The sequence below is a fragment of the Hippopotamus amphibius genome, chromosome 5 (assembly GCF_030028045.1).
Source record: "Hippopotamus amphibius kiboko isolate mHipAmp2 chromosome 5, mHipAmp2.hap2, whole genome shotgun sequence".
NCBI lineage: Eukaryota > Metazoa > Chordata > Mammalia > Artiodactyla > Hippopotamidae > Hippopotamus > Hippopotamus amphibius.
In genome coordinates, this window is record NC_080190.1 from 21591735 (window position 1) to 21663823 (window position 72089).

Here is a 72089-nt window from a genome sequence, read left to right on the forward strand (position 1 = left end):
GGCTATACCAATTTACATTCCCACCAACAGTGTAGGAGGATTCCCTTTTCTCCCACACTCTCTCCAGCACTTATTATTTGTAAACTTTTTGAATAGCATCCACCTCTTGGACTGCTAATGAGGATCTATTAACAAATGCGTATAGAATACTTACAACAGCACCCAGCAACCGCAGCACTCAAGAAATGGCAGCTTGGTATTATTGAGGGCAGAAAGTATATTATTCCCTTTAAAATCTGACCTAGCACGCAATACAGTACCTGGCACACAAGATGTTAACAAAATGAAGGACTGTGACCACAACGGGTCAGCTCACCAGCTACCAGCGTGGCCTGGACTTCTCCATCTTTGCAGCTTCACTCCGGAGCCCTTGAAGCCTGTGCTGGTCCCTGCAGCACGATGATGCTTGGTCCGTGAGCTTCTTCTGTTCACGGGGTCCACCGTGTCCTTGTGAACCAGCTAATCCACGCACTCCAGGGTGACCATGGCCCCAGAAGACCGCAGCCTGGCCCGTGGTGTGGTGTTGCTCAGGCTCGTGGGTCCCGGTGCACGTGATGAGCCCCACACGGTCCATGGAGCTACTGAGCGTTGTGAAGCGCACGGGTGTCAGGTGGGACATGCAGACATGGGCTGCGCTTCCCGGACATAGGGCACGTCACGAGGTGCGATGGCCTCTTCAGCTGTTGTGGCCTTGGCCTCAGGGGTCTGTGCCAGGATCCAGAAGCTGGGCAGCGCTTTGTCCTTGTCCTCACCTGTGGTGCCTGCGCTGGTCCCGGTCGAGCATCATCTGGGCTGTTCTCAAAGTGGCCTTGGGCACGAAGGGGTTGAGGGGCCGGCTCGCGGTGGCCGCCTCCTTCTCCAGGAAGTCCCCCAACCTAGTCCTGTGTGGCGCCTGCACAGCTCCCTCCGCCGGGAGCCCTGCTGCTTCTGGTAGGCCTTCATCTGCAGGGCAGTCTCCTTCTTTAGTTCTTTAGTTATTTTCACCAATGACCAACAACTTCATATTCTATTGGACCCAGCCATGCTCCATCCCTTTTGGGAGTTGTTAGTGGGTTTTTATCTTGGAGAAACTTCCAGTTATGACACAGCAGATATTACCTTCTGGAGAAAGAAAACAAAGATGGGTTCACTTAGCTCCTGTGCCCGGGAGCCAGCATTTTAAGTCTTCTATTTGTGGACACATCAGCTCAGCAGCAGTTGAACAAAGCCATGCAATCCTCTGGTTCTTTAAATAACTGCCATGTTATCACCCCTCTTGTCTCCTGATCAACCCTGAAGTCCTTTGAAATACCCACAAATGGAATGAAATGTGCATTTTAAGTTATCTTTTCATCCATGGGGTTTACAACTGCAGCCGACACCATAATCCCGACATGGGGAATTATATCAGAAGGAGAGCAGACAGTTTCACTCTCTTCTGCTTCCCTGTGGGAAAGACTGTTTTTGCATCCACTGAACTGAGGACTTCAGGTCAGGAGTCAATTGCTCAAGGCCCTGTAGGGGTAAAACAGTCTGCACAGATTTTCCTACCATCACATGAGGCTCAGACTCCTCTCCTTCTTGTCCTAGAACTGAGACAGAGCTGTGCGTGGAGAGAGCTGAAAAGTGCTGATACTTTGCTTGAAAATTGTGAACATCCATAATGGGTAAATTTCTATTAAATTTACTCATTATTATTATAAATTTACTCTTTATATAAACACAATAGTGTTTATATAAAGTGCTTAGAGTGGTGTCTGGTACAAGATAAAGACTTTTATGTATTGGCTAGTTTCTCTCGGTATTATACAACTACCTGGCATGTACTTCATTCTTTTTAAACATTCCATGTTTATAATAACTTCTATTTTGCTTTTCATTTTCTTCTCAAAACCCTTTATGAAGAAGGAAAAAAAAAAAAAGATATCAGCTCTATGTATTCAAGGAGAAAACTGAGACCCAGATAGATATTTGAGGAATTTGGAACATAAAGCAGAAACTGATTTCTGGCTTTGAAGCTGGCACTTTCCATAAATAAATCCTTTCCCAAGGGCTGGAAGGATAGAGGGCTGGATGGATCCAATAATTAATTTTCCTATTTTTCTGAGAATGGTATTTTCCTCAACTAAGGAAACAGCATGTCCACAGCAGACCAGGGAATCAACCACTTGGAGGCACAAGTCTCTCTCTCAAAAATGCTAATGTGAATCCCATGCTAATAATGATGCCAGTAATAATAATAATAATAATAATAATAATAATAATAAATAAATCCAATGCATTAGAGCAACAAATATGAACACAGAAGGCCAGTTTGCTCCAAAGTCAGAGTCCCAGGTGGGAGCCCTAACTACACACTTACAGCATATAAGGGAGCCCACGGTGGGTCACATTAGTGATGGAAGTGGTGGCAGAGGCCCTCTTGGGGGCAAGCTGCTGATCTGACAACATCCACTTGTGTTTGCACACAAATCTTTATAACAGTTGTCTCTAGAACATTTCAGGAATCTTCAAAGGTATAATCTAGTGTTACAAAACAGTTTTTTGTGGACACCACAGAGGCAATTTGGCTGCCACACATTTAACGAACAAAAATCCTGATAGGCACAGGTGAAGTTTATCTTTCATGATTTACTATGGCTATTACTATGGCTACCATTTCTACGACCATGATTCCAGCGGTTTGTGTAGATGTACCACTGCTGAGTTTAAAAGCTCCTTTGTCTGACTAGTGACCTGCATTCTGTTTGCACAACAGCATTACGTATTAGACATCTGGCCTCTTGCAGCTGTGGGCACTGAGGCCACTGGGGGTAAGTGATTTGGCCGCATGACAGACGGGTGAGAGAGCACGCACTCCCAGTTTGCTCTTCTCCCCCTGGACCACGAGGACCACTTGACCAGGACGGTGGAACACGGTGGCAGCATGCTGGTGTCGGGAGGAGTGCACCACTGCGAGTCTGGCAGTGTACGTCTTGGCCCCAGACTGACTCCTTTTTGCTGTGGGATCTTAATCAAGTTACTTTGCTCCCTGGATTTTGGGTTATTTCCCTGAAAAGTGAGGAGAATCTCTAAGTTGCACTCCCCTCCTCTCGTCTCATCACTCATATACTCAGAAGAAACACACTGAGAGTGCAGGGCATGCGTCTTCTTTCCTCTAGCCAGTAGCAGAAATTTAGAAAAGTGAAGGAAGACTGGAAAAACAGCCAGAGTGCCTAGTAAAACCACCCCCAATGACATAGTTTCACCTGCCTCCAAACCTCCCAGAGGTTTATTAGGAATTCAGATGTATCTGTGTTGCAGAGAAGCATGGCTGCCAATCAGCAGGTCACGTTTGGTTGGAGGCCACAAGAAATCATGGTATAGATCTTAGAGAGCATCTGGTCTACAGCCCAGATAATGAACCTGAGGCTTAGAGGAGAAGAGTGTTTCCTGAGGTCACATGGTAAAACAGAGACAGAGTTGGTGACTCTATCCACTGCCTTTCTAGGATGAATGACATTTTTCCAATGAAGTTCAGTCTTGGACAACTACCAGGTTTTATCTTCATGAACTCAGGACCTAGGCTGTCTGTCTCGCTTCTATATCTCCAGTCTCCAGCACAGGGCCCAGCACAGGTGGGTGCCCAGGAAAGAGCTGTTAAATAGTTGAATCAACGAACTGATGAAAAAAACAGCTGAACAGAAGGTTGCACAATTTAGATCATTCTTCTTGTTATATGGGCACAGACAGCCAATACTTCAGTCCCTGTCCCAGCCTCTTTATGCACACTTTGATCTTGAGGTGATCCAAGCAAAAGAGTGTGGCTAAGTCTATACACATTCATTCTTGTCATTTGAAAACAAACTCACAAGGCTGGGTGAATGTCCCACACTATTAGAAACCTCGTTCTCATAACTTAAAGACAACCAACTTCTGGGGCAGTCGGCTGGGCCAAGCTTGGAGAAGCCTGTCCACGTGGGCAAAAACAAAGCCCAACTTTAATGTATGATTTGGTTAGGAGTCAGGGCTGGCCTTTGCAAAGTTTAAAATTGAAAATCTGGTCTTTGGTTACTGTTACCCCAACCAACAGCCTAGTAGTGCCCAGTATTCTAGATATTGCTATCGTGGTGCCTGGAAGTGCCAAGTCCCATTTTATGATTTCAACATATCCTTCACTGATACTCCCAAGGCCTCAGTGCTTTATTCTCAGCTATCGGAGGAGATGCGTATGGTTCCACTGAGTCATTAATGGGTAACCAAAGTTTCCTATTTCATCTCTCTTAGGGGTATTTGCCTTTAACATTTAGAAGTATCAGCCTCTTTTCTGACATAGAAATTTCATAGGAATATTTTAGTGATGGAGGTGGGAGAGGATTCATATCACATAGACATTTCTTATCTATCATGGAAAACGGCCTTGTACACACACATATGCACATGTATACACAAATATGCATATACAAATAGAGGCAGAATTTTACTTCAAAGGAAAGAGGAACCCCAGCCATAAAGCCTAATAAGTCCTGCCTCATCTTACTTACATTGGTTATTTCTGACTCATTTGCACCAGGAAGATCAGGTCTCTCAGCCCAATTCCTGTGAATAAAATAATTTATTTCCCTGACAGATCTCAGACTTGAAACATTTTTAAGCTGATAATACGTAATAAAATAGTTGTTTAATTAGGAATGTAATCATCACAACTAAATAACTGTTATATTTAGACTATGTAAAAATGGCTTTTTTTTTTTTTTTTTATTATTTTATTTTATTTTTTTGGGGGTACACCAGGTTCAATCAACTGTTTTTATACACATATCCCCATATTCCCTCCCTTCCTTGACGCCCCCCCCCTCGATTCCCCCCCACCCTCCCTGCCCCAGTCCTCTAAGGCATCTTCCATCCTCGAGTTGGACTCCCTTTGTTATACAACAACTTCCCACTGACTATTTTACAGTTGGTAGTATATATATGTCTGTGCTACTCTCTCGCTTCTTCTCAGTTTCCCCTTCACCCCCCGCCCCCTCCCATGCCTCGAGTTCTCCAGTCCATTCTCTGTATCTGCTTCCCTGTTCTTGTCACTGAGTTCATCAGTACCATTTTTAGATTCCGTATATGTGAGTTAGCATACAATATTTGTCTTTCTCTTTCTGACTTACTTCACTCTGTATGACAGATTGTAGTTCTATCCACCTCATTACATATAGCTCCATCTCATCCCTTTTTATAGCTGAGTAATATTCCATTGTATATATATGCCACATCTTCTGTATCCATTCATTTGTTGATGGGCATTTAGGTTGCTTCCATGTCCTGGCTATTGTAAAGAGTGCTGCAATAAACATTATGGTACAAGTTTCTTTTGGGATTATGGTTTTCTTTGGGTATATGCCCAGGAGTGGGATGACTGGATCATATGGTAGTTCTATTTGTAGTTTTTTAAGGAACCTCCAAATTGTTTTCCATAGTGGCTGTACCAACTTATTTATTTTTTATTTTTTTGCTGTTATATTTAGACTATGTAAAAATGGCTTTTTAAAGAGGTAAATAAAAAGATGTTAAGAATTTTACTGAATCAAATGAAAGTTTTAAGTTTTATTGGAGAGGAATAAAGAGCTCTAATTGGAATTGGTTTTATGGGCCTCTAAGTCCATTTGAAATAGGGACAGGAGATGAATGTGAGGGAAAGGTAATCTAGCTGGATTCTCGCTAACTGGCCTTGTGCAGCACTAGGTTGGATCTGGGCTAACACAAAGCCAGTGCCTGTCCTGCCTCCTTCCCCTCTTCCCACATCACCCCCAGCTTCAGCCTGTCCTTGACGGTTTGCAAATCTCCATCTCCATGACAACTCTAGTCAAAGTCACTCTTGTCTCCTGTTTGGGCTAGTGTTACAGCCTCCTAGATAGTTCCCACACCTGCTCTTGTACTACCGACCTGTTCTCCACATTGTGGTTACATCAGAAGAAGAGCTCTTCTAAGGCCTTTCAATGACTGCTGTAATTCTTAAGATAAAATCCCATGTCATTACCATGGCAGTGAGTTGGACATGGCCAGTGATTAATCTCCTACTTTCCTGAGGACAATTTGTCTTCCTTGGTTAATGTCTATGCCCAGAGCACATGGCAGGGGAAAAACCACCGTGAACCACCTATCTCCCTCTCAAAAACGCCAGTGGAAAAGCTTAATACATTTAGAGTAACAGAGCCAATCGCCAAAGGTCACTGTGTGTCAAGTCAGTATTTCCAGGTGAAGGTTAATTCCATTACATGGTACTTAATGACACAGGATGGTGCCCACCTAGCGAGCAAGGTTAGAGGTGAAAATGAGGGCAGATGCCCTCCATGGATGATCTGCTGTTCCTCTGAAAACACTTGTTTTATATTTTATATATAAATGATCTAATTATTTCTGAAATATTCCTGGATCTGTTAAAATTGTCACTTGGTTCTGCAAAAACATGTTATTATGAATAATAGTCAGGTGAGGTGATCTCAAACCAAGCAATACATCATGTAGATGCCACATATTAAATTTTAGCCTTTATTGAAATTGTTACAATATGGCTTCTGTTTTATGTTTCGGTGTTTTGGCCACGAGGCATGTGGGATCTTAGCTCCCCGACCAGGGATCGAACATGCACCCCCTGCATTGGAAGGTGAAGTCTTAACCACTGGACAGCCAGGGAAGTCTCAAACAAAGACGACTTTAATTGCCCTTACTGCAAATGATATTTCATAATTTACTATTGCTATTGCTACTATTGTTGTCAATAACAGTGACTTTTTAAAATCTGGATATAGCACTTTGTAGATGAAAAGAATCCTTGCATACATTAGATTCATACAACTGTCCTACATGTAAGTTAGATTGAGAGTCAAAGGGCCAAATAGCAAAAATTTTGGCCTGTGGGTCATATGGTCTCTGTTAACCTTTACTCAACTCTGCCATTATAGGTATTTACAATAGGTAAATGAATGAGTATGCCAGTAAAACTTTATTTACCAAAACAGGCTCATACCAGATTTGGCTTGTGGGCTGTAGTTTGCTGAACTCAGAGTTAGATCATGCAGAATTATCATCCTTCCTCTTCCAGCTGTGAAGCCTCAGGCCAAAGGGTTAAATGATTTTCCCAAGGCCATAGAATGAATTAGTGAAAGAACAAGGATGTGGTCCCATGTCAGCGAGCTCCCAGTCTGTCTTCCCTCTACTGTACTGTGATGACCAACTAATAAGCAGAGCGTAACCCTGGGGCATTGTGCTGTGTATCAGGAAGGGTGCATTACCAGAAGTCTGCACATCTGGGCCCTGGCCCTAATTGGCTTCTATTTAAATGTGTGACCTTAATCAAGTCACTTCACCTTCTTTAGCTTCAGTGGATTCATCTAAAGAATGATGAGATTGGTTGAGGAATCTTCCCTCTGGCTTTAAAATGCTTTATTCTTAAGACGAGGGATGGGGAAGGAATATTTTATTGTGAAGTATTCCAATTGATCTTTTGTTACAAATTTTGCAGTATTTTCTTATGCAGAAGTCATTATTAACCAACCAACAAATATTTACTGAGCCTATTATGCTGTGAAAAGATGGAAAAACATATGACATAGTCTTCACATTTAAATAATAGTTGTGAAGAAAAGCAATTCTTAGCATTTATAGAAAATGTGTAAATAATCAGTGTGTAAGAAACGTTACTCGGAAGGGATGGTAAGTTCCTTTGGGTTTCTGAGGACAGACTTCAGTGAGAGCAGCAGCTCTCAGAGAAAACCACGTGGAAGAGCTAGACAATGCTCTGGGTTTAGAGGATGGATAGCGGGGTGGCAGTGAAGAGAAGCATTCCAAGAGGCAGGTGTGAAGACCTACGTACACAAGTTGCTCATGTGTGCTGCCTCAAGCCGATGGCTTTAATTAGGCTAGATGGTGTACATTGGGGAAATGTAGGAATTATTGATTTTGCATCACTTTGTTATGAGTTGGAATATAGCAGCATTTAAAAAAATACAGCATGAAAACTTTAGCTTTGCCATTTGTTACAGAAAAGGTTTTCCCCCAGTTAGTGCACATCTGGGAGGTTTGCCTGGATTTCATCCTATTTTGAGTCTCATCATGAGGCACCTCTTGTGGAACAGCTGAGCATTCATGATCATTCACTCAGGTCTCTTATCTCCAATCCCCAGAAGAAAACTGGCCGTTCCAGCTTTCTACTGGGTGATGTGATGAGGGGAGGGCTTCGCTCCTTCCATCCCTGAAGATCTGAAGATAGGAAAGAGGTGGTTTTCTTCAATCTTTTCAAGCTCATTTTCTCAAACAGGGAAGCAATTTAGATCAGGGTGTTTTGGTAATTGAAGCCAATTATCTTCAACAACCAAAGGTACTTGGATTGCAGTGTGTGAGGTTGACGGTTTCTTATGTGTTTCACTACAAGGTTCTCTAATCTGGATGTCCCCTATTTTTCCCCATCAGGCTTCTGAGATGACCCACAGAGAGTCAACTGGAAAATGTAATTGGCTCATTGCACTGTGGGAGGTGCCATCACTATCCCAAAAGGGAGAGGGTTTGGGAAGCTTTTAAAAGCCTGGGATACATCTGCCACGTCCATTTAATCAACACATTATACAGCTAAAGGGATGCTCTCCAAAGGTGGACCTAACATTTGTGGAGCCCTTCTAAAGACCAATTTTTGTCCATGGTTTTATTTTTCATACATTATGAAAAAATCCCATCTAATCCTCCTAATATTCTTATGTTTCTATCCTCATTGCATAGATGAGGAAGGAGGCTGTTTCACTGTGGCTAACTTGCTCACATTTGACAAGCTGCATAGCATGGGTTGGAAAAAGGGCAGTTTGATTCCCAGGATTTCATGATTCATCATTAAGCTCATTCAAAAGTGTGCTAGCAACCATCATGTTTTGACACACTTAGGTTAATGAATTAACCCTAAGACAGGTAGAATGGCAGACAAACATATCCTCAAGGTCACAGATGCATTCCTGGTTGCCATGGCGATAATATCAACAGTGGAAGATGTACTGGAGGAGAGAGATGGAATATATCACAGAGTTATCACTCAGGCTCAGAAAACAAAGGTTTTACTGATTGTGTCAAGGTACACTTGGTCCTCTCTTCCTCTACACACAGCTGTAAATTGGGCAACTGGAGGCAGCACAGAAAAGCCAGAGCCCCAGTGAAGCCTCTCCCAATGCCACAGTCTCACCCAGCCTCTACATCCCCTCGGAGGTGTTTCTCAAGATTTCACGTGGGTCATGGTTATCAATCTTCAGGTTATACGTGTTTAGGGTCCTGAAGCTGGAAGACTTCTACCAGGGCCCCGAAAGTCCCTCCAACTGCAAAGGCTCTGTGTATGCTGAGACGAATTGGGAAGGAGGTACCATTAAAAGAAACACGAAAAGTTTAACTTCCAGAAAATGATCAAAAGTAAACACTCTTTAATGTCCTGAGACTTATATTTCAATATAGAGTTAAAAACTAGGTAATGGGAGCAGTGTTTATGGACAAGTTATCGATCTCTGTAATTCTCATACATAAAATGAGAATACAAAGATCTACCTCTTTTTTTTTTTTTGGTGAGGATCAAATGAGAAAATGCTTAACATGGGGTTGCTTGGCATGTACTTAATTGCAGCCATTGTAAATGCACAGGTTGCAGCTCGTCACATACTGAATTGTAGGTGGTAGTTGTTGCTAGGAACCAGTAAAATGTAGTGGTTATAATATCTGTGATTCACATTAGCTGTGAGATCTTAGGCAAGTTAAACTCTGTGCCTCACTTTTCAAATCTATAAAATGGGGCTAACGATATTACCCATCATGCGGTACTTAAGAAAATTAGGCAGCACGTGTAAAGTATTTTGGACAGTGCCTGCCATGCAGTGAGCACTCAGTCAACTCAGTTGCCACTACTATCACTATCGCATCAAAAATGCACTTCCCTTATTAATGAGCTTCAGCTCAAAGACTAAGGTCTTTGCAATAACAATATCTTTTATTTAAGTTTTAAAGTAAAAGATAAGACTATTGCTGGATAGGAAAGGTCTCTTTTCCAAATAAAGGTCACAGCATCCTCCTAAAGCATTCCAGTGCTGCAGCTGACTCCGGTCTCCAATGACTGGGAGTGCCTCTTGATTGGCCGCCCCCTTCTCTGATGCCCTATGTTAATGATGCTGATTGAAGCCGTCACACAAAACTCACAGGATGAGAGGGCGCCCTTGTTATGGCCTCTCATGCATTTGTTGTGTTAGCCTTTAAAAAATGTCAAAGTTCCTAAATTATTAACTTTTTCCAAAGTGACATTAGATGGCAAAAGTAATATCTATGTGGAGTATTAAGTGACTTTTAAGAAAAAAGCTGAATAATTTGACAGTTAAAATGATGCTGTCAAAGATTCCATTTTCTTGGAGCCTTCCCTATCCTGACTTCAATTGCATAGACTATCGTCATGATGGTGAGATTTATTTTTCCTCAAGTTGCAGCATGGTAGCCAGTTTTATAGGGAGTAGAGCTGTGGTGCCCACTTTTCAGAAAGGTGCAAAATTCACGGCATCACTAAATTAGGTGATGATGTCCATGATTAGGAGAAGGCTTGAAACAAAGTGATCAGAGAAACACAGGTTTTGTGGATCCCTGTTTAGATGTTTAAAAATATTTAATAACCAGTGACTCATGTTTTGGAGGGGAGACAGAAAGATCCCTTGTTGCAGGGAATGGGAGTTTGACCTCTAGTGCAATTTTCTGCATTTTGCATTCTCATGCATCAAACAAACAGCCTGCATTATTCACCCTTGAAAGCTATTTCAAGGGCTGTGTGTGGTTTCCCCTTATAACCGCAGGAATTTCACACATAATTCATTAGAGACAGATAACGATCTAGTGCTTAGGACCAGGAGATAGAGTCAGTCCTGGCTTTTCTCCTTTAAACTGCTACTTGTGTGCTGTAAGGCAGTGTGATCGATCTGCATTTAGTTGGGCTCCCCAAATGTTCTTTTGTGTTCAATATCATGTATTGAATGATTTTAAAGGGTGCTTGTTTTGTGCTAGGTCCTGGGGGGCATGCTCAGGAAACATAAGATATGTCTCAGGTATTACAAGGGTATTGGAGAATTTAGACTTGTGTATGTGAAAACTTAGAGGACAAAACTCTGTACTATCAGATGTGAATGGAATATAATTAGATGCATCAGTGAGTGGCCAGCAGAGATGAGCTACGAAGAGTGCAGACTTCAGCACGAGCAATTTTAGGTCTGAATCTCAGCTCCACCACTAACTAGCTGTGTGACCTTGGCAGCTATGAGAGGTGATACCAAGGATAGCAAACCTGGTCTGATGTTCAGGAAAGGCCTCCTCCGTAGGGACGTGACATTTCAGCCGAAACATTAAAGTTAAATAGGGATTTTGCTTTTACAAATGATGCTGCATGCCTTATTTCTCATGTTGCAAGTATATCTTGGCTGTTTCTTTATACCTACTCTAGTAGTTTTTGGCTAATACCACTTACTCCTTATTATGAACCATGGTGAAATCAGTACACTTCAATGTCTTCTCAACTGGCCTCTTTCTCATCCACTTCCTGATTATAGTGATTATATGAGTTTTTTTTAATGCTTACCTTCCCACATTTAAGTATTTTATAAGGTTGGGTGATAATAATCATCCATGGGTCTGTCATGTTTCTGCAGGACTTGTATCAGTTTTTGTTGGGGACAGTCTTTTCAATAATGCTTATATAGCAAACAACCTTGGAATATACAGTGTCACCCTCCAGGGCAGGGGAAAGATCTGTTTGCTGCCTGAGACAATGACGTCTCCCTCTGGGGCAAAGTTTGAGCAGGTTTGCGAACAGACCCCTTATAAAAGATTGGGGTTTCCTAAACTCTGGGTTCCTCAGCTATGGTGCAGACCGACTGTGTGGACAGAATCTATTCAGGCTGTTCTGCTTTGTCCCTGTAGGGTTTGGGGGATGAGGGAATTGATGTGAGTATGAGGTTTCGACCCAGGAGTCTCGGGCTTTCCATAATCATCTATGAAACTGTGGCGGAATAACTTGTCTGCTTGCAAGCAAAGTAAAAGTTCCCTCTTCACAGATCTTGACATAGAATTCTATTACTTGATTTACCTGCTGTGAAGGTGCTTATGCAACTTTCCATTTTTTTCTCCTCCTTCCTATCCCCACTTTGTTCTATCATTTCCACTTTGTCAGGGCTTATAAAACATTTATATTCTGTTCTGTAACTATAATCCCCACATTTATTTCAGTTTTATACCCTCACTTAATCAGATTAAGTTTATCCGTAGTTTCTCTATAAACTCTTAATTGGTTGAAATTTGCCCCTGAGAACCTTCTAGAAATTCACCTTCTAGAAAGACTCATGGGGATTATATTCCTAGAGTTCTTGCATGCTTGGAGATGTTTGTGGCCTTTATACTAGAATGTTAATTTGGCAGGAAGTAAAACTTTTGGTTCCGCTTTTTCTGTGAATACTTTTAGGTTTTACTCTATTGTTTTCTAGATTGACTTTCACTGAGGAAGAGTCTGAGGTGGGTTGACTTATTTAATCATTTTGCCTGGTTGCACAGAGAATTCTTATTTTTTGAAATCCGGTATTTTGTTTGAATTTCATTTTTATAATTGATATATAAATTATGTAAGTTTAAGGTGTATGATATATTGATTTGATGCTTTTATAAATTGCAATATAATTACCACGGTAGCATTAGCTAGCACTTCCATCACATCACATAATTATTATTTCCTTTTTGTGGTGAGAATAATTAAAATTTAATCTCTTAGCAACTTTGAAGTTTCTAATACAGCATTGTTGACTGTAATCACTATGCTGTGCATTACATCTCCAGAGCTTATCTGTCTACTAGTTGCAAGTTTGAAGCCTCAAACAACATCTCCCTGATTCCTTCCCGCCCCGGCCCCAGGTAATGACCATTCTACTCTCTACTTTTATGAGTTCAGCTTTTTAAGATTCCACATATAAGGGATATTACACAGTATGTATTTGTCTTTCTCTGTCTGACATCTCATTTAGCATAATGCCCTCAAGGTCTGCCTCTGTTGCCACAAATGGCAGGATTTCCTTCTTTCTGATGGCTGAATAATATTCCATTGTGTATATACATATATGTGTGTGTCTTCTTTATCCATGCATATCTTGACAGACACCTGTTTGAATTTCATTTTGGCGATGACCATTCTGTGTCACATTTTCCAGGGACATTGTATGATTTTTTGATCTATATAAGCAATGCTAAAAAAAATTTGTGTATACACACACACACACACACACACATCTGTATCTATTTAAATGTCACTGTAAGAATAATTTTATTGATTCTGTATTCTTCAGGAACACTAATTTTATTTTTTTATTTTTATAAATTTATTTATTTATTATTTATTTATTTATTTATGGCTGCATTGGGTCTTTGTTGCTGAGTGCAGGCTTTCTCTAGTTGTGGTGAGCAGGGGCTACTCTTCATTGCCCTGTGTGGGCTTCTCAGTGCGGGGGCTTCTCTTGTTGCAGAGCATGGGCTCTAAGCCCGTGGGCTTCAGTAGTTGCAGCATGCGGGCTCGGTAGCTGTGGCACACGGGCTTAGCTTCTCCGCAGCATGTGGGATTGTCCTGGACCAGGGCTCAAACCTGTGTCCCCTGCACTGGCAGGTAGATTCTTAACCACTGTGCCACCAGGGAAGTCCCCAGGAACACTAATTTTAACTATGTTGAATTTATTTAATCTTTCCATTTATTATTTCATTTGTATCTTGTTAATTTTTTTTGTGGATTTCTGTTTACATTTGCTTGTTTTTTTCTTAAGTCTCTTGCTCATGTTTCCAGTGAACTTTCAGCCACCTCTAGTCTCCTTTGTGCTGCTCCCAACACAACCTTCATTTCTGTAATGTGTGCTATTTCTCTTCCAGTTCTCTCCTGAGAGCAGTATTTCAACTCTTTTTGTGGTCTCATCTTCCCTGAGCCCTTTTAGCTCTCTGCTTTGAGTTTTCCTGTTATTGAACAATTGCTTGAATTTTATTTTAAATAAATTCTGGGCAATATGCTTATTAAAAAACTATAAATTTTCATGGATTTTGTTATCCATGGTAACATTTACCTGGCGAGTGAACTTCCATCTTCTACTTGTTTCTTCCTGTCCCCCTCTTCCCTTTAATTCCTTCCTTTTGATATATTTTTATAGATACCTTCTGGGTGACATTTATTTATATTACTCATCTTTGAAAGAGATGAGTGCTCCCTGGATTAGCTTTTGGTAGGAATTTTATGTGATGGAGGAACCAGACAGTGCTATGGGTTAGCTGAACTATCTACGGTTCACAGTGGGTTTTCTTAAGACCCAGTGTTGTGAGTATAAGGTGGCTCTGTTTTTACTTCTCCCAAGGCAACAGAGCTGAGCTGCTGTAGGATGTCACAATGCTTCCTCTATCTTCTCTACCCTGTCTCACCAAGAGAATCCTTCTTGTAAATATAGCACATTGGTGTGATACTTCACTCAGCCTCCCAACCCTGCTCCTTCCTGATACTTAACTGGGTCCAAGGATGCTCCTAACTGCTACTGGAGCACACAATTTCCAGTATTTCCAGCAGGGAATTATTGGTTTTCCCCTCAGGGTGTGACATGTGCCCCAGAGAACTTTGCTCTGCCAGTTTTCTGTAATGTGTAGCTGTAAGCATTCTCTCTCTGCACAGCACTCCTTGCTCCTGTTTAAGCATAACTGCTGTGGTGGCTGTTCCTCATATATTGCAGTTCAGGGGTCCAGATGTCATTGAGATGCATTTCTTGTTCTTTTTCCTATCGTTTTGAGTTGGTTTCTGAGAGGAGAAGGGGGCAATGCTAGTAGATATCCAACGATCAATACTGATTACACTGATTACATTCCAACCTTTGTTAGACTGTCAGCTACTCAAGATACTGAGATTCTGCAACTCAGGTTGTGCTAGACATCCCTCTACTTCTCTCTCCAGCATGTGCATTCTCTGATCCTATGATTAACTGCGGAAATCCTTAAATTTTAGAAAGGGGCACTCTAGCTTGTTCCAAATGGCGGGGAACCTTCTTGACTTGGGCCCTGAACTGAGGAAAGGCAGGTGATAGAAGTCAGTGCTATCCACCTAGCCCGTATGACAGCTCAGATTTGCAAACACATGCGAACATTCTTAAGAAATAATGTCTATCACCCAGTGTGGAACTTTTTGTTTTGGCCTCAGTTAAAACTATGCCCATATTATTGTGAGTCAGGCCAGCTGCTAGCAGCCAGGATGTTGCCTCTTATCCCCACATCTACAGATGGAAAGAAGTACCAGTCACTGATGACACTGCATCATCCTCACCACCGCCACCACCGCTATTTTTTGAGTGCCTCTTTTGTATTGAACACTCTAGTTCCGTATTTAATGTCTACAACAATCCCGGGTGGTACATACTGCAAGGTAATTGGGGCTCAGAGAGCATCAGCCATCTTCTCAAAGATGAGAAGCCAGTAAATGGGAGAACTAGAGTTTGAATGCACATCAGGCTGACTCCACAGTCCTGGTCCTTTCTGGCACTTTATGTGGCTCACTAAGAAAGGTCAAGGAGTGTTGGTGGTATACTGGTGAGTGTAGCTGCCTTCCAAGAAAGGTCACCCTCACCACCCAATGGTAGCTCCACTTGCAAGGTCGTTGTACACTTTTATTTTTCCCAGAGACACTGAGTGGTCCCCAAATTAAGTCAGACTTAGTGAACCTGGTTTTCTAATAAAAAAGGCATTTGTTTTAATGAGGAGGACATAACTCTTCATCAAAGAGTGCACAGCCTCAAGCCAAAAATCATAGCTGAAGGGGAGAAAGGAGAAGACATCAATTTCTTTCTTTTTTTTTTCAAACAAAAGTTCTCACATATTTATCATGGCACCAAACTACTAGTGAAGAAGTGTAGAAAGAAAGAGAAAAATCATTTTCCTGATAAAACTTGCAACTTTCCAGATAGTGGTGACATTCTCAGCTTGATATGGTAAGTGAATTTGATACAGCATAAATAGGCATGCCAATGCACATACAATTCCTTATAGACCCAACTTTGTTCTTATCCAGCATCTTTTCTTAGAATTGTACCTGATTTTATTACAAGTTTCATCTGAATCCGCTTGAGAATGGGACAATTGTGCTTTCGCTTCTTGGCCGGAAATTGCTTGATCCTGAAAGTCCTGTAGAAGACATGACCAGGGAGGACGTCAATTGCCCACATCATGATGGCAGAGAAAGGGTGAGAAGGTACCCATTTCTAAGTTTCATTTTTTGTCTTTCTCTCATTGGCTTTCATTCACAAGTCTAGGACACAGTCTAGCAATTCCTTTTTTTCCAGTTACTTTACATTCACGTTCCATTCTCTAATGGCCTGTAAGCTACCTGAGGGCTAGGACAATGCCCATAGTCTCTATCATCACAAAGTCTGGCACAGACAGGACACATTACAGCATTTCAACCAGCTCATCAAATGAACATGTTGGTGGTAGCACGTCTTTATGGAAGGGTGGCAAGATTTGAAGTTAGATAGGTCTGAGTTTACTCCATCATTTCTCTCCCATTTACTAACCGGGTGTCATTTAATTTTTGTATTTTATTTTATTATCATTTGAAGTGGTCATCTTTTATTTACAAATTTATGATAAGGTATGTTTGAAGTAAAATATAAAAAGATTGGGTCTAACATAGTGACTCTCTTAGAGCAGATATTCGGATGCAAACAGTGTTTTCAAGTCAAGTTCAGGAATTACAAAAATGTATCAAGAATTCCACCACTTGTATTTTGCTCTATTGGAATACAGCTATTACTAACTACAGCATATTAAAAGTAGTCACTTTCAGCATAGATAGAGTAACAGGGGCTGGATTTACCCTGAAACAACAACCAAAAGACTGAACACAATATTTAAAGTAGTAGTTTTCAAGACACTGGACATTGGACAATGAAGAAGAGTGATCCCTGAGAGACAGGAAACAAATGAGTCTTATGATTGTCTTAGATTATTTCCTGGAGAGAGTTTCCAGGCATTATAGGCAGAGAAGACCCCCAGGTAGGGAACTGTGGTCTCCCTGAATTGAGAAGATGGAGTTGAGAAACCAGGACAAGATGACTAGAGTTCTCAGAGCAGAGAGCTAGATTAGAGAGACTGTCACAGAGAAAGAACTCCAGGGAGTTCTGTAGGGATCTGCAGAGTCCCCTGGCTTCTTCACCTGAGCCCTAATCAGCATGTGTGTGTAAAGAAACTACTAGAGGCCAGGGCAAAAAGCAGCCAAAAGGCCTTAGAGGTAATAATGTCCAGAGTTCACACAGAGGCAGGAATAGTTCTTCCTCTCACTAGTCAAATGAAGAAATATCATAATTTATAGGGGATTGGTTAGAGTACTCAAGAGTTTTTCCCAGTTGCAGGACAAAATTAGCCCTAGACTAAACGTTGCCTTGGTTCCACCTAGCAAAGATTAATAGCAAGATCCAAAAGGCTCAAACTGTTTCCAAGTAATGTAAATGTTATCTTAAGACAAAACTCAGGAATATTTATAGGAATACAAAATTATCTAGCACCCAGCAAAGCGAAACACAAGGTCAGCATCTAGAGAAACATTACTAGATATGCAAAGAAGCAGGAAAATAAAATTTATAGTGAGGAGAAAAATCAGTCTATCAAAACTGACTTAGAAATGATTAGATGACGGAATAAGCAGTCAAGATCATTAAAAGAGTTATTGTAACTGTACTCCACAAGAAGCTAGAGGAAAGATTAATCATGTTAAGTAGTGATAGGAAAGATATAAAAAGATCTAAATCAAATTTCTAGAGATGAAAACTACAATATCTGAGATGAAAAATACATTGGGTGGGATTAACAGTGGATCACATACTTCAGAAATAATGATTTGTAAACTGGAAGACATAGGAAAGTATCCAAAATAAAACAGAGAGAAGAGCTTAAAAGCAAATAAACAGAACATGAGTGAACTGTGGGATAACTTCAAGTGGCAGAAAATACATGTAATTGGATTTTTTGAAATGGGGGAGAAATGGACAAAAAATATTTGAAGAAATAATGACTAAAATTTTTCCAAATTTGATAAAAACTGTAAATCAACAGGTACAAGTTCAATAAACCCCAAGTGCAAACGATATGAAGAAAACAATACCATGGCACATTATAATCACATTTCTCAAAACCAATGACAAAGAGAAAAATCTTAAAAGCAGCCAGAGGATTAATGAAGTGGGTAAAGTGGGTATAGAGGGAAAGGACTTCAAGATAATGAAGGCCATATACAATAAGGCCACAGCTAACATCATATTCAATGGTGAAAAGCTTAAAGTTTTCCTCTAAGATCAGGAACAAGACAAAGATGCCTGCTCTTATTACTTTTATTTGACAGAGTACTGGAAACACTAGTCAGAGAAAATAGGAAAAAAAAAAAAAAAGAAATGTTAGCATTAATAAATGAATTCAGTAAAGCTGCAGGATACAAAATCAGTATACAAAAATCACTTGCATTTTACGTACTAATTATGAACCATCAGTAACAGAAATTAAGAAAACAATTCCATTTACAATTGCATCAAAAAGAATAAAATATGTGGGAATAAATTTAACACGGATGTGAAAGACCTGTACACTGAAAATTGTTAGATGTCAATGAAAGAAACTGAAGACAGATTTAAAAGGAAAGATATTCTGTGCTCATAGACTGGAAGAATTTAATATTGTTAAAATGTCCACACAAACCAAAGAAATCTATAGATTCAATGCAATCCTCATCTAAATTCCAATGGCATTTTTTTTTCATAGAAATAGAACAAACAATCCTAAAACTTGTATGGAACTACGAAAGACTCTAATAGCTGCCGCAATCTTAAGAAAGAAAAGGAATGCTAGAGGCATCATGTTTCCTGATTTCAAACTATATTACAGCTATAGTAATGAAAACAGTATGGTATTGGCATAAAACAGACACATAGATCAACAGAACAGAATAGAAAGCCCAGAAATGAGCCCCACATAAATGGTCAATTGGTTTATGACAAAGGAGCCAAGAATATACAATGGGGAAAAGACAGTCTTTTCAATAAATAGTGCTGGGAAAACTGGACAGCCACATGCAAAAGAATGAAACCAGACCCCTCTCACACGATACACAAAAATTAACTCAAAATGGATTAAAGACTAGAATCTAAGACCTGAAACTATAAAACTTCCAGAAGAAAACATTAGCAGTAAGATCCTTGACATTGGTCTTGGCAATGATTCTTTGGATTTAACACCAAAATCAAAGGCAACAAAAGCAAAAGTAAACAAGCGGGACTACATCAAACTTAAAAGCTCCGCACACCAATGGAAACCATCCACAAAACGAAAAGGCAGCCTACTGAATGGGAGAAAATATTTTCAAATCATATATCTGATAGAGGGTTAATATCCAAAATATATAAAGAACTCATATAACTCAATAGTGAAAAAGCAAACAATCCAATTTGAAAATGGGCAGAGGATCTGGATAGACATTTCCCCAACGAAACCAAACAGATGGCTAATAGGTGCATGAAAAGGTATTTGACATCACGAATCATTAGGGAAATGGAAATCAAAACCACAATCAGATATCATCTTGTACATGTTAGAATGATTATTATCCAAAAGACAAGAGATGATAAGAATTGCTGAGGATGTGGAAAAAAAGGGAACCTTTGTGCCCTGTTGGTGGAAAGTACAGCCACTATAGAAAGTAGTATGGAGGTTCCTCAAAAAATTAAAAATAGAACTACCATTTAATCCAGCAATTCTACTTATGGGTATATATCCAAAGGAAATAATATCACAATATTGAAGAGATATCTGCAACCCCCTCATATTCATTGCAGCATTATTTACAATAGTTCAGACACAGAAACCACCTAAGTGTCTATCAATAGATGAATGGATAAAGAAAATATGGTGTGTATGTGTGTGTGTGTGTATATATATATATATACAATGGAATATTATTCATCCATAAAAAAGAAGGAAACCCTGCCATTTGGGACAACATAGATGGACCTTGAGTGCATTTTGCTAAGTGAAATAAGTCAGACAGAGAAATACAAATACTGTGTGGTCTCACTTATATGCAGAATCTTAAAAAACTGAACTCAAAGAAACAGAGAACAGATTGATGATTGCCAGTGGCAGAGGGTGGGGAAAGTGAATAGAGATGAACTCACAAAGTTGTAACTATGTGAGGTGATGGCTGTGTTAACTAACCTTATTGTGGTAATCATTTTACCATATATACATATGTCAAATTATTATGTTGTACACCTTAAACTTGCAGAATGCTGTATGTCAATTATATCTTGATAAAATTGGAAAAGAGGGGTGAAGATTTGAATAGACACTTCACCAAAGAGAATATATTGATGTAAAATAAGGACATTAAAAGATGCTCCACATCATTAGTCATTAGGGAAATGTAAGTTAAAACCTCTGTGAGATACCACCTATTAGAATAGCTAAAATAAAAAATATTGACTATATCAAGTGTTGCCGAGGATGTGGGGGAACGGGAAGTCTTAGACACTGCTGTTGGTAACGTACATACACTCTGGAAAATAATTTGGTAGTTTCTTGATAAATTAAACGTATTCCTATCACAGAATCCATTCCACTCCTAGGTATGAAAGCATCTAACCATACAACCGCTTGCATATAAGCAATTTTATTTGTAATGCCCCCAGACTGGAAACCACCTGTGTCTATCAACAGATGAACGGATTCAAAACTTTGTTAAAGCCATACAATAGAATACTCAGCGACAAAAACGAATGAACTACTGATACATACTACAACACGGATAAATCTCAAAATAATTACACTAAGGGAAAGAGGCCAGGAAAAAGAGCATATTCTTTATAATTCCATCTACATGAAATTCTAGGAAATGCGAATATAATGATAGGAAGCTGATCAGTGGTTACCTAGAGGAAGGGTACAGGGAAAATACCGGCAGGAGGGAGAATTACAAAGCGACACTAGAGAGTTTTGATTGTGTCGATGCCTCCCATGGGTGTATGCATATGTCAAAACATTTTGAATGCTATAATTTAAATATGTACAGCATATGTTATTATATCTCAGTTACGCTGTTAAAATAATAAAAGAACAAAATGGGAAATAGAGGGTCACTGAGTATTCTCCATTCCAGTTTTACCAGTGATAAAGTTGGCACAGAAATCATTTTCATGTTTATTTGTTTTTAACTTTCTGTTATCCATTGACTAGAAATAAGGGGAGAGGATGGGTGTGTGATTAGTGCAGCTAAAACTTCAAGGTTTACTGGATGTTTCAACTTCACAGTGATTGTGGCACAAACTATGTTTTCTATTTTTGAGATAGCACGGACCGTCTCTTAAAACTGTCTGCTCTATCACTAGAAGTCTACAAGCCAGAATTCAGGCAATTTCTAGGTAGGAAGGCCAATGAGAATGGCAGTGTTAATTCTGGAGAGGAGGAGAGAATTCACCTACTCCAAATTCTTCATTTTGTGGGTAGGAACTCAGAAAAAGTTATTTTACCTTTTGGGTCCCAAGCTACATAGTTCATTTGTAGCCACACGTGGGAAAAAGTGCAGATCTCTTTATTTCTCATCCAGTCCCTGACACAATTGTTAAAAGCCTTGTTCTCATGAGTCAGATGCATCTGGATTTAAAATCTGTCTCTAAAACTTGAAGTTACACTTGTGACCTCAGTCATCATTATAATTTCTATTTTGAAGATTTATAAACCAAAGTTCAGAGCAGTTGGAGTCTTTGAACAGTTCATGAGATTCCTGTAATGACCCGATGAGATCATCTGGCAAAGCCCTTGGCACAGTGCATGGGACACAGTAGGTGGCACTTGATACATGGGGACTACTATCGATATTATGATTATTACTTTATTCTTCTCACTCCTGTGGCATTAGCTTCTCCTTTTTAGTCTAATATACAGCAATGACCTGCCTTTAAAGTTCCCTTCTTGTACTCCCTCCCAAGCATCCTCAGGAACCTGTTTCTCAGCCCCACTTCCATGTCTGAGCCACATTTGCTCCCTTTATACAGTCTCTCCCATTTGCGCCCCCTGCATTAGTTCCTGAGCTTCTGCACTGCCTGGGGCAGGAGTTGCAAGTTTCGTTCATTAGATGCTAAGTTATTGCCACCAAAAAGTGACAAATGACAGTTTGCAACTTTTTACCACCAATAAAGTGCATGCATTAAAGCGAAAAGGAGCTATGGAGAAGCACGGTTTGCGAGGTCACAAGGAATATATGTCTGCTTCAGGCAGTTTATCTGAGTGGCAGAATTCAGTGAGTTAATGCTTCTGGAAGGAGACAGCTTCAGTTAATGAAGTGGAGTATTTAGGAACACAGATCTGTCACCATTGCTTGCCATGTCAAACAGGGGATTTGTTACTTGTGAATGTACCTGCATTAACAGAAACATTGCTCATATGGAAACCTTACCCAGAATAGCAATTTTCCCAATGAAGATACAGGCTGTCAAATGTTTTCTTCTCATCTTTGGAACCCTTTGAAATAACTTCCTGACTGTGGGCCATGGCCTTCCTGGGGCCTTATTTTGTGGGATGATTTGACAAATGCAGTGTGCTCACCTGTATTTCAGAGCCAGAGTAGATGTTCTGAGCTGAGCCCTAGGGATTTCCCTGTGACACTTGAGGTCTGAGTGCATGTGCTTTTTGTGAAGCAGGGAATATAGAGGTAGAAATCTTGACTGTCAAAGCAAAGCTGTGCATTGTAGCAGGAAAGTCATCCAGGTAACCACCCCACATCTTCTCCCGCTTCTTCAGAGCCAAAAGTCTCTAGAGAATTTTCTCTACTTCCTTACCTCTCCCTCGCTTTTCTTCCCGCTCCCATTTGGCGACTGTCCCTTCACTCTAATTGTTCGCACAATGATCTCCGTGTTACAGATCAAATGAGTATTTTTCAGTCTTCCTCTCACTTTACCCATAAGTGGAATTTTCTCCTATTGATCAATTCCTGCTGCTCTTGGTTTCCATGACTTGACACTGCCCTAAGTATTTTATCTCTCTTCTTACTCTTTTTTGGACTCCCTTTCAGGTTTCATCTTCCTCTAACCTCAGCTGTTAAGAGCTGGTGGCCCTTTGAGGGTCAGCCCTAGGCACTCTTCTTTTCTCACATTTTGCACTCACCCTGAAGGATCTCATCGCACCTGTGGCTTTCACTACCATCCTTATGTGGGGACTCACACACCTCCCCTCTGAGCTGTGGACGCTTTTAATTTGCTGTCCCACTGATATCTTCCCAAGACATCTCAGAGGTTGCAAACGCAAAATGTCCATGTCCAAACGCTCACTCTTCTTCCCCAAACATGGGCCCCCTCCAGCTCCACTATCTGTTCTGTATTAGTCGAGGACTTTGATGTTACTTTCAACAGCTCTCTCTTCTTGCAGTCCATGTCCAATTCATCAGCATGTCTTGTCTATTTCATCTCTTAATCTGTCCACCTCTGTCCATTTCTAGCCCCAGACAGGAATGGCATACAGAGGCACTCAATAGATATATGATGAATGAATCTCCACAAGGGCAAGCTAGTCTAGGCTATTGTGGTGTCTGGCCAGACCAGCCACCAGAGCTTCCTCACAGGGGTCTCACTAATCTATGCTTCCCCAATCTAAACAGTATTCCATATCACAACCAAAGGGATCTAACCAAAAAAAGCAAATCTTATTACACCATCTTCTTTGCCCAGCTTAAAACACTTTAATGGTTTCTTATTGCCCCTGGGATAAAATAAAAATGTATAACATGACTTATAAGGGCCTGTGTAGTTTCTCTACTGACTGTTTCTCCAGCCTCATCTCACACCACAAGCCACTCTCCTGCCATAGGAACTTCTACCCAACCCACTTTTCGTTCTCTTCTCCAATCATTTCTTAGTTAACTAGTACTTATCCTCCAGATCTTGCCTCACATGTCACTTATGTCATCAGGGTTACCCAGCTCAAACTCCCATGACACAATATACCTCTGAAAGCATTGGGTTGGCCAAGAAGTTCATTTTGATTTTTCCATAAGATGTTATGGAAAACACGAATGAACTTCTTGGCCAACCCAACCCAATGACTATTTCATTTAAAAATGTGGGGTTTCTTAGGTGGTGCAGTGGTTAAGAATCCGCCTGCCAATGCAGGGGACACGGGTTTGATCCCTGCTCCAGGAAGATCCCACATGCCGCAGAGAAACTAAGCCCATGCGCTACAACTATTGAGCTTATGCTTTAGAGCCTGTGAGCCACAACTATTGAGCCTGTTGCCACAACTACTGAAGCCCATATGCCTAGAGCCTGTGCTCCACAATGAGAGAAGCCACAGCAATGAGGAGCCCACACATCACAACGAAGAGTAGCCCCCACTTACCGCAACTAGAGAAAGCCTGTGTGCAGCAACAAAGACCCAACACAGCCAATAAACAAACAAATTTATTAAAAAAGTGTATATTTATTTGTTTAATATCTGTCTCTTCTAAGAGTACAAGTTCTATGATGACAGGAACAGTATCTGGTTATGTTCTTGCTGTATTCTTAGAACCCAGCACAGCTGGTGCTCAATACTATTTATTAGATGCACTGAATGATCGTAAACCAGAAGGCCTGGGGCTAGGTCCTGGCTCTGCCTTGTATGAATACACGCCCTTGGAGATAAAGGACTTGCATAGATCAAAGAAATTCTGTCCTTTATTATTGAAATTTATTTGTTCAAGGTAAAAGTCCCACCCTGGGGGGTCGGATCCATTCATTGATCAATCTTTTAAGTGGAGGTATGCGTTAGAAGGATCTTGGGCCAGGACTTCCCTGGTGGCGCTGTGGTTAAGAATCCGCCTGCCAACGCAGGGGACATGGGTTCAATCTGTGCTCCAGGAAGATCCTACATGCTGTAAACCAACTACACCTGTGTGCCACAACTACTGAGCCTGTGCTCACAACTATTGAGCCCACATGCCTCAACTACTGAAGCCTGCATGCCTAGAGCCTGTGCTCCACAACAAGAGAGACCACCGCAATGAGAACCCCGTGCACCACCACAACAAAGAGTAGCCCCAGCGCCTGCTCTCTGCAACTAGAGAAAGCCTGTGTGAAGCAACAAAGACCCAACACAGCAAATAAATAAATAAATTTATATTAAAAAAAAAAGAGAGAAAAAAAAAAAAAGGAAAGAAAGAAGGAGCTTGGGCCCAGGCAATTGGCAGCACTCAATTACCTCAATCAATTTCTAAAATTCCCTCCGTCAGCAGTGGTAAATGCCCTAGGGTGCAGACTTTACCTGACTAAGCTTTGTATTAGGAAACTATTTGGATAGAGGAAGCAGCTGGTGCTCTTCTGGGGCTGCAGAGATACAGAAAGTGCACAGCTGGTCACACTTGCAATGTCCAGAGCTTGCCCTGGTTGCTCTACAGACCAAGGTACCACTGGAGTCTGTTGCCTCCTTCTTTTGAATCCTTTACTTTTGCAGCACTTACTTCCAGAACTTCCATTATGGGCCCATAATTTAATATAACTGAAGGCTACTAATGATTATAATGCATTTTCACATGCTTTGTCACATTTCAGCTTCATGACAACTCTGATTTATGGGCATTGTTTTTATTCTCATTTTTTATGTTAGGAAACAAATTAGAGAAGGCAAGTGACCTCCTCTCTTATTTTTTGTGACCCCTCTAGGAATTGGTTTCAAACTTAGCTTTTCTCACGCCAAAGCTAGTGATTTTTCTACTACATTATTTACATTGTTATGGACTAAACTGTGTCCCTCTAAAATGCATATGTTGAAGCCCTAACCCTTAACGTTACTATATTTGGAGACAGGGTCTTTAAGGAGGTAATTAAGGTTAAACAAGGTCATAAGGGTGGGACCCTAACGCAATAGGGCTGGTGCCCTTATAGAAGAAGGGATACTAGAGATCTCTCTCTTTCTCCCCACACAGGATCAGAGAAAGGCTATGTGCGAATACAGCAAGAAGGTGGCCATCTGCAAGCCAAAAAGAGAGACCTCACCTGTACCAACCCTGATCATACTTTGATCTTTCAGCCTCCAGAAGTGTGAGAAAGTAAATATCTGTAGTTTAAGTCACACAGTCTGTGGTATTTTGTTATGGCAGCCCGAACTGACTAAGATACATGCCACATCAGACTGCTGTGCAAGAGGGTTGAGTGGGTATAAAGCTGGTGACAAGGCAAGTGGACCCAAATGACCCTTGTCTTAGGAGAGACAACCTCAGACAGTGATCCTAGAACATGGACTTGCCTCTCATCCCAGGACAGAGATGTTTATTCCTTGCCAGGTGCAGTGGCTTTGGGCAGACAGGGGTTAACTGAATCCAGGGTGCAGCCAGAGTTTCTGGACCACCAGAGCTCCTTGTATTCTGTATTCCCCATGATCCAGCACTGGTAGCCCTAAATAAAATATGGGACATAATTAAACTGGAGAGAATCATAATGAAGTAGTAAAGCTAAAATTTGCTATTTATCTATTTTTTATTATTTTTAATAGGTTTGTGTTTATTCATTAATTTTTTTGGCAGCATTGGGTCTTCATTGCTGTGTGCAGGCTTTCTCTAGTTGTTGCAAGTGGCAGCTACCCTTCGTTGTGCTGTGTGGGTGTGCAGGCTTCTCAATGTGGTGGCTTCGCTTGTTGTGGTGCATGGGCTCTAGGTGCACTGGCTTCAGTAGTTGCAGCACACGGGCTCAGTAGTTGTGGCTCACGGGCTTAGCTGCTCCGCAGCATGTGGGATCTCCCTGGCCCAGGGCTCAAACCTGTGTCCCCTGAATTGGCAGGCAGTTTCTTAACCACTGCGCCACCAGGGAAGTCCCATCTACTATTTAAAAATCATAGTATTGGAGGGTTCCCTTCTGCACTGTTGGTGGGAATGTAAATTGGTACAGCCACTACGGGAAACAGTATAGAAGTTCCTTAAAAAACTAAAAATAGAACTACCCTATGACCCAGAAATCCCACTACTGGGCATATACCCTGAGAAAACCATAATCCAAAAAGAAACATGTACCACAATGTTCATTGCAGCATCATTTACAATAGCCAGGACATGGAAGAAACCTAAATGCCTGTCAACAGATCACTGGATAAAGATGTGGCACATATATACAATGGACTATTACTCAGCCATAAAAAGGAATGAAATTGAGTTATCTGTAGTGAGGTGGATGGACCTAGAGTCTGTCATACAGAGTGAAGTAAGCCAGAAAGAGAAAAACAAGCACCGTATGCTAACTCATATATATGGAATCTAAAAAAATGGTACTGATGAACCCAGTGACAAGGCAAGAATAAAGATGCAGATGTAGAGAATGGACTTGAGGACACGGGGAGGGGGGTGAAGGGGAAGCTGGGATGAAGTGAGAGAGTAGCATTGACATATATATACTACCAAATGTAAGACAGATAGCTAGTGGGAAGCTGCTGCATAACACAGGAAGATCAACTCGATGATGGGTGGTGACTTGGAGGGCTGGCATAGGGAGGGTGGGACAGAGTCATGGGAGGGAGGGGATATGGGGATATATGTTTAAATACAGCTGATTCACTTTGTTGTGCAGCAGAAACTGGCACAACAGCGTAAAGCAATTATACTTCAATGAAGAGCTTAAAAAAATTTTAAAACCTCAACATTAAAAAAAAATAAAAATCATGGTATTAATTGAAAAGAATCTTTCCTTGGAAATACAATAGAAAGGTCTATTGACTTCTCATCTACATTAACAGAGATAAGAAGATGGATTGTCAGGCGCACAGGTTTACCGTCTCTGAGCAGCAGGAGGCCAGGCTATGATGGTGGCTCTGCCTCCTCCATCCTTGCTCTGCTAGCGGGAGCGTCCTGTGCTTCCAGAGGGACAGTGGCCTGATCTGAAAGCTGTACAGAATTTGATGAGCAACATCCTCCATCATTTTCAGGGAATGGCAGTCAAATAAAGAAAATAAATCTTGAGCAGACCCAGAGAACACGCTCTTGGGTGGGCAGAAGCTGTCTCCTGGCCTCGGGGCTGCTCTGGATCACATTCGCCATGTTCACTAATTTCACCTCTGTCAGGAGCCATCACAGGTGAAACAGCAGCTAGAAAAGATTGACTCTCAGGGAGGAAGTGGAAGGCATCTTCCTGGGGCTACACATTAGCTTCATGCCACAGAGGCATGAAGTGTTTACAGGCCTGTGGGACTTTTCTTGGAGACGAGACCCCAGTGAGCCACAGGTGGCACTACAATCCCCCCAGTTCTCGCTGGCTTTTCACCGGATAATCAGCAGCATTCTTGCAAAGTCAAGGGTGCTTAAATTAAAAAAAAAAACAAAACTCTCTTTTTTTGGCCATACCACATGGCATGAGGAACTTCCCTGACCAAGGATTAAGCATGCACCCCCTGCAGTGGAAACACGATGTCTTAACCACTGGACCACCAGGGAAGTCCAAAAAAATTACTCTTTATTTTTTAGAACAGTTTTAGACTAAGAGAAAAATTGCAAAGATAGTGCAGTGAGTTCCCATCTACCCCACACCCAGTATCTTCTACTGATAACATCTTAGATTAGGATGTACATTTGTTGCCGTTAACGAACCAGTATTGATACTATTAACTAAATGCCATACTTTATTCAGATTTCCTTAGTTTTTACCTAATGTCCTTTGTTTTTTTCTGTTCCAGGATCCCACTGAGGATACTACACTACCTTTAGTTGTCATGTCTCCAAGGGCTCCTCTTGGTTGGGCAGTTTCTCAGACTCCCCATGTTTTTGATGACTGACAGTTTTGAGGAGTACTAGTCAGGAATTTTGTGGAATAATCCTCAGTTGGGTTTTATCTGATGTTTCTTTTCTAATCTGCCATGTTTCTCTGCTGTAAAGTTACTCTTTTCCCCTCCTTTCCATACTGTACTCTTTGGAAGGGAGTCACTTTGCACAGCTCACCCTTAAATGTAGGACTCCCTCCACTCATGAGGATGTAGTGGTTTTCTATATATACATATTTTTTTTTTGCCACGTGGCATGCAGGATCTTAGTTGCAGGATCTTAGTTCCCGGACCAGGGATCAAACTCGTGCCCCCTGCAGTGGAAGTGCAGAGTCCTAATCACTGGTCAGTCAGGGAATTCCCAGTGGTTCACTTTTTTTTTTTTTTTTTTGGGGGGGGGGTACACCAGGTTCAATCATCTGTTTTTACACACATATCCCCGTATTCCCTCCCTTCCTTGACTCCCCCGCTCCTCGTGGTTCACTTTTTATAAGCTGAATTCTACTTTAATCTAGGGCAATTTGCTGTTTGAGAGAGGGCAGAAGTGAATTCTCTGGAAACTCAGAGACCCGCCTTATTCTGTGAATAGCCACGGCTCTCAGAAAGGCATCAAATAAGTAGAATAAATTTAGATTTTCATTTTGGAGTGGGGAGGAGTTCACAGTTTCCCCTCAGAACAGTTCTGCTCATTCTTATGCATGTGCTTCTTTATTTTAAATGATGAGTGTGTTTTGTTTTGGGGTCAACATTTTTTTTTTCCCTGAAAAGGAGTCTTTATGCTGGCATCTTTATTAAATATGCTAAATATTAGTTTTGATGAATGTCCTATTCCAGATTACACCCAGGGAAAATGGAAGGATAAATGAAGCCAGTGAGTATCTACTGTGTCTCTGCCTGACAACTGAACAAAATTGCTGCTCTGGTTACGTCATCAGAAATACATCACGTGCCAGGACACACGTCAGAGATGCTAGTGGAGAGCTAGAAGCAAACCATGCCAAGAGGGGTCATTTTCTCAGTAGCAGGAGGTTTGCTTCTTATAATATTCATTTGTGGTGCAAGAAGGGTAAACATAGGAAAAGAAAAAGAAAGCCTTCAGCATCAGGATTGTTTCTGAGTTAATTTGCTTACGCCTAAAATCTAAATATATCTGTAGATCATACTTCGAAATAGAAAAATATTTAAATTTCTTTCTCTCTCTTTTTTAAAGCTTGAAAAGTTGCTGCCACCCAACTGAGATTTGTGCTAAAAAGAGCCACATTTTTTTGGAGATAACTGGGAAGGACATGAAGGGCACATTATAAAAAATCTCAAGTAGTCTAAGTAATTGCACAAAATCTGCCCTATTACGTTTCCACATTCAGCTCATCCAGTTGCTTTTATTTTTAAGAATATCTCAATGTAGTCAGTTGTTAGTGTAGGTTGAGCAAAGAAGAAAATACTGCCTATTCTGCCAAAAATCATATATGGGCCAGAAAGTTACTTCCTATAAAAATACAGTGAATTTCTTGCCCCACACAAACAGCTGCCTGTGGGAAAGTGTGAGGCTGGAAGTTGGTTGCAGAAGCCCACCTGGTAATCTGCAGAGCTGGGGAAACAGGAACAATCCCTTCTCTCCATGTGGACCAAGTCACATAAATATACGGACATATGTATATACATACTAAGACATGCAAACTACATGTGCATATAGTTGCACATATATTTTGAAATACTAGGAACTTTTTATCACTTCATGGTCTTGAAGTTTTGTCTCCCTGAATTCTCAGGGAAAACTTCCAACATCCCTTTAGAATTGAAGAATTGGCTACCATATGCATCATCATCACCGTTATCATTATAGCTAAAATTATAGTCAGATGTATTACCTAAACACACTACTGAGCCTTTAGAAAGTCCGCAGGAAGTCTGTGACATCTAAAAATCTGACTGTCCAACTGGTGATTAAATCCCCTCTCCAACATCCCATTCTAAAGAGTACGGCTAAATTTACAGGCCAACATGGTAGCCACTAGCCATCTCCCTTATCTGAATTCCAGACCCACATGTTCCTGCTCGATGTCTCTGCTTGGATGGTATGGAAGCCCTTTCAATATTTTCCTCCTCTTATCTGCTCTTCTTCACCCTGTATTTCACATCTCAGTGTGTGGCACGACCATTCATCAGTCGCCTTATCCTGAACTTTGAAATCATCTCAGATTCCTTCTCTCACTCACCCATGAACCCACTAGATACCAAGTCCAATGAAACCTACTTCCTCTGTGGCTTCTGGTCAACATTATATTTCCACAGGTCACCCCCCCACCTATGGTCAGGCCTTCTTCATTCTGCATCTGGATGATCACAACAGCCTCTTGACTTGCCTCCCTGACTCCTGTCCTCATCTGCTCCCAATCCACTTATCCAAATTATACCAGGGGAGGCTATCTCAAGCACAACAATGACCCTGCCATCCAAAGACTGGAACAATTCAATGGCCCTCTGTTGCTCTTCAGATAAAATCCAGGCACCATTATATGTGGCTCATGGTCCGTCTTCTCATGTCCTTCTATTGTTTTACTCTGCTTCCTCATCACTCTCTCCTGAGCCTGGCTTGTTCTCTGTCTAGCATGTCCTCTTCTCAATTATTGTATGGAAGGCAGGGCCCAGGTTGTTAAGGGCAGATGCTCTGGACCCTGACAGCCTGGGTTTGAATGTTATGTCTACCGTTTACTCCCCTGAACTTCCACTCCCTTATCCATAGAATGAGGATAAATAATAATGTCACTTCATAATGATGTTGAGGTATCAAACACGGTACTGCTCACAAACCACTTAGCAGGTGCCTGGAACATAATAAGCACTCACACCTGTCGGCGCTTCGTATTAATCTTATTCCTCTCCTTTGTCTGCCTCATAAGCCCCTACTCGTATTTCAAGACTCAGACCACAGGTCTTCAAGAAGATTCTCTGACTTGCCTTCTCCCAACCTACCCCCTCCTCAGTCCTCCACTGTGCTCCCCCATCGCCTGAGGACACCTTTATCTTAGCTCTTCCTTCATTACAGTCTTCTGTCTGTCCTCAAAACACCTTGAGATCATTTGATACATTTTAAAAGTTTTGGGAAGGTAAAATAATTATTTTTCCAAAGGTACTGGGAATGGCAGAGCTAGAAGAAGTAAGGTTTTTCATTTCATAGTTTGTGCCTGATGGGTTGATTGATTTCCATTCAATTTTGTTTCTATTGTAATAATGATTCAGTATTTTTCATAACAAAACTAATAAAAATGAAAGAAAACAAAACAAAAAAGACCATGAGAATCTTTTTTTTTTCTTTTTTTGGCTACTCCGTCCAGCTTGCAGGAGCTTAGTTCCCTGACCACGGACTGAACATAAGCCCTGGCAGTGAAAGCGTTGAGTCCCAGCCACTGGACCACCCGGGAATTCCCCAGATTGTGAACATCCTGAGGGCAGGGGTTGTGTCTCATTAATTTGGAATCCACAGAGCCAGAGTCTTGTCCCCTGCTGGCTTCCAGCACACGTGAGCCTCTCAGGGGAGGTCTGAGAATGTCCGCGCACAGCATCAGTTGGGACAAGCATGTGAACCCACGGATGTGGAGTTGCCAGGACATTGTTATTTCTTCGCTGGGTGGATGGAGGTTATCAGTCTCCAGCTGAGTAGTTGAAAGGTATATTTTACCCACTGAGCACTCACTAGTATGAGATCTGGTGCTATGGTCTGAGTATTTGTATTCCCCCAAATTCATAGGATTTCATAGTTGAAATCCTAACCCCCAAAGTGATGGTATTAGGAGGTGGGGCCTTTGGGAGATGATTAGGTTATGACAGCAGAGGCTTCATGAATAGGATTACTGTCCTTATAAAAGAGGCCCCAGACAGCACCCTCACCCCCTTCCCCATGTGAGGACACAGAGGAAAGGTCAAGTCTGTGAGCCTGTACATGAGCTCTCACTAGACACTGAATCTGCTGGCACCATGATTTTGAATTTCTCAGCCTGCAGAACTATGAGAAATAAATTTCTGTTGATTAAAACCTACCCAGTCTATGGTATCTGGTTATAGCAGCTGGAACTCAGGAAGACATCTAGTAACACAGTCACCCATGAGGACCCTGGATCTGAACAACTGTGATGCAGCCAAATCCCAAATCCTACCAACAACCACGGACGTGATTCTAGCCCCTTCATGTGGTTCCAAATTCAAGGAATCCTGCCTGAGCAACAACGTGCCAACTGATAATTTGTTTTGTTTTGTTTTTCACCCAGTTTTATTGAGATATAATTGACATGTAGCCCTGTATAAGTTTATGGTATACAGCATAAAAACTTGATTTATATACATTGTGAAGTGACTACTATGATAAGTTTGGTAAACGTTCATCATCTCATGTAGATACAAAAAAAAAAAAAAAAGAAAAAGAAGAAATTTTTTTTTTCTTGTGGTTAAATTCTTAGAATCTACTCTCTTAACAATTTTCAAATATACCATTTAGTAGAGTTAACTACAGTCATCACATGGCATGTTACATCCCCAGTATTTATTTGTCTTATAACTGGAAGTTTAGACCTTTTGACCACCTTCATCCAATTCCCTTGATAATTTTTTTTTAATGAAAAAGATCTTGCTCCTGAGAAGCTAGCATTTAGGATAAACATAAGAAGATGAAAATGTGAAGGACTTAACTTTTTTTTTCTTTGAATCTGCCAAATTTCTGCCTTTCCAAGAGTGACAAACATGGAATGTGAGACCCACTTCCAGTTTTTAAATCTTCCCACTCAGGATTTCAGAACAGCCCTCAGTGGTTTGGATGCATTGCTCTTTCTAGAAAGATCACTGTCTCCAAGGATTAAGAATATGTTATTTAACGTGGAGGAAGTATCTGCAGTTCTGAAGACCTGTTTCTCCTGCAGAGAAGGTTGTTAACCTGCCTCTTCTCTTTTTTCAAAATCACTGAACTTGATCATCTATCAGAGTTTACTTGAGGAAATAAACTTTTAAATACACACAGCCACCAAATGTTTCATCAGAATTTTTCAGCCATTGCTTTGCTTTTACACCCACATGCATTTAATGGCCCTTGTTCCTAATTGTTCAGAATTACTTGGAAATTCTTGGTATAATTATTTGTCAACAAGAGCTTGCATGAAACCCAGATTTTGTACTATCAATTTACAGTTTGGCTCTCAAAAATCTAGGGTTTTTTTCCCCTCACTTTTTTGCTTCTTTTCTATTACTTTGCCTTACATCCTTTCCAGAGAAATCCTCTTTTCTACTGGTCTGGATTTCTGAGAACATGGGTAACATATAATAGTTAACTCATGCAATAACATACCTGCTTTCTTTCACTTCCTGATTCCCTTCACTTGCTATATAGGGAAACTGAACTGTTATTTATGTAAAAATATTTTATCACCACCATGTAAGGGTTTTTTTTTTTTTTTTTTTTTAGTTAAAGTATTATTATTAAAAATAACAATTGGGGTATTTTTTATTGAGGTATAGTTGACATATAACACTTAAGGTTTATAACATCATGATTTGATATTTGTATATATTTCGAAGTGATCGCTCCAATAAGCCTAGTTAGCATCCATTACCATACATAGTTAAAATTTATTTAATTAATTATTATTATTTTTTACCACCAGGTAAGTTTGCTGGTAAAGGCAGAGAGACTTCCAAGTGAGCAATTCAAAAAGGCTCTATTCTTTTATAAATAAGATGATTTAGTGCATTTGGGCTTTGATTCATTATTTTCTTATACATGATGAATCCTTTTAGAAAAAAGGAATACTCATTAGGAGCTATCTCAATAAACTCCCACTACTTCACTACTTCTAATATTTAATGTCTTTTTGTATAATTATCTATTATATTGTACATTATATTGAATAAAAGCAATTTTCTAAAATTAGAGATTGAAATAATCTAGCTGTGGCTCTAATGCACTGAAAATCATACCCTAAATTTACAAACTAAGCTGAATTCACAGTCTCACTAAGTCAAGACAGGGCATTGACTTGGAAAGACTAAGAGCCTGAAAGTTAGAATGGAGATATTTGGCAGACATAGATGAAGCTGAGAACCTCAATCCCCTGGGTGTCTCTGAGCCTCTGTTCCTAGAAGATGTGGACTTCCTTCCTATGTCTTAGATGTTTAGTTTTCCCTTACTTGAAGATCTTGTGATGACCTTACTAATTTTCTCTAAATTCATTCTGTTGAAACAGAACATGCTTTTTATTTTACCACGTGGACTCTGAATGATACACCATCCTAAAACAACATTTTATTCTCCTTGAAAATATTTCCATGGCCTGGGAAGAAAATTGGTGATAAGGATTACCCATTAGTCTACATAAGCTCTGGACTTCGACTTCACACGTTTAAAAGAGCTTAGTATATTAAACATTTCCACCCAAATTTCTTAAATATGGAGACTATATTTAGATGTTATAATGACATCACCTCAAAAGTAGCTGGTTGATGTTATAATGACATCTCACTATTTATAGTTTACATATATATATACACACATACACATATATTTCCCCCCCTTCGATTTGAAGCAATAATAGCTATCAGGGACACCAACTAGTTAAAATGAAGCTTTGGTCTCCACCTACCCCTAAATCTGAATTTTTCCTGTGTCTCCTACCATTAATATTATAATCATGTAAACTGCGAGCTTAAAATTAGCTTTAATTTCTTTTTCTGATGAGCAGTCAAATTCTATGAAGTTTAGCAAATGTTTGTGGAATCCTTATTCAATAAGCTCTCATTACCTCATTAAAAAAAATGTTCGCTTATTCCTGATCCTGCCATGGTGCTAGGCACAAAACCTGCCTCTGAACCATGTTCATTCACGTCTTTCAGTTCTATTGTTCTATCCTATTCCATCACTGTAGAATTTTTACGGCTCTCCCTGACTCCTTCTCTTCCCTCTCCAGATTATTATTTGTTGACAAAATTTTAAGGCAATTTCTCTGGAAATCCCACACATATTTTGTGACATTAAGAGAATATCAATATAGCTCAAGACTTTGGTAAGGAGAGAAGTAGCACAGACTGTCTCATCTGACTTCCTTTGCTGATACTCCTATATCTGAAGGACACAAAATAGTTGAGCAAGAAGGATTGGACAACACAATGGTCTCATTGCTCTTTACAGAGTCATTTTCTCTGGTCTTAATAGTATGAAATTTATCAAGGTGAAATATATTTACCATGCTTTTAATATGAAAAATATATATGCATTCACATAAGTAATAACTGGCTCTTGCCTCAGCTGTTCATGATTTTGGTAAAGGTACTGCATGTCTCACTGGCATCTCCTGGTATCTCTGATGAAAGAGCTGGAAGCTACAATTCTGCGTTGATTTTTTGTTAATGAAGAAATAGATCCATGGCTGAACTGACCTTTGCTTATCCAGAAGCCATTTTTAGTTTACCAAAATTCAATTCGCTTGAAATGAAAAGAATATTGACTTTCTTATTTTCATTGTCCTGTCCTGCAGGGAAAAATAAACTAAAGAGGCGAACGGAGCTGCCCCATCATCACAAAAGGCTGGCTCTGCCCTTCCACAGCTGCGGAGGCGTCGGAAGCTGACACTTACAATGCCATGGGCACTGCCCCTCCTCTGAGATAGGTCACCCTGGCCGTGTTTGTATTATTGGGTTTGCCTTACACATTCATTCCATTTCTGCCTACCCAGGTCCTTATAGAAAACTCTGTGTGTCTCTGAGATCAGAGTTTCATTGAACATGCATAGGAAGCCCAAGGCATTAATCAGATATTATTTCATTTGGACAATATATTTCGTCCAGGGTTCCTCTTCCCTGCTCCCCTCCCCCTTATCCCAGTTCTTTGAAATAATTACACTTATATACTCACAGAAGCCACCTCAGAGCCCTAGGGTGAGGCAGGAGACTGTCAATCACAATTTTTCCTTAAGACTTTCATGAGGCGGTGCTTAAAGACCTGAAGCAATTCCATTCTCTTCCTGGAGGCACTTCTTTCATATCTCCCCAGGATTCTTGATCCTAAGAGCAGATGTTATTTGTGGGCAAGAAACACCTTGCAGTTCTGTGTATATATAGTGGTTAAGAGGCTTTGGAGTAAAACATATCTGACAGCTCTGCTCTGTCACTCATTGGCTACATGACCTCTCAAAACATCAGTTTCCTCATGTGTGAATTCACACACACCAGGTAGGGATGGTGAGAATGTAGCAAGATAAGAAAACTGAAAAGAAATCACAGAGTTGCCTGCAGACAGGTGGCTCCAACAACATCACTTCGGATTGCTTGCTGAAAACAGACATTCCCAGGCTCTCTTGACTTGATGAATCAGGGTCTCTCTGCTTAATCCATGTGAATTACCTTCCCAGGTGGTTTTCATGGGCAGTCAGACTTGGAAGCTGGATGGACTTCAATGAAACTGACACAGATATATGAATATTATTCAGCCATAAAAAAGGAAGGAAACCCTACCATTTGTGACAACATGGATGAATCTTTAGGGCATTATGTTAAGCGAAGTAAGTCAGACAGAGAATGACAAATACCGTATGATCTCACTTACATGTGGATACTAAAAAAACAAACTATCAGAAACAAAGAATAGATGGCTGATTGCAAGGAGTCAGGGATGCGAGGTGGGGAAAATGAGTGAAGGTCGTCAAAGGGTACAAACTTCCACTATAAGATGAATAAATTCTGGGAATGGAATGTACAGCATGGTGTTAGTTAACAATACTGTATTGTATATTTGAAAGTTGCTGATAGAGTAGATTTCAAAAGTTCTCACCACACACAAAAAATTGTAACTTTGAGAGATGACAGATATGTTAACTAACCTTACTGTGGTATTTTGCAACATATACATATATCAGATCATTATGTTGTACATCTTAAACTTACACAATATTATATGTCAATTATATCTCAATAAGCCTGGAAAAAATAGAAAATTGAGGCACGAGAAGTTTAACTGAATTACCCAAGTGTGTGTGTTTCCTATCTCCTTATACAAGGCATTCTTTCAACAATAAGACTTCCTATTTATATATGTATATGTCTCAATCCAGGGTCCTCCAAACCTGTTTTATTGATCTACCTGGTTCACGTGCCTTCTTTGCCCCCGGTTCCTGAAGTGTCACAAATGGAAGATCTTATGGGGACCACTGATGAGGACTGTCTCATGGGGCTGCTGCTGAGCACTAGATGAGCCACTGAACTTCTCAGCATCCTGCCCCAGCTGAATGAAGGTAATCGCATTTCGTGCTTTACTAGACAAATAAATGGCCATAGGATTCCAGCTGATATCCTCTTTACATGCTGCTGAGAGCCTTGTACAGTTTGGTGACCCAAATTGTGGCTTTACTTCTGTTGAATCATCAAATTGGAAGTGTTAACAGTGCCAGAATCTTAGGCTAATAAATCACCCCAGAGGCAGAAGCATTCACACGTGGCATAACTCATTCTTTGAGATAATGCTTCCTGATGTCTGAGAAGCCCCGTGGATAAGAATTGGGAAGCTTCTCTGGAAGCCTTTCTCAGAATTTGGTCCTTGGCTTACCTGCCTCAGAATAAGGTGGGTGCAATTTTACAAAGGCAGATTGCTGAATCTATCAAAGATCTACTGAAATACAATCTCTTGGGTGTGGGGCCCAAAATTCTCCCTTTTAACAAGCACCCTTGATGACACTGAAGTTTGAGGATTACTGAACAAATGGATCCAGAAATTGATGTTTGGAAAAATATGACAACTTGAGAACTGTTATAGAGATGAGAGAACAGGGGTCATTCCAGCAATGGGTATTAGTATGAACAAGGTATCGGAGGTGGGGGTGGGTACATGATGGATCTGGCCCCTTAGGAGTGTGCAATTTAGACCCATTTTCTTATAAAAATATAAGAAATGTAGCAAAACAAGTAACTGCACAATTAAGTATTAATATGGGTCTTGGTGATAAATGCAGTAAGGTTTCAGGAAAGAGGTGACTAGCATAGAAAAGAATGATCTTGGAAAGAGGTAATATGATTGAAAAGGAGGTTCTATGTCCCTAACTTTAATAATGGCTGAGAATAAAAAGAGAATTTTCTCGTTTGAGGGCAGTATGGATAAATGAGAGGAAATGGTAACAAATATGGTTTAGAGGTGTTTGATGCAGAACTGGATGGATGAATTTGGGATAAAGAATTTACCATTTTGTGTTGCTGCTTCTAAGGAGAATCAAGGTAAGACCTGAGATCCTGAGTCTCAAGACTGCATTATATCTTAGATAAAGACTTCTTGATCCATCTTCAGGGGCACTCAAGTCTAGAGAGGTGTCGTTTACTGGACATTTGGCACTGAGTTTCTTCTTCCCATCAAAGACTGGGAAGTATGCGGACCGGCTCTGCCTTGAGCAGAAGATGATAAAATGAGCTAAGACTAAATGCAGCACGTGTGGGAACAACTAAAACTGTGCACAAAGAGAAGGAAGACATGGAAAGGAGGGAAGACAAAAGCCAGAAATCTACCTGCCTCTACCTATGTTCTCAAGAAATCACATCCCTGCTCTGGAAACTCAAGTTTTACCTCTGCAGTAACCCATGCATGCAGCAGGATTCACCCACAAAACTTAGCTTCCTTAAAATACTGCTGTTGAAATGGGAACTGGTGGCCTCATTCACTTTAAATAAGACTAAATCTTAGAATCACATTCTTCTTCCTGGTTGCATTGAATTATTGAATTGGATTACTCTTATGCTAAATCCCAGATCACTTGGAAAATCCATACAAGACCAATTTATGCTCTTTTTCCTCTCCATCTTGGAATATTAAAAAAATAAAGTTTGCACTTCCTTTCATATTTTCTAACCAGGTCAATATACATATATGTATAGCTTATTTGTACGGTTCAGGGATGGCACTAGAGGGCAAGGTAGTAATGTAGGCAGGTATGCGCAGACACACAGGTTTAGCCTGTAAAGAATGTGCTTGGAAGTCTCTGTGGAAGATGCCTGTGGCAAGTGGAGGCATGTGCTATATGTGAGAATCTCCTGGTGGCTGTACTGTAGCAAGGCCAAACATTCCAGCTGGTGGAAGGCATCTGCTCCAGGTGTGGGTATGAAAATCCTGCTTGGTTCTAGCTTTACATCAACTCTGTAACCCAGTAAATTCATGCATGTGCTGAGCATACTGAACCCTCGTTCTTTTTTTTTTTTTCAGTTCCCTAACTTTCATTTTTCCTTCTTTTGGTAAAGAATACTTCCATTTGCCTCTAGAGATCCCAAGCAGCCCCACTCTCAGAAAGCGTGTTTTGGATGAAGCTGACCTCACCTGCTGCTCCAGACATGGTCACGTGACCTTAGACCTGAGCCAATCCACACACTCTGTTCCCTTGGCCACAAAAAAAGTGGATGCAGACATAGTCATGGAACCAATCTGAACCAATGAGAACTAATCTTAGGACTTGACCATGGTGACTAGGAGAGAGAGATGCTGTTTGTTTTCTCCTGGAATAAACAGATGCTGCCTGGAAATTTTGCAGCCATGACAAGATGAGAGAGGGGCCAACGTGGAGAAGAGAGACTGCAAGGATGCTGTTTGACTCTAGAGTCAAGTCATATGCGGAGATAAATGTTGCCCTGGGACTTTTTATTTTCATAAGAAAATAAAGTCTTATGCCTAAGCCATTTATGGTTGGGTTGCATGCCAATTTCTTGTAAGTCAAGAGCATTTGCTTCTTTTGACATTAATCAACCACTCTAGAAATATTATCTTTGTTTTATATTGATTCTCAGTGGATCATTATACTTACACATTAGTTCTAAGCTCTTTTAAGCTCCCTTAGATTCTTCTCTAGCTAATGTGCTATTAACAAATACTTAGAGACATGAAGAAAGCTGCCTATCTAAAGAACCTCACAGTTAAATCCCATCTTATTAAATCAGGGCATCCTCTTGTAAATTATTAACCACACTCTAACATAATAGCTTTGTAGTTTCTGTTTTCCATCTGCTTGAGCAGGTACCAGTCCTAAGACTTGCCCATGTCTGAGTTTTGGCTGGTGGTTCTCTGGTCCCCCAGCCATCAGTCACCCTCTGAAGGAAATATGGAATGCTACTTACTTATTGAAACACCCATTTCTCTAATATATAAATATATATATATATATAACACCCATTTCCCTAATCCTCAGTGCTCCTCACAGAATTTCAACCTTAAGGCATCACAACGATTTTTCATATCAAACCATGTCAAAGAGGCTCTATGTTTGTGAACCTCAAGGCCATGGCCATAAGCCAGATTATAAAATGGGAATAAAATAAACGTTCACAATGATAACATCCTTTCCTTCCTTTGGTGAAATGTAGTCATGATGAGTGCTCAATAAATGTCAGGGATCTGTAGCCACCTTCCGGACATTGTTGCCTTTTGAAGTTTGTGTCACAGAAGCCAATGCGGGATGAAAGGATTTAAAAAGAAAGAACTGATACATCAGGTCTTATGCTGCAGAGGGCACTAGCCACAATAGAACGGTAAAGTGTCCTCAGAATTTGGCAAACTGGAGGTCACAAGTGGCCTCTTTAAGAGCTGTCTCAGTAATGTGTCCAAAGCTTGATTGAAAAGGGCTAAGAAGGTGGAGTCAACGTGGGTGACTCATGAAGTTCTGTTCATAGGAGGAGGGAGGTAGGGAGCTCACTGGAGAAGGATGTAAAATATCCGGAGAGAAATTTCTTTGTTTTAAATTTCTGAATAGAAGTAGCTTGGACTTATTTATAGACTAAGAGTCAAGAAAGATACTTGATAATAAAGCGATTGTGACAATGAGAAAGAAAAGATGAAGAGACGTCTGCCAGACAGGGATAAGGAAGAATGACCAGAGGATGGCTCTGAGGACGGATGGACGGGGTACATCAATCCGTGAGAAGTTTGTACTGAGTGGTGCAAGGGAAAGCAGAAGAGGACCAGAAGGCCATGAAAACACAGAACCTAGTTATAATTGAGATATGGGCAGTCATCAAAAGTTTGGCAGGACATCAGGAGCACAAGCAACAAAAGACAAATAGACAAGTTGAACTTTATCAAAATTAAAAACTTTTGTGAAGCAAAGGACATTATCAAGGATTTGGAAGAATACCCTACAGAATTGGAGAAAATATTTGCAAATCATGTATCTGTTAAAGGTTTAGCATTCAGAATATGTAAAGACCTCTTAACGACAGAAAGAGAAATAATCCAATTTAAAACTGGGCAAAGGACCTGAATAAATATTCTCTAAGGAAGATATACAAATGGACAGCAAGCACATGAAAAGATGCTCAATATCATTAGTCATTAGGGAAGTGCAAATCAAAACCATGAGATACCACTTCCTTTCTACTAGGATGGCCATCGTCAACATCAAAAAATGAAAAATGATAAGTGTTGGTAAGGCTGTGTAGAAAGTGTAAAATGGTGCAGCCACTGGGAAAAAAACAGTTTGGCATGTCCTCAATAAATTAAACATTATCATATGTTTAAAAGAACTAACATGGGATCTAGCAATTCCACCCCTAGGTGTATACCCCAAATAACTGTAAACAGGTACTCAAACAAATCCTTGTACATGGATGTTTATAGCAGCACTATTCACAATAGCCAAAAGGTGAAAGCAATCCAAATTCCATTAATAAATGACTGAATGAACAAGGTGTAGTCTGTATCTACATTGGAATATGTATTACTCAGGTATGAAAAGGAACGAAGTACTGATACATACTACAGTGTGGATGAACTTCGTAAACACTGTGAAATATCCAGAACAGGTAAATTCATAGAGACAGAAAGCAGATTGGTGGTTGTGGGGAAGGAGGGAGGAGTGAGGAGTGATTGCTTAATGGCTATGGGATTTCTTTGGGGGTGAAGAAACGTTTTGGACCTTGATAAAGGTAATAGTTACACAACGTTGTTCTAAATATCACTGAATTGTTCACTTTAAAACAGTTCATTTTATGTTATGTAAATTTCACCTCAGTGAAAAGGTTTGTGAGGTCAGTGCTCCTGGGTCCCTCATGTTTTCAGCATCCACCCCTCCAGGGATGGAAAACTTTTGGTGCCGTTCCCACCTCCTGCAGTACTTGGCTGGGCTGTTTCCCTCTTCAGTCCATTCCCTTTGCATTCCACATTTTTGGGATGCCTAATGGTGTCTCATCCATGGAGTTCCCCTTTTTCTTATATTCAAGAACTGTAATTTTCTTAAATATAGTTTCAGAAATGGTTAGGGACTTGGAATGGAAGAGAGAGGCTGTAGCTTATGTTTATTTTTTTGGATTGAATAAAAAACCTCAAATGCCATCCTCAAATGACTCCATCTCTTTTAGCTCAAACCTCTTTTTAAGAAGGTGATCTTAGTATTTGCTTCTAAAATGACTATAAAGTGCCTCGTGTATAAGTTTTTTGGGCAATTTCCACCACTGCTAGAAAGAGGCTCTTATCTTTTTATTATGACCCAATGTCCTGATTAACCAGCTCCTTTGAAATGGGGTTCCTAAGGGATATACTTTAAAATAAACCAGAGATAAGTGAGCAGAAAAGAAATGAGATACGTAATGAATTATAAATACAAATGAGTTCCATAAAATATGTACCTATAATGAAGTAGAATTTGACGTTTTATGAACATAAAGAAACAAGTTTAGTTCACCACTACATCTAGATTTTCTTTAGCATGCCACAATTTTGCATTTTTATTGAATGGTCCCATCATTGGGAATGAATTGGGACCTACACATGTTTTTTTCTATTTGTCTCTCTAGTGTTGTCTTCCAAATACTGATCTTCTAAATGTAGTGGTAAGAGTTACTTGGCATTATTGCCTCTGGGAGCTTATGTCTACAGTACTCTGTTCTGGCCACTTGCTTGCAGCCCTGCAGGTGCATGTTTAGGAATAATCACAGCAATCCTATAGGGTTTTCTTTGGATGAGGTAGTGCATGGAAAGTGCCAAGACAAGACTGAATCAAATTAGCTGTGAGGCTGATGTGAAGGGGCACATTATGCAGCTACTGAGGGTCCATGCCTGACTCTCAGCATTCACGTCTCAGAGTTAGTTCTCTGCACTCTGGAGCCCATACAGCACATGGGTGGGTTAAGAGCACTGGACTCAGACTGCCTGACACAGACTGCCAGCCACACCCTCCCTAGGTCTGTAATCACGGGCATATTACTGAACTTCTCTACGTCTGTTTCCTCTTTTGTAAAAAGGAGCTAATACTTCATAGGAGTGTTGTAAAAATTATAAAGAAAAACACGTAAAGCATGTAGAATAGTGCCTCGCTTATATTAAATGTTTAATAAATACTACGATTAGTTCTGAGATGGTGGGTTTGCAAAATTCTCTAATTGTGTCTCTCAGGAATATCAAGGTTAAACCATATTCCATATAATTTAATGCCAGCATAGCAGGAACAGCACTCTCCCAGACACTAGGCTCCATGAAATGGGATCTCTAATTTGGGTCATAAACCTTTATTTGCCCCTCGGTCTCTTCTGAAAGATGCAGGAATAGGAAATACCTGGCATGTGTGCTGATACTCTTCCTTCCCGTTCCCACGGCCGTCAGCAGTAATCAACCCAAGCACTCTCTCCACTTGAGCCCAGACCAGATCTCAGAACTCTTCTCAACACAGAGCCTGGACCAATGTGCAATCTTTATTCTAGAAACTTAGCCTAATACTATTACCACATTTCAGGAAGGAAACTGAATGGAGGAGGGGGCTAAGGCAGTTGGGAAGAGGACAAAGAATGACTGATGTTCCCCATGCATCTGCTAAGTCATTCCCTGTCATGAACACTCATTCTTCATTACCCTAGTATGATGATTTGCAAGAACATAAAATGAGCTAATTTTGAAAATTTGTCAATGCAAAATCTCAGATAATAAAATATCCAGATTTATACAAGACCTGCTATAAGAGTGACAGTAGAATTTATCTGTGCAACTGGGTGGGGGGTGAGGGATGGATGCTGCAGAGAGTGTCAGTTGCTTTATGTGTGGGGGAATATTTTTGCATTCATTATTTCGGTTATAGGAAGGCTGATAAACTCAATGCAGAGGTTACAGAGAGAAAAGATTTATTAATTGATGCATGATTTACTTTTATAGCATTGTAGTCTGGGTCACAAGACTTGTGCATGACCTTTGATTAGAAACATTCTTACCCAAATTAAAAAACAGAATGCTCTAAGGGGTGAAATGAAAATACGGAATGAGCAATGGCAGAGTCTCAATTGGCCTAATGGCGAGTGGAGCATGGTCCTGGTATCGCCTTCCTTTAACCACTTCCTGTTTAACTTTTCCTGTGTCCAGCACTGCCCCCGTGGCCCCATGTCACTTGACTCGGGAACAGTTCCTTTCGTTTCATTTCCTTTTCTCGGGTCTCCTCACTGGCACTGGCTCCCGGTTGCAGAAGGGTGGGCTGGTAACTGTTTGTGGCCTGATCCTCTTGATTCAGGCTGAGTCAATCACTTTCTGTCTCCCAGGAATTTGCAATTGGAAGTTAGAGATCTGTACAGAGCCAGTATTCACCTGCATTGGTACTTATGAAATAACAACACCAGAGTTGAGGAACCACTGTCTTCTACTACCATGTGGGTTCAGTAGCACTGAGAGATGTTGGGAGAAAGATGGGGGTGGGGAGAGAGGGAGGCGGGGAGAGAGAGAGAGAAGCAGGGAGAAACAGCAGTGAACAACAACGAAATGCTATATCCTGGGTTCCTTCATCGTTTTGTTTGCCAGATCTAGTCTGTTTCTGGAGACTGGCTATACTTTGGGCCCGCAAGGTGGGTTAAATGAAGCTGGCCAGAGGGAATCACAGCCTGCTAAGGCCACTGTTTTTCTAGTTCTTTTCAAGTCCATCTCACCTTCTTATGACTATTGTGTTGGTGGGTCTTAGCATGGTTCCTTATTCTTAAGAAAATACCTCATCATCTCCAGCCTTCAGATCATAATTCCATTCCCCAAAGAAAGATGTTCCTCATACCTCGACTGACAGGTTAAGGCATAGGTAGCCACATTTGAGAGAATGAAACTGGACCATTATCTTACTTCATGCACAAGAATCAACTCAAAATGGATTAAACAGTTGAACATAAGATCTGAAACCATAAAAATCCCAGAAGAAAACACAGGCAGTGAGCTCCTTCACATCAGTCTTGGTGATGATTCTTTTGGATTTGACAGCAAAAGCAAATGCACCAAAAGCAAAAATAAACAAGTGGGATTATATCAAACAAAAAAACCTTTTGCACAGCAAAGGAAACCATCAACAAAATGAAAAGGCAATTTACCGAATGGAAGAAAATACCTATTTGCAAATTGTATATCTGATAATGGGTTAAAATCCAAAATATGTAAAGACCTCATACAACTCAATAGTAAAATCCCCAAATAATCCAATTAAAAAATGGGCAGAAGATCTGAAGAGACATTTTCCCAAAGAAGACGTAAAGATGGCCAACAGGTACATGAAAAGGGGCTCAAAATCATGAATCATTAGGGATACGCAAATCAAAATCACAACAAGATATCACTTCATACCTGTTAGAATGGCTATCATCCAAAAGACAAGCGACAACAAATGTTAGTAAGGATGCAGAGAGAAGGGAACCCTTATTCACTATTGGTGGGAACGTAAATTGTTGCAGCCGCTATGGAAAACAGCATAGAACTTCCTCAAAAAATTAAAAATAGAACTACCATGTAATCCAGCAATTCCACTTCTGAGTATTTACTAAAAGAAAATGAAGACATTAACTCAAAAATATATATTGTGCCCCGCCCCCGCAATGTTCACTGCAGCATTATTTACAATGGCCAAGACACAGAAGCAACCTAAATGTTCATCAGTAGGTGAATGGATAAAGAAAATGTGATTTTATATATATATACATAAAATTCAGCCATAATAATGAAATTGCCTTTGTGACAATATGGATGAAACTTGAGGGGTCTGTGCTAAATAAACTAAGTCAGACAAAGACAAATACCATGTAATCTCATTTATATGTGAAATGGAAAAACAAAACAAAACAAAAAAACTGAACTCATAGATACAGAGAACAGATTGGTGGTTGCCAGAGGTGGGGGTGGGTAAAATGGGTGAAAATGGTCAAAAAGTACAAACATCCAGTTATAAAATAAATAAGTCATAGGGATGTATCTTACAGCTTGGTAACTATAGTTAATAATACTGAATTGTATATTTGAAAATTGCTAAGAGAATAGATCTTAAAAGTTCTCATCACAAGAAGAAAATGGTTTTGTGTGTGGTGATGGACTTATTGTGGTGATCATTTCATAATATATACAAATATTGAATCATTATGTTGTACCCCTGAAACTAATATGTTATATGACAATCATATCTCTAAAAACAAACAAACAAGTCAAGGCACGTTACACAGCATCTGATTTGGGTGCTAGCATCTGAGCTGATATTTTCCTCCTAGACTGACATGTCATCACCTTGAACTTCCTCTGCCAAAGTCAAGAGGGGGCATGAGGTGGTCAAGTATTTTTCCTTGGCTACTTTCCATAATCCATTCTACTTTCAGGTTACACCTCTTTTTCCAGACTGAACATTATGACGAATCCTTACAACAGCATCAAGATAGGTGTTATTATTTCTCTTTTACAGATGGGACTACTGAAGCTCAGAGAGAGCACGTAATGGGACAAATACCTAATACTGCATAAGTGGTACAGTTGGGATTTTAACCCTAGATTGTTTGGCTCAGTTTAAAGCTCAATCACTCTTGGGTCATTTGCTTTCTTATGCTCCATGATGCTGAAGATGGGTTTACATCTTCCACAGTGGGGAGAACTGCTCTCTCAGCTCAGTCCTAGTGACTCCAGGTCTATACTCTCTCCTGTATTTTTGACTTTCAAGGGAGTGTGTAAACTGGGGTGCATTGGCTCAGCCCTGTGATGCTCTGGAGAATGGGTGGTTAGATGTTTCGACTTATGAAAGGAAAAAGCAAGAAAGAGCAAGGCAGTGCTTCCAAATGGTGCCAAAATGGACCAGAGAATTCATGGAGAAGGCAAGTAACCTCCAGCTTCTCAGATTTGGCCCTGACTTTGAGGAGGGCTATGACAGGTGGCCTTGGAGAAGCACCTCCTCCCTCCTCCACACTTTCCTGTCCTTGGGCTGCAAGTTGTGTTCTGTGGTGCCTCTTCCTTGTGTTTTTCCCTTCAAGTCTGTAGATGTTAATTCAACCCTGATTTCAATGGACACCCTCTGTCCTGCAGGGAGGACGGGTGATGCACACACGCGCTCTAAGTCTTCCTGCTGTCTCGCCTCTCCCTGGTCCATTCATTCCCGTTCTTGATATCTCTCATTAGCCCCCTCTTCCCTCTGCATTATGGTCAGAAGAAGAAGGATGTTATCCATTCCAGTCTGTATCTTTCTCTAAATCACATGCCTCAAAACCCTATAATCTGTGAAGAAATCTTGTGATTTCATCGAAGGAAATTTCATCCTAAGTGAGAGTCTTTCTGAGCAGATCTTTTATTATCCTTTTGAAAGTTTCATCTGGCCAGAAGTCTTTCCTGCTGCCAGCTTATTGCCTTCTCAGTGCATGGCTCAGACCTCAGCAACTTTTAAAGACCACTGTTTACTCTTCACAAGGGCCAGTCACAGTCTGGCATCTCCACTGTGTTTTCTCCCCTTCAGACTCTTGAACTGGCCCAGCTTGCCCTGGTGTCTATGGCTTTTCTCAGGGATCCATTCTGGTCAAACTTAAGGAGCTTTGGTAGCTCCCTCTAAGTCCTCTCCATGTTTCTGTGCCTAATGGAGGGCAGAGCTGCCCACTGACAGGGACCCCACCATTGTACTCAATCTTTGCCATCTGGGTGATTTCTGAAAAAAGCTTAACAAAGGCTGTGAGGATATTTTTGACTCAGTCCAGACCTCAATAAAAAAGTCTTAGCTATAATAAAGAGTTTTACTTGAAATCTTATTTATGTTTTTATGGTTTCTGAAGCTCTTCTTTAATTACTGCCTACACAGAGCTCAAGATCTGTCAGGAATGATAAAGAATCATTCTCATTATTACCTTAAATTTACTTCCCTTCCACCCAATACATTAACCTTTATTGCTATAAGTTATGGCTGTTAGGAGCCGGAGCTAAAGAATAAAGTTTACTTTCATTTAAGATGTGAAGGCAGGCAAGTCACTGCTTTCTGCGTGAGAGTAGGATGAGGAACTGAGTGTGTGTCATTTGGTGGATACATAAAAAATGCATTATATTCCTTTGAGAAGATAATTATCCAGGAGTCATGTGCCTACTTCAGTTAGAAGTTACTTTCTGAGGTGGGAAATGAGGGGAGAGAAAAAAGAGAGGAAGATGGATTGGCTGACAGATGGACTAATTAAGTGATGAAGATACAGAAGAAAAGAGAGGGTTATAGACCCGGAATACAGCAGCTCTCTTGAAAGCAGCAGGATGTGAAATGTCTCCTAACAAAGAAATCATAAAACAGATGGTTCAAGTTAAATAAATGATGTTTGGTTCTTGAAAAGTGCATTTCTTCCTACTTTCTAACACACTCAAATGTGTCTAAATAAGAAAAAATTGGAACAACACTTATTTTGGATTCTTAATAATAAATATTAGTCTTTTACTGCTTTATCTTTGGTTCAGAGATCTCAAACTCCTTTCCTCAGCTTTGTTAGAACTTTGCAAGTTCTCCTTTATGGGGGTAAAGGCATTACTTTGTTTTATTGGTTGGATAGTGAAAATCATAGGAGTTGTCTCTCAAAAAATGATGCAGGAACAAGGGACTACTTCTCAGCAATTTCTCCAGTCCCTCTGCTGGAGGACCCCTGCCCATGACTCATGGTTCTATATCTTATTCCATCCATTCTACCATTCTGTGTTAATCAGGACTGTGTTGGTTCTAAGTATAAAGAAAGCTAAGTCAAACTAATTTAATCAAAGCAAGGAATCAAGCAAGCAAGCAAACAAAACTGGGAAGCCCAACTACTTCCTTCAGATCAGCTTTGATCCAGGCATTCCAACAGCACCGTCAGGGCTGTTATCTCTGACAGTGGCTGTGTGAGCCTTGCTTGGGTTATTCTCTGCCAAACTCTCTCTCCTGACAGGGGCAAGCTGATCTCCAGAGCTACAGTCCTAAACGGTCCTTAGAACTCACGATCCCCTAGAAAGAAGGCTCATGTTACTCTCTAGGAAGAATTCTGTTTGGCTAACTGGCATATATCCTCACTCATTTCTCAGGTATGAATGGTGAGCCCCTTGATTGGGCCCTGTACCTGAATCTCAGGGAGAGTGGGACAAAGGTTTCCACTGGGAAGAAATAAACCAAAAATATAACAGATGCCAACTACACATCCAATTCTGTACAAAGTTTCCACAGATTTAGACTCTTCGGTTTCTGTCTTATGTTCCTAACAACATCCACGCTGGATAGAAAGCGCTAACTGGAAAATCTGCAGTGTGGATGTTTCTGTTTCCCACATTAAGTTTCTGTTCTTATGTTGTGTCCCTGCTGAAAAGTCCACCCCTCAGCTTGCTTCTATTCTTCCTGATGGCCTCTCACTGGTCTCCTCTCAACATTCCACAACAGAAGACATCGTCCAACCTGATGCTCAACAGTAACTACCCTTGTGGTCTTTTTTTTTTTTTTTTTTGAGTTTCTTTTTTCTTTTATTTGAAAAAATTTTTATTTTATATTGGAGTATAGTTGATTAACAATGATGTGTTAGTTACAGGTGTACAGCAAAGAGATTCAGTTATACCCATACAAGTAGCCATTCTGAGTTTCTAAAGGATCAGATTTGTCTCTTTACCTGCATTCCAAGTACATGGCACAACACCTGGTTCACAGCAAAAACTCACAACATGTTGGTTGAATTAATCCACTTTGGGTGGGAGTTGTTCCAAAGCTTAACTAGAATTGGGACTAAATTGGTGATGGGAAAAAGAGCAGATCTGGGAGCGTGTGGCTTCATTATTCTGTCATTTTGTTTGTTGGCTCCTCTTTCAGGGCCCTTTATACCGGACTGAGTTTTTGCAACACTGAAAACCTGTTTTTTTTTTTTCCCTCCCCCAGTTGCCATTGAAATCAGAACTGCCTGAAAGAACAGCTGAACAATTCATCAGGCTCTGTGGCTTAGAAGGAGCTGCTGACCCCCTCTGGGATGAGATTTCTTTTATTTATTTATTTATTTTTTTATTATTTTATTTTATTTTTTTGGGGGTACACCAGGTTCAATCAACTGTTTTTATACACATATCCCCATATTCCCTCCCTTCCTTGACGCCCCCCCTCCTCGAGTCCCCCCCACCCTCCCTGCCCCAGTCCTCTAAGGCATCTTCCATCCTCGAGTTGGACTCCCTTTGTTATACAACAACTTCCCACTGACTATTTTACAGTTGGTAGTATATATATGTCTGTGCTACTCTCTCGCTTCTTCTCAGTTTCCCCTTCACCCTACCCTTGTGGTCTTTTCTGAAGTTTTATTTGTGTTAGTCTCACTTTCCCAACCAGACTGTAAAGAACCATAAGGAACACATCTGGCTTCATGTATTGCCCGTCCTCCCTCGCCTGGCACACAGTGCATACCCAGTACTGGGACTGAATATGCAGAATGACATACGTTTTGTGCCTATTGTCTAGTTTAGTCACTTGTAAAATGAAGATGATAACGTCAACCACGTAGGGCTCATATGAAGAATAAGGTGGGATCTTTGAGGTTCCTATTGCATAGTAAGTATCCAATAATGTATTTGTTATTTATCCACATGTGTATGCAATAAATAATGGATATACATATATATACACATACGTATGTATAACAGATGATAAATTTCCTGAGGACAGAGCCCATGTCTCTTCTTGTTTCTTTCTTGTCATGCCAGAGACAGCATAGCACAGATACTCAATATGAGTCTGTGAGCATTTGATTCTAACACTCAGATTCTCAATTTGCCATCGCCCAATGATGTCATGTTATGAAAACAACTGCTGCCATCCATGTACCCCTTCAGAATTCCTTCTTGTCATAGGGAAACAACTGAAAGCACAAAATACAAACATACGCAAGGAGCTGAGCACATGCGGATTCTTCCCAAAGTCCTCCTTATGCTTCTATGAAGTCTTCGTAAACCAGCACAAAGCAAGGGTTGGAGTGGGAACAGGGAGTGGTGAGGAGTCGAGGATTCTCTGGAAACTCTCTGATGAATAATTCTCCCCTCTTCACTCTGTGTGGTGCTTGGAAAAATGACCATCTCCAGTCTTGTTAAAGAAATACAATGAAAGCTAATATGTCCCATTTCACTTTTAATTTCCAAACTAAGGACATCAGCACATAGGTAATTAGGCTTTTAGTTATGCATAACTCTGGTTATGTATTTTCATGCTTTTATGAGTCACTGGGGCATTCATAGTCTGGAAAATCCATAAGAATTAAATTTAACAAAGTAAAAGCATTTATAGCATTGACAAGGAGGACAGAGCCAGTAGCTTCTAAATGAGAAAGACCTAAAACAAATCAGCATCTAAAGGAAACACTAAGATTGAAATTGAAGACTGAAACCTTGGAAATGGGAATATTACTGTTCCTAGGTCTGTGGGCATATTCTCCTTCGGGGGGAGGTGAGAGATCTGGGTAGCTTTTAGTGCGGACTGAAGATGTATATGGATGGCAGCACAGGCCCGAGAATAGAAAACCAAGCTCCGCAGGACCTCTGGATCTCATAAAGAGCCTTGAGAAACTTCAAACAATTTACTGTTTTTTTTTGGTGCCCATACGAGAGTGATGTATATAGCACCATGATAAAGATCATTGGTTGGCTTTGAATCAGACAGACCTGAGGTTCACACCTCAGGTTCTATCATCTCTTAGCTTCTAAGAGTCAGTTTTCCCATCTACACAAATCCAGGTAATAGCAGTATTCTCACACAGACTTCCGTGACTCGTAGGCGAGAGTGTATGATCAGCATTCTGTAGCATGCCTGGCACCGAGTTGGCATGCAGTATGCTGGTGATGATGGTATCCCAAATATTGCACCTGCAATATGGCCCCGCCCCTCAGATATATTTTTGGGAAAAGCACATTCCACAGATACTCAAAAATCTGGAAACCAAACTTTGTAAAGGATTCTAAAACATAAAGACAAACCAAGCAACCAACAAACCACATAACTCGTAAGGAACTGTATGTTGGCATGGAATCTTAAGATTAACCATTAGAGTTTAGTTTTTCAGGTGTGACACTGGGCCACAGAACTAGAATGAAGCAAAATCTAGATTAGTTCTCATGACTCCATATCCCAAGACCAGGTGTCTTTGAATAACGTAACTCCGTAACTGTTTACTGCCCCCCCAAACACTCACACAACCCCACTGAGAGACCTTAACAGAGTTGTCTCCATAAGAACACAAGTGGAGCCAGTCTTGATAGAAATAGCTGACAGGAGAAGAGACCAACTACACCTGAACAGGAGATGAACTGTCCAGTGGGTTCTCCGTCCTGAGTAAAGAGCGAAAACCTCTTAGCTGCACACGCCCTGTAAGTCTATAGACACCATAGTTTTATTTCAGAGTTGTTTCTGAACAAGGCAAGATATTCTACAGGCAACTATATACTTTATATATCAAAGTTTATAAGAAAATTTCAGTATATACCAGTTAAAATTCACCTTCTCAAGGGAAAGCTCCTCTTTACTGCAGTATACTAGATAAAAGAAATAGAAGAAATTATGCAATTAGAAATCATCATCTTGAAATCATCAATATAATAATTATTCAGCCAAGAACCACCAAATGCTGCCAAAAAAATTATATTGAGAAACAGGATGTTCACATAATCTCAATGTATAAGCTCATAGATTACTTATTATTTTCAAAGGGAGAAATTCTCACAATAAAGATTTCTGGCCAACATGAACTTAAATAAATGATCAAACTTGACATCATCTAATAGTGATACAAAGTGACATTATGTAATCCTTTTTTTTTGTGTGTGTGTGGACATTTATAACTCTTGATGTGATGCCAATACTATGAAAGACAAAAAAAGATGGGGGAACTCTTCTAGATTAAAAAGATAAAGAATGATGACTAAATTCTTTTTCAGATAGTTTGTTATTAGTGTGTGGTAACATAAGTGATTTTTGTTTGTTGATTTTGTATCCTGCAACTTTACAGAATTTGTTTATTAGTTCTAAAAATACCATTTTTTTGGTAGTCTTAGGAGTTTTTTTTATAAGTAAGATCATATCATTTGCAAATAGCAACAGTTTTACTTCTTCCTCTCTGATTTGTATGCTTTTTCTTCCCTTCCTTCCTTCCCCCCTTCCCTCCCTCCTTCTTCTTCCCTTCCTTCCTTCCTTTTTCCTAATTGCTCTGGCTAGAACTTCCAGTACAATGTTGAATAAAAGTGGTGAGAGTGGACACCCTTCTCTTGTGATTTTAGAGGAAAAGCTTTCAGCTTTTCACTGTTGAGCTTGATGTTAGATATGGCCTTTATTATGTTGAGGTACATTCCTTCTATACCCGGTTTGCTGAGAATTTTATCAAGAAAGGATTTTGTATTTTGTCAAATGCTCTTATTGCATCTATTGAAATGATCATAAGATTTTTACCTTCATTCTGTTAGTGGTGTATCACATTTATTGATTTGCAGATGTTGAATCATTTTGCACTCCAGGGATAAATCTCATCTGATCATGGTGTATGATAGCTTTAATGTGCTGTTGAATATATTTTGCTACTTTTTTGTTGAGATTTTTTTGCACTAATGTTCATTAGGGTTTTGGCCTCTAATTTTCTCATAACGTCCTTGTCTAACTTTGGTATGAGGGTAATGGTGGCCTTGTAAGAAGAGTTTCAAAATGTCAACTTTTCGTTCATTTTTTGAAAAAGTTTCAATAGGTTTGGTGTTAATTTTTCCTTAAACGTTTGGTAGAATAACCCACAAAACCATATGCTCCTTGGGCCTTCCTTTGTTGGGAGATTTTTGGTTATTAATTCAATATCCTTATTATTGGTCTGTTTAGTTTTTCTGTTTCTTTATGATTCAGTTTTGGCAGGGTGTATGTTTCTAAAAATTTATTTATTTCTTCTAAGTTTTCAAGTTTGTTGGTGTATAATTGTTCCTAGTAGTCTTTCTCAATCCTTTGCATAACTAGGGTATTAATTGTAGTGTCTCCTATTTCATTTCTGATTTTGAGCCTTATCACTTTTATTCTAGGTCAACCTAAAGGCTTGTCGATTTTGTTTATCTTTTCAAAAACCAGCTCTTAGTTTTGTTGATTATTTATATTTTTTTCCTGACCTCAATTTATTTCTGCTTTGATCCTTTTATTTCCTTCATTCTGCTTAGTTTGTTGTTACATTTATAGTTTCTTATGCATAAAGTTAGGTTGTTTGAGATCTTTCTTTTTTCCTAATGTAGGCATTTATTGGAAAAAATTTCCTTTTAGAACTGCTCTTGCTGTATCCCTTTAGTTTTTGTATGTTGTGTTTCCATTTTCATTTGTCTCAAGATATTTGTTTTTCCCTTTTCTCTATGACCCAATGTTTGTTCAAGAGTATGTTGTTTAATTTCCACATTTTTTGGTGAATTTTCCAGTTTTTCTTCTTTTATTTGTTTTTTTAAATTTTACTTTTAAAATTTATTTATTTATTTATTGGCTGTGTTTGTGTCTTCGCTGCTGTGCAAGGGCTTTCTCTAGTTGCGGTGAATGGGGGCTACTCTTCACTGCAGTGCACGGGCTTCTCATTGTGGTGGCTTCTCTTGTTGTGGATCAGTAGCTCTAGGTGTGTGGGCTTCAATAGTTGCAGCACATGGGCTCAATAGTTGTGGCCTGAGGGCTCTAGAGTGCAGGCTCAGTAGTTGTGGCGAATGGGCTTATGAGTTGCTCCGCGGCATGTGGGATCTTCCCGGACCAGGCTTGAACCCGTGTCCCCTGCATTGGCAAGCGGATTCTTAACCACTGCGCCACCAGGGAAGCCCTCCTTCTTTTATTGATATCTAGTTTCATACCACTGCGGTCAGAAAAGATAAATAACAGAACTTCAGTATTCTTGAATTTGTTGAGACTTGTTTTATGGCCCAATAAATGGTCTATTCTGGAGAATGATCCATGTATACTTGGGGAGACTGAATATTCTGCTGCAGTTGGATGGAATAGTCTGTACATGTTTTTTAAGTCTATTTTGGTCTACAGTGTTATTCAAGTCATTTGAGAGAGCAGAAACAAGAGGTGAGCCTTATCCTAAGTCAAAGAATAATAGTCCTTGTGTACCTTTATATGGTAGATAATGTAATTTGCAGAATTAACATGGAAGGTTTAAACTAGCCCCAATGGATTGCAACCTTTTTGAGGCATCAATTTGAATACAAAACATCACATACTGATATGAGAGTTACGAAGCTAATGAGTAAGGCTAGCCTACTTCTCAAAGTCCACAGCACAACAAATGACCACACTGCCCAGTGAGCATGGGCAGCTTCGATCTTCCAGCATTTATAGATCTCAACTGATTACAGAATGAGAGTCAGAGATTGTGGTGATGATCAATTGACAGTGAATTGACACTGTCTCCCTGGCATCTTGTGTTCAGAGAGATTCTGAGCTCATACCTATAGAAGAATTCCATGACTGAGTAATAGGTGATTGAAAACATCAGCACACACATACCTTATAAATGCTTAAAACAGTAGGCAAGAGATTTTCTTAACCCTTAAATAAAGGCTGCATTAAGGGGATTTTGGGGAATGTGATCCCAGGGAGCAACTGTGAGGGCAAAGAGAGTGAACAGGGAATGAAGGAAAACCAATACAAGAATGCATTACTGAGTTGGCTACTGCTCCTGGTGACTAGCACTGCATTCTGGGGGACCTTCTGGGGAGCCGTAGGGAATGTATCCCATAATTATTTGCCTAGGGAATAAAAGAAGGAACTATTTATGCAAAGGTCCCCTCCCCTGTCAGTCAAGGGAGGCTCCACAGACATTAACTCCCCTGCGTTTCCAAACTGCATACCTGAGTGCTGAGTGGGTCCTGGGGAAATCAGCTGCCAGTTTCAGAGGAGTCCCAGGGTAAGAAGAGCAGGTCCTGAGGTGAAGCGTTGTCAGGCTGCCCCTGTGCAAAGCTGATCAGTCTCCACAGCAGAGACTAGAGGCAGAGGTGGGACTAGAAGGAGATGAAATCAGGCTTAAAGGTGTGTCCAATACAGATACTCTTTTTTTTGTGGCCATGCCATGCGGCTTGAGGGTTCTTAGTTCCCCCATCAGGGACTGAACCCAAGCCCTCGGCAGTGAAAGCGCACCGTTCTAACCAAGGGACCTCCAGGGCATTCCCTAATACAGTTACTGTATGACCACTCTTTTGGGTCTTATTCTCATAATGGCATGTGCTCAGTGGTTGAACAAAACTCCACAGAACCATTCGAGGGAGAATACATTCAAGGTATCATCTTCTCAGAAACCACATCGCCTGGATCCACATCTAACCATTTACTTCAGATTTAAATTTGTTTGTTAAATACAGAGGACCATGCTGGCCAGCCTTAGAACACAACTGCTATAAGGCAACAATTTCAACGCAAAAAAATTATAGTGCAATATACTCATAAAATGAGGAATTTCATCATTCACCGTACAATATTAGCCTGACCCATTTTAATGATTGTTTCTGTGGAAATTAATATTTCCCACAAGCTTTTGAGAAACACACCAACACTAACGAAGCATAAAATTGATGAGTATTAAGAAATTTAGACGCTCCACAGGGGATTAAAACTTGTATTTCTTTTTGTGCATGTATTATGAGAAGCTTGCAAAGTTTTAGACCTTTTTTTAAATTTTGAGAGACATCAATTTTTTTCTTTGATAGTAATTTACACTTGTGTCATTAGAATCTTTCAAAACTTTTATTAATCAACACATCATAAAGCAGAAAGTGATTTCTGTATCCATTTCAATCATTCATTGTAGCTTGCTTTGGAAAGGAAAACAGCTGTTTTCTGCTAATTGTAAATTTAACTCAAGGTTAGTAGATACATGCACCATGGTGATTATAGGGGCAAGATTTAGGGATAGATGGAGCTGGTAAGGTTGCCATCTCTTCCTTGACATGATTAAGATCATGGCCTCAAGCAGCAGAACACATATGAATACATCAGGGATTTTGACATTATGGCAGAATGGATGTCTGACTCTGGAAACCTGCCGTGCTGCCTCCAGGGCACTGGCAATTCTGCGGGGTGGGGGGGCTCTAAAGGCAGTCACCTGCCCCTCCCAGTGGTGCACACACATTGGCCAAGCAGGTGGGCCAGGCTGAACAACAGAGCTTAAGACAAAGCTGATGAAGTTTCAGCCATTTTTCTTTATGAGCCTCACCCAGGTTCTCAGTTTGTCTCCTTAATAATTAATTCAGAATGTTCTATCTTTCTTCCACATGGAACTGATGGATTCATATTCTAAGCGTGCCAGAGAGAGGGAAGAGACAACATTTACAACATCACAGCACTGAGCTGGTCAGATGCTAATTGATGTGGGCCATAATGGAACGTCATCTGGATTGATTTTCCAAGGGTCATATAGTATGAAGGAGAGAGCGTACTATGAAGAAAGGGACACTGATGAGCTGGCCAACCAGCAACCAGCCAGAATTAAAAACAGCCCAGGAGAAGAATGCACACATTGTGCATCAAGAAGAAAACCTGAGCTTTAAGCCCCCAGCACCACCTGACAATTTTGGGAATGGTGGCTCCAGTTGTCCTGTGAAATGGAGTGAGTGCCAGTGCTAAGGACCTAAGACCGAACACTTGGGGGAAAAGAAGTGGAGCAAAAAAATGGAAGGAATAAAACTATTCTCATCTTCCACTCAGAGCAGACATCACTAACCTCTAACGATTCTTTCCCTGATGAGCACTGAGATATCTTAAAACTCTCATTAACTCACCCTTTCAGGCAGTTGAATCATCACATTATTGGAATAAATAAATGTGTCATCCTTGATCTCAGAGCGTATCTGGTGTTATTCTAAACGCCTCAAATATATTAATCATTGAGAAGTTAAGAACAGACAGAAAAGGGTCTTTGCATAAATTACCAAGAATTTTTCTCTTTCTTCGTAACTGTAATTTTAACCAGCTACTTATCATTTTATTTTGTTCTATCTTGTGTACACCTTCTCACGTAATAATAATACTATCTTGGATAAGCATGGTATTTATTATTTACAAAATACTCTCCAAAGTTAATTTGTCTGATCCTAAAGCAATTAAAAGGTAGGCAAGACAAGCACTATTATTTCCATTCTAAGATTAAGAAAACCAAAAATAAAACATGAGGCTCAGAGAAGGAAAGTGATTTTTGTTTTTGTTTTGTTATAAATTTATTTATTTATTTATTTTATTGGTTGTGTTGGGTCTTTTTTGCAGTGCGCAGGCTTTCTTTTTACTTGTGGTGAGTGGGGGCTACTCTTCATTGTGGTGCGCGGACTCCTCATTGCCGTGGCTTCTCTTGTTGCGGAACACGGGCTCTAGGCATGTGGGCTTCAGTAGTTGCAGCACATGGGCTCAATAGTTGTGGCTCACGGGCTTAGTTGCTCTGCGGCATGTGGGATCTTCCTGGAGCGGGGATTGAACCTGTGTCCCCTGTATTGGCAGGCGGATTCTTAACCACTGCGCCACCTAGGAAGCCCTGTTTTGTTTTGTTTTTAATTTTTATTGGAATATAGTAGCTTTACAATGTTGTGTTAGTTTCTTGCTGTATGGAAAGTGATTTCTTAATTTCATATATTTAGGAGCTGAAGGGGCTAAGATAAGAGTTCAGGTCTTCAACCAGAGTGCTTGCTGTTTATCTATTATTTACATAGAACAATCTGTTCATGATTAATTTTAAGAAGGTCAATTGCTAAAATAAATGTTTGGAAACCATGAAAGTAAACTGTACCTGAAGTCGTTTGATGATTAGCACTCAAAACTTGTGTGGCCAAGGCTAGAGAGAGACCTGCTAGTTTTGCTGAGGTCTTGAGTGTGCTCTATTTGGAGCTGAAAGCTGTCCTATCCTGTCCTGCAATTTTATCTTTAAAATTAACAATATGTCCCAAGTATAATATCAGAGGCAATGAGGAAATTACACAGTAATGTATCATTATTTTCTGATCCTCCAGGCATTTATTTTATGCTCTGACACAGGAACATTTGATCACTCTCTTAGCTGTCTTATGGGGAATGGCTATACACGCTAATAAGCATCAGAGGATCACCTGGCCTTGCTGTAACCGTGGGAACAAGTGTCATGAAATCATGGCCTGTGAGCAAGTATTCTTTATCAACGAAAGGCACCACATTGCTGATGGCCACACTGCTGGGTCTTAGTCCAGGAAGAAACTGGGGTTAAAATTTATAAGTTGCTGTCTGTCCTCAGAGTCACAGTTTACTTCCCAAATTGTTTGTTTAAATCCCTTGGCAGATGAAAACAACATGAACATTTCTCTTACAAGAGGAAAAATATTCCAAGAGAAAAAAAAATCTTAAAATTTGATGGAAGAGGGATTAAGGGAAATAGTGCAGTGAGTCCTCCTGTGATGATAAACGTGGGTCCCCTTAGCTTGTCATGGCAGAAACAGAGTCATGCTGAGACAGGTCTTTGTTTATCAAAGCTTGCTGAGACTTGATTATTCAACAAGTATTTACTGAGTACCTACCTTGTGCCTGGCTCTGTGCTAGACACTTCATACAAATGATCTGGAGATCTTTACAACCACCCTATCATACAGTCACTTTGGGTGGCTCAGGCCAGTTCTTCCACAAGACAATTGCTTTGAGACATCACATTTTTCCTTTTTATTAATTTATTTATAGAACACCACTCTCTCTCCAAAACGAAAAATTAATCTGAAGTCAGCATAGTATTGTGAAAAGAGTTCACACAGGACACACTGTCTGCCCCTGGGGCTGCTGTTTCTTGCTGATAGAAGAAGTCAACACCTACCAACGCTGAGACTACGGCCTATTTCTACTGCTCTCTAAGAGCTTCTGCTCATATGCTTCTGTTCGGTCCTTCAATAGTGAACTTAGCTTATGGTGTTCTTTACTTTTTTCGATTTTTTTCCTACTACCTGCAGATTTTCAACTAAATGAGGCATGTGAGACGCTCAACTGGCCCATCTGAAAATGTTTTTGTGTGATCTGAGACCATTTCATCACTGATTTATTTATTCGGCCACAAATTTGACAACGGATGGCTAACTGAGCGCCTACACCAGTGGAATGTGGGGTGGGCAATAGAGATAAGGCACTGAGGGAGGCATAGTCTTGACCTTAAAACCTTGTAGGGTAGAGGGGGAGACAGAAAACTAAATGGGCAATTACCATACATTGCGGTAAATGCTTCAATGGGATAAATGTGGGGTTCTTTGTGAGTGCCTTATCAGGACTTAGGGGGATGCCCTGGGGGGGAGGGTCATCCAATGGCAGTTTTTCCAGGCACTCTATATGGCACTTAATATGTACAGGGAAGCCTGTATCAGAAACACTTGGGATTTTTTTTTTAATGAATTCCAAGATTTAAATGAATCTCTGGGGTTAGGGCTGAGTAATCTGCATTTTCACAAAGTACTCCAGGTGATTCTTGTGCCCAAAGAAGTGTGAGGACCTCCGACTTAGATCAATTGACTAGTTCAATGCTTGTTCCTTCTCCAACATCAACGTAATAACCAGAAAGCCATATCAGAGTGTAACAGCAAGAGTGTTGTCATAGAGACAGTCTTGACTCAAATGTCAATCACTGACTTTCTATAAAAGCATTGCTAGTCACAAATTACTAGCAACCCACCTATTAGCTGGTCAGGAGTTAGGAGATTGTATATCCTAGTGGTTAACATTCAGGCTCTGGGAAGCTTTGGGTAAGTTATCTGTGCCTCAGTTTCCACTGGGAAAACAGAATGATGGTAAGATTCCTACTATATAGGGCTGCTATGAAGACTAAATAAATTCATCTGCATTTAGTATTTAGAAGAGTCCTTGGCATATGCACTCTACACCTAATCTGGACTCAGCCATCCTTCTAGGTCAGTTCCCCTCAGTTTCCATCCGTTTCCTTGCAGATAGCTGCCCTCTTATCTTTTTCGGCGGCGGGGACACACTGATCGCAAACTTTGTCATAAAAAAGTACATGAGATGGAAGGAAATAATCTTCATCTGAGGAAGTCCCCTGCAAGCAATTTGTTTCCTGGAGTGCTGTCTCATTTTGGCTTTACACAATGTAACAGGCAGAATAATGGCTCCCAAAGATGTCCCTGCCCTACTCTCCAGAACCCGTGAATGTTACCTTGCATGGCAAATGGGATTTTTCCAGATGTAATTAAGTTAAGGACCTTGAGATGGGGAGAGTATCCTGGAATATCCAGGTAAACTCAATGTAATCACATGAGTCCTTATAAATGGAGAACCTTTCCAAGCTGAGGTCCGATGGAGATAGAACATTGCTGGCTTTGAAGATGGCAGAAGGGATTATGAGCCAGGCAATGAGGGCAGCCTGCAGAAGCTGGAAAAGACAACGGAATGGATCCTTACCTAGAACCTCCAGAAGGGAGGGAAGTCCTGCCAACGTGTGGATTTTAGACCTCTGAAATTCACGTCAGAATTCTGATTTACAGAACTGCAAGATAATAAATTTGCATTGTTTAAGCCACGGGGTTGGTGGCAATTTGTTACAGTGATAAGAGAAACTAATACCTGTAATCTTTAGACATCCGTTTTTTTCCTTAGAATAAAATGTACCTGACCTTTCAGTTTGATCTTTTATACCCATTTTAGTGGCACACCCCCTAGTCCTTCAAAATGAAGTCATTGGAAGCGAAGATTGGCCTTAAATTTAAGAATCTGAAGGCTGATATTTAATTTCAGCAGATCATCCATCCTCCAGGGTGTTGTGTACAAATCAGAATTTCCCCTACTGTTCTCTACATCACACCCCCGAATTCTTTGTATTTAATTATATTTGTCTCTCTTCCCTTAACCTTCAGAAATTTGTATCTACAGAATTTTCATCAGGTAATTTCTCGAAGACTTTTGTTCTTGTTAAACTCTCTGTTATTTCACAGATTCTTCTGATAATGTGCCTAGAAATATGGCTTGAGTAACTGGCAATCACATCATATGCCCCACCACTCTAAAACGCCATAAAATTATAGTGCAATTAAATGAGCCTAAAAGAAATAATGTAAGTGGAATATTCAAAGACCCTGACAAAGAGATTTTTGCATGTATTTTAAAAATGTGCCATTACTTTAAACTTTGGTTACACAGTGAAGACAATTTTAAAGCTACGATTAAAAATATATTTAAATTAAAGTGTAGTTAAAAGGTAGAACAGAATCACTTATAAAAATCTCATCTGGCTTGAAAACCCCAGTGGGAGTAAATGTCTTCTGCACACTTAGATATGGTTTATGGCATCTATATTGTGCAGGAGGAACAATAACAAAGTTTGCAGCTCAGTGAGAATATCGAAATTGATTTAAGCTTCTTTTCATTGGAGCATACATTTATGACAGCCACCATCAGCAAGAAAGAGCTTAATTTTCTAACTTAGTTAAGTATTCACAAAGCTGTTTGCCTTCTTCTCCAAGGAGACTCCCCAGTAGTTTGTATCGACCACAACATATTTTTCCTTGGGGAAGTTTGAAGCAACTGGAAACTGCTTATCCTGGGGGTGGAAGGGTTGAGGATTATTTCAGGTGAAAGAAAAGAAGTCCCGATGAAAGTTTTCAGTGAGACGTGGTCATCAGAATGGGATCTTAAAAAGAATGAACTCCATTCTCTTCTTGATTCTTTGGTGCTCTTCTAACCACATCTGGAGTATTAATTTCAGGCCACCCTGATAAGGGGCTGAGATGTGTCAAAGCATACATAGGGGACAGGACAGGAATATCTCTATACTATCCACATAAGGAACAGCTGGAGGCATTAAGGCTACTTCACCTTAAGAAGAAAGATCTGGTGGAATATGATGGCTGGATTCAAACATCTGAAGGACGACATGCGGAGAAAGAATTTGATTTACTGAAAGGGGTAGGTGTGGGGCCAGTGGATAGGAGTTACATTGAGGTTGATCTAAGCTCTTATGAGGAAGACATTTCCTGGGATCAGAACTCCCTGAGGATGAAGATGATGTGTTCTCCATCCCTAGAATTGCTCAAGCATAGCCAAGAAACTTATAACCATGTCAGCATCTCTAACTTGCTTTGCTCCCCATCGCACCCTCTGCCAGATGGAGTGAGATGGGGCATCTACTGCTGCTGAGAAGGAGTTCAGGTCTCTATCTCCAGAGACTGATACCCAAAAGGTGCATGGGACAATCATGTGGCTCTAGGCCAGAATGGCAACTCTATGCCACCATGTTCTCCTTCTGCCCATGGAAGATACTCTGAACGATCATAGGGCTCCCTTTTGTTGCATAAGTATAACCTCAGCATCCTTCTCAACACAATATGTTGCTACTATTAGAACCGGTACACAGATGAAGCCTACTGTCATCCCCGCTTTAGGACAAACGTGCTGTGCTATTTATTATCCTCTTCGTTCCAAACACCCTCTCTGTGCTCTTCTTTGTGATACGTGTGTTGAGACTCTGCGAGTTATGTTCCTGCTTTGCCAGCTGCATCACTGTTAGTCTGGATGGACACTGCAAGGCTGGAGGAAGGAGGGACTTTCTCTTCCCTTCATGTTTTCTGTGGCTTCCTGCTGCCTTTCTGTAGTGGCAGCCGAATCCAGTTGGCAGGTTTTCCAACAGTCTCAGGAACAGCCTTGTGGTATCTTCTCAGGAAAAATAGTGCCTTCCAGCCCAGCGCACCTCCTCGGCGGCCTGAATTTCAACTGCATGGGCCCCTCCTCCAGCTTCTAAGTATTAATTATTCCAACCGTTTTCCTTTTATTCCCCATCACTAGTGGGGGTAGCTCTTCCTACAATTGTCTCTTTCTGCCTTTTTTGTTACCTTTAACTTTATATCTAATTAAAAATTCTTCAATTTCTCTATTTAAATAACTGATATGATTTTTGTCCCTCGACTGTACCCTTTTGGTACGTCTCCTATCAGCACTATTGTCCATCTTCTGATATTCTCTTCTTCGGTCTCTCACTGGTGATGCTATGATTCTGCTAATTCCTGTCTACGCCTTAGATAATGAATGGGGTTTAGAACTGGCCACCACAGGTGGTTGCATAAGTTGTGGAAAACTCTAGGGGGCGCCATTTACATTTGTAATCAACACTGATCTATGCATTCCAACAATTTTCTAGCAGTTGAGGAACAGAAGGCATTTTAAAATGTATGCAAGCTGTGATGTTTTAGCCTGTGATAGATTAAGGGGTAATTGTGTTTAATTTTTGATATGATTATAGGCCATTTGAGCGGTCAGGGACTTTTACATCATCCAGCCCCATTTTTTAAAAATTGAAGTATAGTTGATTTACAATATTATATTAGTTTCAGGTGTACAGCAGTGATTCTAAAAAATAATACAAGTGAATACATGTGCAAAATAGAAACAGACTCGCATATATAGAAAATGAACTTGTGGTTACCAAGGAGAAAGGCAAGGGGGGAAATTAGGGGTATGGGATTAACAGATACAAACTATTATGCATAAAATAGATAAGGAACGAGGAAATACTGTAAAGCACAGGGAATTGCCTCATTTTAAAGACAGGAAATTCAAGTCTCAGAAATGATGAAGGAACTGACACTGGGCCTCCGGGTAAACTTGGAATTGGAATTAGGACTTGAGGCGTCAGCCTCAGATAGCAGAGCTATAAGACAGAAATAACAGAACAGAAATCCTCCCTTGAACATAAGAGGCCAGTCCTGAGGGAGGTCCCAACAAAGCACTGTAGCTCTGTGGTCCCTGTGTCCTCTCTTGCCTCCTTTGGCTGGAAAGGTTAACGATGATTCCAGACTGTTGGTAGAAGAGAGAGACAGAGACAGCTGTCTTAGAAAGAAGGTTCCAGAAGACATTGTGGGTATTGCTGATAGAATGGGACTTACAAACACCTCGGTCATTAAAATGCCCTTTTGAGACTGTTAGAAAGATAAGAAAAATAATAGAGAGAAGTAGGCTCCTACAGGCCAGATACAGAGCATGTGTGTTCATGACTCGATGAGTTTTTATGGTGAATAAAAGTGTTCATGGCTGCATGTGATATCAATGTCCTATAATCGCATAATACAGTAAAATACAGTAAAAAAGCTAATACAGAAGTTATAAAGTGACTATAATTAAATTTCAACAAGATGAAAAAATCTGGAGAAAACGAGATGCAAAATTCAGCAATGGAAATGTTGAAGAATAACCAAAAGCATCACAAATCAAGGCACCTGTGAAAATGAGGTAGAAAATAAGTCTAGCTCCACAGCCAGAATCAGGTTTCAGTGTCCAACTTGTCCCCCAGCTCCGTGTACAGATTTTCATTCACAATTCATCCTGTAGGTCAGGGCGTGAGTTAATTAAGAATACAGAAGCCTCTAACGTAGCCTGTAAATATTATTGAAACAATTCATTCTAATAAAAGATGCAACTGCTGGCATTTTGAATCCTGATGGTTTGTTTATGTGGCTGAAATCTCTCAATATTGTTTGTTGCTTCACTCTTGAGACTGGCTAGAATCTTCCATATGCACACACAAACACAGGCGTGCACACACACACACAGATTTCTCATTTTCTGAGGTGTAACTGATCATTCTAGGGCAGTGGTTCTCAACTGGGGATAATTTTTGCCCCCTCTCCCCACTGCCCAGCCCCAGACACTCAGAGGTATTTTTAGTTGTCACAGCTGGCTTGGGGAGCTGCTGGCATCTAACAGGTAAAGGCCAAGGATGCTGCTTAACAGCCTGCATTGCACAAGGCCGCCTTCCGTACCCCTAGCAAAGAACCATCTCGCCCCAAAGGTCAAGCGTGAGAAACTCCGTTCTGGTTAACTGTGCGTTTTCTTAATTTATTACCATTCTCTGTCACATTCAGGAGCCAGAAAACAGGAGTATTTTCATACAGGTTGTGAGCTAAATTTGCCCTTACATGTACTGAAGGAGGAGAAACCCAGGATCTTGAGAGTAAATATCCAAACTTCTGATTACTTAGAACCAGGATGCCAAAATAAAGTTCTAAGAGGGATTATAAAAATAGAGAACAAGAGCAAGGAGCATAACACCCTTAGCCAATATAAAGTTGGGTAGAAGTCCTCTAATTGGGCCCTTCACTCAATTCCTGGAGCAGAAGGTGGAGCTTTTCTTTTCTTGCAGGTCTTGGAGAATGACCAGGTCTCTGAAACAGCCTTGGAACTGTTACCAATCTTTGAAGTATGTGCCTCTTTCCCCCAGGTAGATTATAGAAGCCCCTTGAGGACAAGGATTCCACTTACCATCTCTCCAATTCCTAGTCTACATGGTGCCTTGAATTTGGTAAGTTCTCAATATACGGCTGTTGCAAATTGTGAGGCAAGTGAACTAGACACAGTTTCTTTAGTGAATTCTGACTCATCCAACAAAAACACTAGTGATTTGGGAGCTGTAAAAAAAAAAAAGGAAATAAATGTTATTTATTATATTTTTTCACATATTTCATTAAAAACAGTCATAAGATGAGAAGTAAATCATTTATTTGGATTATTAAGCAATGTATTACAAACAAAATCCATTTATTTTTTACTTATTGGCTGCGTTTCATTGCTGTGCGCAGGCTTTCTGTAGTTGCAGAGAGTGGGGGCTACTCTTCGTTGCGGTGCACAGGCTTCTCATTGTGGTGGCTTCTCTTGTTGCAGAGCACGGACACTAGGCGCATAGACTTCAGTAATTGTGGCACTAGGGCTCAGTAGTTATGGCTTGTGGGCTCTAGAGCGCAGGCTCAGTAGTTGTGGTGCACGGGCTTAGTTGCTCTGCGGCATGTGGGATCTTCCCGGACCAGGGATAGAACCTGGGTCCCCTGCATTGGCCGGCGGATCCTTAACCACTAAGCCACCAGGGAAGTCCCTCTATGATAGTTTTGTAAAATAAGCATTATGAAAAACAACTTGAAAAGAGGGTTGCATTACTTCCTGCCATATAAACCCTCGTAATGAAAAGACAATAACGGCTTTTCTTGAAGGACTACTTGGTGATTTTTTGGGGTACACAAATCTACTGTAAAATGGAACAAAGTTATAGGAAATACTGTGATTTTCTGCTCTTGTACATTTTACAGAAACTTCTTTATAGATCATATTTGTTTTTAAATAAAATTTCAAGATAATTAAAATTTTGCTTATGCCCAATAAACTTTCGAACCTTAAAAGTGTTCCACAACAAATTTCCAGTTATAAGATAAATAAGTACTAAAGATGTAATGTACATGATTAACATAATGAAGACTGCTGTATATTATATCTGAAAGCTGTTAAGAGAGTAAATCCTAAGAATTCTCATCACAAGGAAAAATTTTTTTCTTTTTCTTTTATTTTGTCCCTATGTAAGATGATGGATATTCACTAAACTTACTGTGGTCATCATTTCATGATGTGTGTAAGTCAAATCATTAGGCTGTACACCTTAAAGTTGTACAGTGCTATATGCCAATTATATCTCAATAAAACTGGAAGAAAAAATTGTTCCACATACTACACAGCAATAGATTGATATACAGCATTTGTCATTCGATCACTTTTTCATCAAATATTTATTAGGTCCCTATTATGTGCAAGGCACTATTCTGAATGTTGTTTACCTTTACAGTTATGTTTATTTTTATAACCTATTTTAAACCAAATGAAAGTCAGTCTATTCCCCAACCTGGCTGGTGGTACCTTTAATCAGTCTTCAACCATAAAATAAGATCATACTCTTTTGCATGTTTATAACATATCATAAATGAGTAGTTGGTATAATCTCTCCTTTACTGTAAAAATTCTGAAATCTAGTGTAAAATATGGCCTATAGATACTGAGTAAAATGTAACACTTTTCCTTAATGTTAGTAAGTAAATGAATATTCTTCAACCAAATAAGATCAGTATCCTGGATCTCTCTGAAGTGAATTTATTCAGTTTGTTTCTGAATACATTTCTGTCTGGTCACAATAAATTTATCACAATATAGTAGTTTCCATGCACTGCTATTTGGAGTTTATTTTCTCAAAATTGTCAAAATTTACTGTCTCAAAATCGTACTTTATAAAAGTCAACTTACACTATCTAGGATTTATCTTTATTTGGAGTTCATCTCTCCTTCTCTGTAGCTCTAGAGCACTTGGGCTGAATAATACCATTATTTTTCTTGTAGTGTGTGTGTGTGTGTGTGTGTGTGGTGTATGTAGAAGCATACAGTAGTTAGGATCATGGTGTGGAACAGGGCAGCCCTATGTTTGAATCCATCACTTCCAGAGGGTGATATTCAGCAAGTTACTGAATTTCTCTGGACCTCACCTTTCACATGATGGGTTTAAAAAACTACCCTATAGGGTTATTGTGAGGATTAAAAAGAATACATTTTAAGCACCTCTTACAAAATGGTCCCTTAGTAAATAGTAGGTATTTTTATCCTTCAATTAGAAATGTTCTTTAGCCTCAGCTTTGTGGCAGTTTTTGGCGGGGGAGGAGGGAGAGTGTGGAGGAAGGGTTCTTATGAACCCAGAGCATCCATGGTAACTATATGTTGAATAAAATGCCTTTATTTTTAAATTATACAAGGTTACACACATTCATTCTATGTCTTTAAAACATTACCATTCTTAACATTAAGAAAAAAATATTATCCAGTATTGACTCAGTATAAGATCTGAAGCATATTAATCTGTCTTCATTAACCAAGATGAGACATTTTGTAATAAGCTATTTGTTTTCCAAACCCAAGTCTGACACACCCTCACTGCACATCTGACATGTGATGGAGCTCCTGGCAAGATGCAGCTCAGCCAGTGGGATGCTTGGGCACCTGTGGAGAACAACTCACTTCTACATTCCACTGCTTTGCCTTTCATCTGGCCATGCTGTCAGAAAAAAATCACTCTTTAAATTATATCACTTTACTAAAGAAAATTATCTTTTGCCTTGAAAAGTTACCAATCTAACAATACCAACTGTGTGTACCAAAAGGTGCCCTATGGCTTCTAGGGGATTCATAGAAAGGTACCAGATGGAGAATGGGGACAGTGGAGTGACACAAATGAGGGAGTTTAAAAATCACACATTCTTTCACAAACTGAACATCTGCTCATAGTGATACATGATAAACCGACGTCCCGTTTTTAAAGACAGATTTCATACACAGCAACTGGCATCATGGTGCCGTTTTTGAACTTATTTAGAGGAAGATAACTTTTTCATTATAGCGTTTTCTTGAAGATTTAAGCACATTGCAAAACTATATTTAGATTCATGCCAAGAAGGAAAATAGCTACTATCCTTCAGCCAATCTCTGAGAATCATGAATACAATCTGCAAGGGATAATTTTTAAGCAGAAAGGTAAATAAACTAGAACTCAAAGCCATAATTTGAATAAGTAACTGATATTGCTTTAATGTATTCTTTAGCTCTCTGTGCTCTGGTGGAGAGCCAAGAATGAGAAGTAGTGCTTTCCAGAATGTCTATCTTACTCATGGCCCACCTAGACAGCAACCCACAGGCAAGTCATTGCCTGACTCAGAAGTGGGGATGCACTGTAAAGTCACTGACCTTGGTCCTGATAGCATTTATTTTAAAACAGGGCTGGGCTACAATTACCCAATACCCATTAACTCTCAGGCTTGTGCTTTCCCTGACATTAATGTCTAAAACAGTACAGGGGAGTAGTTAATACCTTGAGCTTTGAGGATAGGAAGACTTAGGTGATAATGACAGCTTCGTCCTTCACTGGCAGTGTAACCTTGAACAAGGAGCTTAATTTTTCTGAGCCTCAGTTCCTTTATCTATCAAATGTGAATAAAACACATCTGATAGATGAAGGGACTGAGGACCCGCCTTGCAGGGCAGCTGTAAAACAAAATCTACAGGCCATAGAATTTGGTAGATGGTCACAAGGTAGGTGCTCACAGATATTTGTTATTACTAGTGCCAGGACTCCATTTCAAGGACTATGGGTGGTTACTGGGGGGCCAGCTAGACTGATAGAATCTTATAAGGCGTTACTGAGTTCATGGAACCCTGAATAAAAGTGTGGAGTCAGCCTGCTTTAACCACTTACTAGCTGTGTGTCTTTAGGCAAGTCACTTAACCTTCCTGTGCTTTAGTTTCTGCAACTTTAAAATGTGAACTATAATCTTGTTCACTTTATAGGATTATAGTATACTCTGTCTTAGCTCAGGCTGCTATAACAAAATACCATAGACTGAGTGGCTTAAACAACAGAGATTTATTTCTCACAGTGCTGGAGGTTGGGAAGTCCAAGATCAAGGTACCAGCCAATTCAGTTCCTGGTGAATGCTCTCTCTCTGGCTTGCACACAGCACTTTCTATGGTTTTAAATGGCAGAGAGAGAGAGAAAGAGAGCTGGCAAGCTCTCTGGTCTCTTCCTAGGAGGACATTAATCCTATCATGAAGACTCCACCCTCACGACTTGATCTACACACCAAGGGCTTTCATTGCTCTGCCCACCACCAGTGAGGGGGTCCTCATTGCTACTCTGCTGTTCTGTTTGTAATCCAGCACCAGCATTTCATTTTAGAATCTGCCCACTTGGATAATTTCTGGTTTCAACTGCTGTAGGCTAGGTAACCCAGGATATAGATGTTAACATTCTCAGATTTGCACGTAGAAGCGTTATTGGGGAATGCTTTCAGGAAGAACACCTGGGAGGGGAGATGGAAGCAAGAGTGAGCAGATGGGGAAGTTGCATTGCACAATGCAATCATATAGAGCACTGATTCTAGAAGGATCTCTGAAACTGACTATCCTTTCAGAGCGGCTCCTCTTTGAAGCAAGGGCGCTGCCTTTTGTGCCCGCCTCCACCCCCCTTAAACAGTCATTGGATGAGGGCTGTCCCTGGGCAGGGAACATGATTCTTGGTGAGGCAGCTCACTTTGGGCAAGATCCATTTCGGGAGGGCCATCAGTTACCCACACCGAGTCCTGGCAGCTGGGTCATCTGGGGGGCGTGCCACAGTGTCCACCTCAAGAGCAAATGAGATAATTCATGGAAGACACTTGGCAGAGTTCCTGGTACTAGTAAATGGTAAAAATTATGATGATCACGGTCTTGTTTTTTGAAGATCTGCTCAATTCTGACATATGAAATTTGCCAGGTAAT

The 72089-nt window shown here is 40.3% G+C and overlaps 1 pseudogene; it reads right to left on the bottom strand.

The window, feature by feature from the left end:
• Window positions 1-312: 312 nt before the first annotated feature.
• On the bottom strand, window positions 313-16226 carry LOC130854182 (nitric oxide synthase-interacting protein-like; annotated as a pseudogene).
• Window positions 16227-72089: the final 55863 nt, after the last annotated feature.